Raw genomic sequence first — 72,089 nt, forward strand, 5'->3', positions numbered from 1 at the left:
TCCTGAGCTAGGACAGCCAGCAGCCTCTACCCCCCCCCCCCCGCTGCACCTCATACACTCTCTTCCCATCCCCTTTTTAAAACTCCCTTTGTCCAGCAACCTTTTCATTGTTTGTACTCTAACTCCCTCTCTTATCAGCCTTGTAATTATCAGACCTGTCCACTAGGGGGCTCCCTTACCCCAGCTACTCTCTTTCTTGTCTCTTATGCTCTGACACTTACATTAATTTTCTCCTGCTGTTCCTTAACTACTATTTAGTCCTCTCACTTTACTCTCTACTTTTACTGTTCACACCCACCTCTTCTAGGCTTAATTCTCACTACCCTTTTCCCACACTTGTCTTTTCAAACTTGCCTTCTGGAGTCAGTTGTGCTGATTGTTTTTTATAACTGCATCTGTAGCTGTCTCAACCCGCTCCATTCGCCTTGCGGGCTCACTCTGCTCCCCTCCCTACCCCCAAATCCCACCCACCTTCAGGGATCCTACTCTTATACTTACTTAACCACACCTCTTCCTCTTCCAATGCCTTCTAGAAATTACTAGCCACACCTCTTCCTTTTCCTATTACTCTCAGAACACTCTACCCCTTTTCATCTTCTCTTACATCTACCTTCTCTTAACACTCCCTTCTATCTTACCACAACCTTCACACTTCTCCATCCTCACCCTTTATACTTTCAAATTGTACCTATATATATCCAATAGTAAATCTGCACAATGTATAAACCTCCCACCCCATTACTTATCCTACTTTTATTCATGCTAGTACTACTTCTTCCTCTAACCTTTGCCTACTTACTCACTTCCTATGAATACCCACTACATCTAACCATCTCTATCCTAATAAGGAAACCAATGCTCTATCCCTTCCACTCCTTTTTAACCATGCTAATATAACATCTTCACCCAACTACCTACTTGCAAAGTATCATAGAATACTACATATTAAATATAACACACTTAATCTCAGGAAAAATCTACTTCTGTACAACAAATTCCCTAAACCAAGCTATATAGGATTACTACTCTCAATAAAAGATGGAGATATCCACCCTAACCCAGGCCCAACAAGAACTCCTAGTACTCTCCATGGCCAAAATCCCTACCCTATCAATTCCCTTAGTAAAACATCTAACTCCCTCCAAGTATCCCATCTTAATATACATAGAATAAACAACAAAGTACCTCAACTCCAAGCTCTAGTAGAAGTATATTCCTTTGATATCCTCTGCTTAACAGAAACATGGTTAAAACCTGCTACCAAAGTCAATGAAATCCTTCCACCTGGATATAACATACTACGACTCGACCAAGTAGACAAGAAAGGAGGAGGGGTAGCTATTCTATTTGAATCAGGCTTACAGTTAACCACCTACAACTGTAAAATACCTCTTGATTCCAATGCAGAAATTCTCATCTCCAAACTTCATATTAATAATGCCAAATCCATCTATATCATCTGTATGTATCTTCCTCCTGGTAATAACATTGCCACCATGGAAAATATTCTTTGCTGGCTATCCCAACACTTGCCTCAAGAAACCATAATCCTAGGAGATATAAACATTGACTGGAACTGCTATTGTAGCAGCCTCCCTACAACCCACATTAACCTATATGTTTTTTCTCAAACTATTACATCCCCCACCAGGATCAATAAAGCTAACCAGGAAGCAAGAATATTAGACTGGATTCTCATAAACCATCACCCTCACAATTATGATTCAGGAACCCTCCCTGATGATATAAGTGACCACTCACCTATATTATCAGGCACAAAATCCATACTCCCAATCCAACATCTGTCAAAAATATCAGATCCAAAAAGAACTTTAACCCTGATCTATTCGAAAAAGAACTAAGAGCTTGCAATTGGTCTCCCTTAAAACACATCCCTTTAGAAGAGGCCATCAATTACTTTAACTCTAACTTTCTTGCCATTCTCAACCATCATGCTCCAACCAGATTAATTAGAGTTAAAACCAAGTCTGCCCCATGGCTTTCAAAAGTAACTAAACACAAAATGCACCTTAGAAATAAGCATTGGGCCAAATGGAGAATGACTAAAAACCCTGTTGACCAACAAACCTTTAGACAGTTAAGAAATGACACTAAGAAAGCTATACTCTCTGATAAAAGAAATTGCTACCTACAATTCCAACAAACTAATCAAGACAACCCTCAAAAATTCTGGACTAGCATTAACCAATTACTTCACCCAGGTCAATCCACCACACCTAACCTTCAAAATACTGACCATACTAATCCCATGAATACAGCCAATACATTCAATACCTTCTTTACTAATACTATCCAAACACTAGCTAGTCAGTTATCACCTAATAGCTTACTCTACCTTCCTATAACTCTACCTCACCCCCTCCTTTTTATTTTCAACATGTCCCAACTACATACATTCTAACCCTCATACAAAAACTAAAACCATGCTCTCCCTCAGCAGATCAATTACCTGCTGATTTTCTACGGCTATCAGCCAAAGCTATAGCTTATCCTATTTCCATTCTGATCAATAGCACTATTACCGAAGGTCACATACCTAGCTTATGGAAAGTCTCTCATATTATCCCCCTCCATAAAGGCGGACACTCCAATGAGCTCTCCAACTACCACCCTATTGCCCTTCTTTCACCTTTGGCAAAGATCATGGAGAAATGTATCCATAGGCAATTACTTGACCACTTAACCCAAAATAACTTGCTTTCCAGCTGTCAACATGGTTTCAGACCCTCGCACAGCACTACCACTGCCCTCCTTTCCTTTACAGATTGCATAAACAAAAACTGTAACCTTAATAACCTTTCTTCAGCACTATTCATTGACCTGTCCAAAGCATTTGACATGGTCAATCATCATATTCTCATCAACATACTCACATCCCTATCATTAGATGCACCTTCCATAAAATGGTTCCAGTCCTACCTAGATAAAAGACAACAGGCAGTAATTTGGCATAAGACTCTTTCTACCCTCCAACCAGTTACCCTAGGTGTTCCTCAAGGGTCCATACTAGGACTTCTCCTCTTCTCAATATTTATTAATGACCTTCATCTAGCCATCCCCCAAGCCACATGCATACAATATGCTGATGACTCCACACTTATATGCTCAGCCAAATCCACATCTGAACTTCTCTCTCTTACCCAGAAGGCATTTAACACAGTTGAACAATGGTTTACATAGCGTTGCCTTCTTGTGAACCCTCAAAAAACTAAACTCCTCCTCTTTAATCTGACTCACAAGTCCTCTCCACTTGATTTCTCAGTTACATCCACTAATGGTACCATTATATCACCCGACCCAACCACCAAACTATTGGGTATCACCATTGATAACAATCTGAACTTTGATATCCATAACAACAATACAATAAAAACTGTCAACAAAAAACTTGGCTCCCTCTATAGGATTAAACCTTACCTTTCCCCCACAGCTAGAACAACCATAGCTCACACTCATCTAATCTCTACTCTCCTCTATGCCTCACCTATTTTTACTAACCTTTCTAAAAATAACCTCAGCAAACTGGAAACTTCCTACAATAACATCGCTAGATTTGCAACAGGAAACCCTTACAGAACCCACCATTACATAAATATAAAGCAGCTTGGATGGCTTGAACTACAAAACGTGATTAATTTCCATCAACTAACCATTGCCCATAAAACTCTTTATAAACCTTCCAGTACTCCTATTCTATCTACCCTCATCACTCTATATACAAATCTGAAATCACTACATTCCTCACACAAAAATCTTCTACATATCCCTAAACCTAACAACATGGCTGGTGAATCTCTCTTCTCTAATGCTGTTGGAAAAACCTGGAATCTTCTCCCCAGTGACCTTTCCTCTCTTCCCTCTCTATCACTTTTCAAAAACAGACTGAAACTCTACCTTAGAACACACTGGTTGTGCCCCTATACTAAACCTGACTAGGCATCTATCCAGCTGATTAAACTGTGCTCTGTCTATCCCAGACTACTCTTAAACTAGTACATATTCTTTTACCTATAAATATAGATTTCCTCCTAAACTACACTGTGTCCAGTCTCTCTAAATACTTCCTACTGAAGAATATTTTTTTTATTTGTATATAATTAATCTGTCTTCTCTTTTGACCTTAGTTTTACTTTTTATGTATTATACCTGCATATTGTATAGTATAAGCATTCTTGCACTATATGTAAGTTGTTTTTGTCCCCACAGAATTTTATGTTGTAACCTGTAATATGCATTGTTCACAATGAATGCTGCTATTTAGTCATTTTTTTTAATTTTATTTTTCTCTTGTTGTACCTGGAATCTGCTTGGTTACTATGAATATTTTTATTTAGTCTTATTTTGTGTATTGATTACTAAGTTTTTCATTTTATCTGACTTGGAGCTTATCTCCCTAGGCTTCTACTGAAAATGGACATGTATCCAGTTAGACTAGCCCGGTCAACAAATGTAAAATAAAATAAAAATAAATATAGTTAGCACCCTTTTAAGCCCAAATACAGTGGTGTGAGACTTGGGAACACAGGTTGATAGCAATCTAAACTTCGATCATCATGTGTCCATAGTAATAAGGAAAGCCTTCCACATTGTGCATCTCATAAATAAGGGCACAGCATCCAAGACTAAGGAGCTTATAACTCCACTGTACTCGACCCTTATCAGACCACTGATTGAGTACAATGCTCCCTTCTGTATGCATCTCACCAGACACTTGCAGTAATGGGAGAGACCACAGAGGTTTCTAACCAAGAGAATCCAGAACCTCCAAAACCTGACTTACATTACAAGACTGCAAGCCCTGTCACTGTGTTCTGTATCATACAGGCTGCTGAGAGGTGACCTCTGCCTGGCCTTCAGAGCAGTCTCTGACTCTTCCTTAATGGAAATGCTGCACATCCACACATCAAATGGGACAAGGGTCACTCACTCCAGGGATCTCAACCTAGCCTATGACATTAACAGAACATGTTGGAGAGACAGCTATATCTCCCAGAGATTGCCACTCCTCTGGAATAAGCTCCTGCTTCATTTGAAACAAAGCTCCTCAAAGACCTCATTTAAGTACAACCTTGACAATTGGATGGATGACCATAAATTTACCCTGGGGTGGCACCTATGTCCCTCATGGACAAGGGCAGTTGGTGATGATCATAGAACCACTCTGCTAACAACAGCCATCTAACTATGGTCAATTAGGGTACACAGATTTTTACACAGCTAGGCTTGTAAAGGCCCTAGGGAAGTTAGCCTAGTAACCTCCTATGAACCTCTGAACATATGTGCAGAGGTCTTTTAACACTGTCAGTCTGTAGGAGGCTGCTATTTATATTATAGAAAGTGAGAATGAGTTATCCACAAATGTGAAAAGGTCATTTAACACTGTCAGTTTTTTGGGGACTGCCATTTATATTATAGAAAGTGAGGATGAGCTATTCACATATGTGCAGAGGTCTTTTAACAGTGCCACTCTGTAGGGGGCTGCCATTTATATTATAGAAAGTGAGAATGAGTTATTCACATATGTGCGGAGGTATTTTAACACTGTCAGTCTGTAGGAGGCTGTCATTTATATTATAGAAAGTGAGAATGACTTACTGGCCATGTAGTATCATGCTGTAGATTTTAGTATGCTTTTGAGACTATTTTTCTCAGTGCCAGGTATTTGCATAGTCCAGGCCTTGTTGGAGTGATTTGGTATCAGTGGGGAACTGAAATAGCAGTACCCACTCAACAGTCATCTGCAGAATTAGATAATGACAGTCCTGGGGTACAGGTCTGGATATCATAAAAATAGATACCAAAAAGGAGTCTATTATACCAGTATGGGGGATATTATCAGCAGCTTTGGCCATGCACTGAGAAACCATTGTCCACTGCATCAATGATGTTTATAATGAATCTTACCAGATAAATGAGGCAAGATTTACCTTTTACTGACTCAGACTGGTTTGGGTTTGTGTGAGTCAATAATGTTGCCTATAGCTGCATTTATGAGAGCAGATGGAGATTTGTGTCATGGCTTCATATATAAGGCTGATGAGACTGATGGGCCTACAGTTATCAGGTTTTGAGGAAGAGCTGCCTTTATGTAAGAGCATCACTGTGCAAGCTGTTCAGGCTTCTAGAACATGCCCAGCAGATAGGCATCATCATGAAAAGCCATAGAAAGGACTAAGATGTGTTATGTTTAGCACTGATGAAAATGTACCACAGTACATTGCCAGCCCCATTAAGGTATTATTTTTTGTCTTGGACAGAAATTTTAGGACTTGCTCTATAGTGAAGTTTGGGGGAAGTAGTCTAGTGGTGATAGTGGGAGAGACTATATGTGTGGGCAAGTTGACAGTCAAACCAGACTTGTCTGCTAAGATATAAAACTACATCCTTTGTCATGGAGGCTGGCATTCTTCTGGACCAGTTCAGTGCATGTGTGACACAATCCATAAACATGTGCATCCAAATAGCTTTTACATCTTTGCTACATCTCCAACAAAATGAAGACATAATTTTACTAAACTTAGACATTTTATAGGGAGTAATAAACATTCTATGTATATATTTCCACATAAAAACTTTCCAATATAAACCTGAAGATGTTTGACCGATTTAAGTAGCAAAGTTTTATTCTTACCATTTATTGAGTCACTCAATCCACTACTATCTAACAAGTTCCAGAATTACGCATTAAAACTATTATTATTAATTATAATCAACTTAATATAACTTGGACCAGCTTCCTTTGGAGGTCAATCTACCTTTGATAATAGCATTCATATATTCAAATAATGGGGGAATGGTGTTCTGTTCCTCTTTACTCATATTATCCACAAAATCATTTAATGTCTTACTGATAGATAATATTAACTGATTAGCAGATTCAACCAACTTATATTCTTTCATTAAATATTCTGGGGACTTAGCTTTTCCTTTTTCAAAGCTATCAGATGATATTACTAATCCATTCCATTTCAGTAAATTTATTTTAACATTGTTCTGAGTTTCCTTACATCTAGAGGTGTGTGCAATGGGAGAACACAAAAAGTTCCATTTTGATATTAATGGAGTTTTAAAAATATATATCTTAACTGTTTTAAGAATTGATTTCATATATGCAGAGTCCAAAGACTGAAATTAATTTCCTTGTAAGGTACATTTTGTTAACCAGATGAAAGGATTATTACATATTTCTAATTGATCATATTTAATAAACGTATAAGAATTTATTATAACCTGCTCCTGGATGGTTTTCCATTGACTAATGAAAGTAGCGTCTATCCAGAGTAAACTTGCAGCAATAGAATAAGACTGTAGATATGGGAAGATAATACCAACATACTCCCATAATTGTATATGATTTCTATAAGTAATTCTTAGCTTTTTAGGATACCATAAGAAAGAAGTTAACATTTTTTCCATTTTCTTTAAAAGTTTTTTGTGAGGTATTAAAGCTATTGAATGCAATGTGTGTGTGTGTGTGTATATATATATATATATATATATATATATATATATATATATATATATAGATATATATAAAATATTGGGTGATATAATCATTTTAATAAGTACAAGCCTATTCTCAAAAGTAAAAAAAAATAAATTTTTTTTAATAAGAAATCACAACTCTTCAAATACTTTTTCAAAGTTATTATAATAATCTTACTCACATCTTGATAGATTTTTATTCCTAAATATTTTAGTTCTTTTCCTTCCCAATTATATTTATATTTATCTTTAAACTTATTATCCAGTAATTCATTTAACATCAAAGTTTCAGTTTAATTATTAAATTTCAGCAGCGATACTTCTTGAAGCTTTTCAAATTCCTCATCTATTTCTTCAACTGAATAATTTAAATCTCCTATAGGTAGTAAAATATCTGCAAAAAGCTGTATTTTAAATTGACAATCTCTGTTAATTGAGAATCCATCAGTTTTTTATTGCTTCTTATGCTATTAGCTAAGGGTTCAATAACTAATGCAAATAGTAGAGGGGCAAGGGACAGCCTTGCTTTGCACCTTTATTTAAAGTGAATCTTTGAGAAATGTGATATCCAATTTTAACATATGCTTTGGAGTCTCTATACAGGTTTTTAAATATTCTAATAAACAGTTCTGGAAATACAAAAACTTCTAAAGTTTCAAATGAGTCACTCTTATCTGCAGAATCAAAAGCTTTCTCAATATTTAAGCTAATTAGGGCCAATTTCTTGTTCATTCCTTTAGCTAAATCTAAGATAGTTACTATCCTTCTTATATTATTGTACATTAATCTATTGACTATAATTCCTGTTTGATCTTTATTAATTAATTCATCTACTATATCTCTTAAGCTACTAGCAAAAATGGAAGTAAATATTTTAGAGTCTACATTTAATAATGAAATAGATCTATATGAGAAAACTAACTTATTATCCTCTCCTTGTTTAAGTATAGGTAAGATTACAGAAAAGTTCCATGAAGGAGGGACTATTTTAATTACAGTGAATTATTCTGAAAATGTCACTCAGTAATTCTAAAATATTTAAAGAAAGCAGACTATATAATTCCATACTTAAACCATCTAACCCTGCAGCTTTACCACTTTTACTTTTTTTTAAAGCTTCTTTAACTTCTATCAGGGGAAATAGGCTTATTCAGCACAGATATTTGTCAGTCATTAGGTTTATTGGTAAGATTTTTCTATAAACAATTGTACATTTTGTGATCATCAGGATTGTTATTTTTATTTTTATTAAGATTCTCATTGATTTTTTAAAAAAATATTAAGTATTTTGTCTATGTTTAAAGTAAGCTTATTAGTATGGGGATGTCAGATATTATTGATTTGTGCCTTTTTGCTTAACATCTTACTTTTATTAACTAATCTATGTAGATTTTTTGAAGGCATCGCACAACTGTACAATTTTATTTTTTCTAAAGCTATCACTACTTTATGCATTAAAACTTTGATATTTTGACATTAATTTTTAATGACGTCAGTATTATCTAATTTCTTTGTTCGTTGTTCAGACTTTCTATGTATTTCATCTTGTCTTTCTAATAACTGTTTAGCCCACTCTTTCATTTCATTACTAGCCCATCTTCCCATTCTATCTTTAATATGCATTTTTAAGGAGTCCCATAATATATATGATGTTACTAACCTGGCCATTATCATTCAAAGATGAAAAATTCTCCATTTGTTCCTTAAAGGAACTCTTACATTCTTTTAATTTCATCATATATACCCTGGGATTCTATAAATAATCTGAACTTTCCTTCTATCCATTACTATATTAATACTCAGTGCATTATTTTCAGATAAAGGACAAGCAACAGTTTTAAACTAAAATCACTTTATTAAGTAAATCTATAGAGGCATAAATCCTGCCAATTCTAGTTTGCACCCCATGCTCATAAGAATAATGAGTGAAGAACAATGACTTATCTTCTGCTTTTACTGGTAAATCAACTAAATTATTATTACTAATCCATCTATTTAGTGCTTTAGCTGATGCCAGTATTTTAGCTTTCTTCTGTTCACTTGTATCTTCTATACTAGATATGCACTTAAAATCTCCTGTTGAAATTAAACTACCCTTCCAATAACTTTGTAGTACGTTTAAGTGATCTTTAGCCACTATTGCACCTATTCCATTGAAACCAGTAAAAATTAGCTCATGTATAGAGTGTGCCATTATATTTAATTATTACAAATGTGCACATTCCTTTGGGATCATTAATGGATTCCATGACCTTAGGCATTAAAGTAGATTTTCTCCAAAGTATTGCAGTTCCTCTTCTCTTTTTGTTAAAAGAAGCAGATGATAACATTTCATAACCTAAGTTATTTAAATATTGTATATGTTTGTCTATCAAACAAGTATTTTGCAAGAATATAATCTCTCCTTTATTTAAGTTTATATATTTCATTAATGATCTCTTTTTGTTGTCAATATTTAATCCATTTACATTAATAGATAATAGATTAAAACTATTATTTCTGTATATTTAAAAAGATTTCTTTTAAAAGATAATATGGCACATTTATCCATCATATTAATTTATTTATATATAAGACTAATTCATTCCTCCAACACTATCTTAATGTTTCACAGTTTTTGAATTCTTCCTTTCTACAAACTAAACTACTAAAACTTATAAATAACAAAAACAAAGACAAGTCTAGAACTATAACTGTATGTATTACTAATAAACTACAACCTACCAAGGATACTAAAGTTTCTAGTTTGCCTATCAAACAGACAAACTACTCTTCTATTACTGTACCTACCAACACATATAAATTCATTAAAAAATAGCCAAAAATTACAGTGTTTTACAAATAATTAGTATAATATTATATATAGGTCAAAAATAAAAAAGAAGTTATGTACTCACCATAACATCCCATCTGTATTGTTCTTTTTCATTCTTCCTCAACAATTGGGTTTGGATCTCATCCTCAGATCTGGCTCGAACATTTCTATAGCTCGTGGCCACCAAAAAGCTTTTGAGTCCCTCTCATACCGATAATGCAACAACCCCTAACATAACTCAGACATTGTTTGCTGTTTTACATAAAGTAGAAAGAACTACTATAAAGGTCCTAGTAGAAAAAAATATATCTGGGGCTCAATAAGAAGAAAAGTGGTGTCCTTCTAATCTCTTGTTCTTCCAGAAATTCACTGTGAAAAAATGTTGGGGGTTGGTGAGTGGGGATTTGATGAAGAATGAAAATGGACAATACAGATGGAACGTTATGGTGAGTACATAACTTCTTTATCTGAGGTTGTCACTTTTCATCCATTCCTCAAGAACTGTGACAGAGTCCCCAGCTACCTAAATTCCCAGGTGAACTCTAGAGAAGGATGTTCCTGAGCACAGTTGAGCCAAAGTCTGCCCTTCCTCAAGAGACCAGATCCAATTTGTAATGAGTGATAAAAGTATGAGAATTCATCCAGGCTGCAACTTTGCATATATCATCTATGGAAGCTTTAGAAAGAAATATCATGGGAATTTTCATAGGTCTAGTCAAATGTGCTCTTATATGTTTAGGTAAGGTTAGGCCCAGCTTGTTGTAAATAAACATTATGCAATTCATCAGCCATCTGGCTAATGTGATCTTTGCAATTGGTTTGCCCTACTTTGAATCAGCAAAGGATACAAATAATTGGTCTGTCTTTCTGATTTCTTTTGCTCTATGTAAATAAACGTATAGTTGTCTGTGAACATCTAATAAATGTAACATATATTCACTTTTGCTTGAAAATTTAGGAAATAAAACTGGTAAATTAATTGACCGATTGATATTGGATTCTGATACTACCTTAGGAAGGAAAGAAGTGTTGGTACATAATGTCACTCTATCTTTATGAAAAATAATGCTTGAAGTTCTGAGATTCTTCTAGCAGAAGTAATGGCCACTAGAAAAATAGTTTTCCAAGTCAAAAATTTAAGTTCACATTTAGCTGCTGGTTCAAAGGGGGATTGAATTAAGGCTTGTAGTAACAAATTTAAGTCATATGGTGGAGTAGGATCTTTATATGGTGGTCTGAGCAGGGCCATGCCTTTTAAAAAGGTTTTACAAAGTTTAGATGAAGCCAAGGATGAATTGTCAAATCCAGTGTGATAATTAGAAATTGCTGCTAACTGATCTCTAATTGTTGAGGAGCTAGCTCCCTCATTAAAAGTTGTTGCCAAAAAATTATTGTCAAAAATTCCAGAACGCTTTGTACAGGAGCTGAAAAGGGGTCAATGTGTTTTTGCTGTACCCAGAAAGCAAATATTTCCATTTGCTTCTGTAAACTTTTCTTGTGGAAGCCTTATTTGAAGATAAAAGTATATAGTGAGCAGGAGAAGACAGCATTGGTTGTCTGGCTAACAAGAGTATTGGAGAAACCATGCTGTTAGCTTGCGGTTTGAAATATCCAGATGTGTCATGCCTGTCAGATAGGACAGAAGGTCTGGAAATTGATCCAGAATCCAAGGTGTATGCAGCAGATGAGGCTAAAGGAATGAGAACCAAATCTGTCAAGGCCAGTAAGGTGCAATGAGGATGACTTCAACCGGGCAGCTTTCTGTAGAAATTTGGGATTTAGGGGAATGGATGGATATGCAGAGAGAAAACTGGGGGGGGGGGATTGTGGAGTAGACCATCTCTCAGTGATTCCCCCTGTGGGAGGCTGAGGGTGAAGAAGATGCTGCACTTGTTGTTTAAGGGAGATGTAAAAAGATCACAGCAAGGCTGGCCCTATTGACTGAAAATCATATCTGTCATTTTCTTGTTGAGAGACCACTCATGAGGTAGTAAAATTGATCTGCTCAATTTGTCTGCTATCATGTTGGACTTCCCTGGAATGTACATTGCTATAAGTGGTTGGAAGTGGTCACCCATTGCTAAACCCTGAGGGTTTCTCAACACACGGGGTAAGACCTGGTTCCACCTTGTTTTTTCATGTACCAAACTACTGCCATGTTATCCATTTGAATTGCAATTGTTCTGAAAGGGAAATAATCTTGGAACATCTGCAGTACCAAGAACACTGGCCTCATTTCCAGAACATTGATTTGTGTTTTAGCCTCTTTTTGGTACCAGGTGCCTTGGACTATTTTTCCCAGTAAGTGTACCCCCATCCAATCTGGGACATGTCACTAGGGCCTTGAGTTGAGGAAGAATGAAGTGATGACCTTAAATGCTGATCTGATCGAATTCACCACCAAAGGTATTTTTTGCACGCATGGGTTATTTTTATTAGGGTTGACATGGGGTGATAAAGAATTGACAATTGTGTTGACAGTATCCACTGAAAAATTCTCATATGAAATCTTACAATGGAAACTAGAATTATGGCTGTTGACATTGACCCTAGGGTTTGTAGAATCAATTGAGCTAAAACTGTAGTACTGAAGATTATTTGCTTGACCTGGAATCTGATAGTACTCTTGTGAGGGGAAGAGAAGCTGTCATTGATTCTGTATTGAACACTGCTCCTATAAATTCCAGTGGTTGAAATGGTTCCAAATGAGACTAGTTGTGATTTATAATTATCCCCAGGTTGGAGCAAGTCTTGAGTACGTGGAGCATGCTTTTTTAGTAGTAGATGCCTGTTTGTGGCAGTAATGAGCCAGTCATCTAAATATGAAAACACTCGGAGTCCCTGTAGTCTCAAGTGAGCTGGTACCACTGACATGCATTTGGTAAACACCCTGTAGGCTGTGGTGAGGCCAAAGAACAGTGCTCTGAATGGATAGAGACTGGCTCCCAGTCAGAAGCTTGGATAGCTTATGGATTGTATGTTCATTTTTATATGATAGTATGCATCCTGAGGGTCTATTGAGCACTTCCAGTCATCCTTGCTCAAAAAGGGCAGAATGGACTGAGCTGTGACCATCTGAAACTTTGTGTGTTGAACTTACTTCTTCAAGATACTGACATCCAAAACTAGTCTCAAGTCCTCTGTTTTCTTTGGTACTAAAAAGAATCTTGACTAAGTTCTGGATTCAATTTGGTCTGGTAGGACTTCCTGGATGACTCTCTTTTCTAGCAGCTTTTGAATTTCCATTGCTGCTAATTTCCTCTGACTGGGTGGTACATTGGGAAGCTTGTATAGAGGTGGAAGTGGAAGGGAAAGGGGAATTATATAACCTCTGGATATAATCTTCTGCACCCATGTATCTTTTTTGATTTCTAGCCAGACTGTCTGGTGCAGAGAAAATGACCCCAACTGCCTCCAGAGTGGGACAATCTGGCCTCCTTTCAGGAACACTGATAAGGTCTATCAGGAAAAAGAATGTCTAGATCTTTGGCTCTGCAGGCCTCCTCTACTGTGCAGGTGGCATCTTCCATTTGAATTCCCCCCTCTACCCTTGGGGGAACGATCATAGGTTCATAGGTTTATAGGTTCATAGGTAGGTACTATATAAGCCCAGCCAAAAAGGTACCCTGGCTTTTGCCACCCAAGAAAATTATTTTCCTGTGCCACTGTCGAGCAGAGGCACAGAGGTGATGCCTGGGATGAATTTCCTATTTTCCATCCAATCATCAAGATTTTCCTTGAAGAGTGCTAATGAGGAGCTTTGTTTGATATAGATAGGTAGTTTATTCCAGTGTATGGGAAGTCTCTGGGACAGGAATCTATCCCTCTGGCATATTCTGTTTATTGTGGTGACAAGGTTTAGGTCCCTAGAGCGTGGTAGCTCAGAGGGATTGGGATTTCATTAAGTGGAGCATGTCCAACAGCTCTGGGTTTGACATAGCTTTGTATGTTAGGCAGAGATCACCTCTGAGTAGGCGATATGCGACAGAGTAAAGCTGGAGTTTTTTGAGAAGGTCTGCGTAGGGCATCTGGTTGAGGCTGGTAATCCTCTTTGTGAGGTATTTCTGTGGCCTTTCCAGTTGTTGTAAATGTCTTGTGAAGTTCATACCAAAAGGGGCATTGTACTCTATAATGGGTCTAATGAGTGATGAGTAGAGGGGAACAATGACCTCTTTTTTTCTGGATGAGAAACATTTTGTGATGAGGTGTGCCATGTAGAAGGATTTCCTTACTACTGTGGCAATGTGATTATCAAAGGAGAGACTACTGTCCACCTGTGTCCCAAGGTTTCTTATCACACTTTCAGTGTTAAGTATACTTCCGCCTATGTTGTAGTTCATGATTACAGAGTTTTTACCAAAGGGGATGACAATGCACTTTTTGGCATTAAGCTTGAGGCCATGACTTTGACACTAGGCATATGTCTCAGTGAGGCCCTTTTGTAGGATGTCCACATCGTTAGGAGTTTCGATTATGGCTCCTAGTTTGCAGTCATCTGCGAACTTCTTTAGCCAAAGACCTTCTGTGTTGGCCTGTACTTCAGAGAAGTAGATACCAAACAGGGGAGGACCCAGGACTGAACCCTGTGGTACTCCACTTGTCACTGGTCTGAAGTCGGATTTGGAGTCTCCTACTTTCACAGTGTGGGTTCTGTCAGTGAGCCAGTTGGCAACCCATCTTGTGACATAGGGATTTATACCTAGTTTAGTGAGTTTATTTATAATTTCAGAGTGGGGGATGGTGTTGAAAGTCTTGGCAAGATCTAGATAGGCTGTGTGAACCACCTTACCCTTGTCTACAGCTTTGGTGACTGCTTCAAAGAAGTCTATTAGGTTTAGGAGACATGATCTGCCTTTTACAAACCTGAACTGGGTGGGGTCCAGAGTTTGGAGATTACCAATGTCTTTGTTTATAAGTTCCATGATGATACATTCCATGGCCTTGCAGACCAGGCATGTCAGGCTAATGGGGCGGTAGTTCCCGGGGTCCATGGTGGCTCCCCCCTTGTGGCGTTGTATAACTGTCACTGTGCACCATTCAGCAGACACAAAGCCTGAGGTAAGGCTATGATTGAACATGGTACTTAGGTGGGGTGCCAGTTCATTCTGTAGTTCATGTAGAACGCAGCCTGGGATGTTGTCTGGTCCCATGGATGCTGTGTTCTTGGCTTTGGAGAGTGTGGTTTTTACCTGTGCAGCCATGATTACAGGAAGTTTGCATTCTTCCGCTATAGAGATGGGCTCTTTAGAGGGGGAGAGGGGGGTAAAGTTAGCACTGAACCTATCTGCCAGAATGTTAGCAATATCAGCTGGGTCTATATATTTAGTGCCATTATGCTGTAACTCAGAGCAGATCTGAGTGTTGCCATTGAGATTCTTGACATAGCTATAGAATGCTTTGTGGTTGTCTTTAGAATCAGTGGCGATTTTGTTTTCATAACTAGCTTTGGAGGATTTTATCAGGGATCGCAGCTTCTAACTGAGGCTGACCAAGGAGCTCTTCCACTCATGGGATTTTACTCTCTTTTGCAACAGTTTCTTCTTTCTGTTGTACAGTTTGTTTATGGCAGGGGACCACCAGATTGGCTTCCTTTTTTTGGAAGATAGCATATTGATTCTGTTTGGGATAGCACGATCCATGCACTCATGTAAGTGCTTATAAAGTGCAATTGTATAGGATTCAGTAGTCGTAACTGTATTGTCCATCTGCATGGGTGGCATGAAGTTCATCACTTCTATCTTAAGAAGCATGAAGTTGGCTATAGAGAATTTTTTTACCATGGTTTCCTTAATGGGGGTGGGGGCAGGATGTAGACATCTAGTGTAATTAGCTTATGGTCGGATCGGACCAATGAGGCATTGACTTCAGGTGTGGAACACTGGTCACTCATGTTGGTAATGACTAGATCTAGGATACTGTTGCCCCTGCTGGAGGTGTGGATAAGTTGATCCAGGGCATTGGAGTTTATGAATTCCAGAAAGCATTGAGCGAAGGAGTTGGTACATGAGTAGTTTTCCCAGTTAATGGTGGGGTAGTTGAAATTGCCCATTATTAGGGTGTTTGGTTGAACCCTAATATTTTCCAGTACATCAAGAAAAGAGGAGTGGGAATCCTGGGGCATGGTGGGTGATCTGTAGCAAGCTACAATTTGGATTGCAGTTTTGCCCAGAGTTAGTTGCACTTGGATAACCTTGGCTGCATTATGCTGAGCAACTAGCCTGGAGGTGTGGATATCCTTAATGAATATGGACACACCTCCGCCTTTGGTGTTCCGGTCCAGGTTACATGGCCGAAAAGTGTGGTATGAGTTATAGCCTGGTCAGTCACTGCACAGATATCAGTGTTGTCCATTTTAAGGAGTGCCTCTAGTGAGTGCATTTTGAGATTTAGACTTCTAGCATTGAGTAGCATCACCCTCAGTTTTTGCTTGCCTGTTCCTGATACAGCGGTGAATTTGTCATTTGAACCTTGCCTAAAAAGGCACTATAGGGACGTCAAGAACCTTAGCCAGTATCCGGAATCCTATCTCCATGTGGATCTTGGAAATCTGTCCAGTGCCCTAGACTACCTGTTCCTTCTTAGTGGCCACCACCACAGTCATGGTATCTATGGGAACTACCTTGCTCCAAAATCTCTTGCCTGCAGGTGGTGCCAGAATCTGATCCAAGCTCTTGGGGATTGGCTCAACTTTGTCAGGCTTTTTCCATGCCCGCTGAGAGACCAAATCAATTAGCTCATTGGTGGGTGGAGTTACCCAGCAGGTAGACAGACCAGACCTAAAATCCTCCAGCAACACTGGCTCCTCTGAGGAAGAGTTTTGGGCTGATGAACCATCCCTTTGCTTTAGGATTTCAAGGGTGTCTCCAAAGGAGACATCTTCAGGTGGTGATCTTGGAGACCTTTCACCTTTGTTGAAATCAGTGTCTTATGGACTTCTGAGGGGAATCCAAATGCCTCCTGTTGCACTTCCTTTTCCTAGGGACCTCTTTGGTGGGATGTTTAAATAGAGGTGTCAGAAGAAATGGTAATACCCTGCTGAGTATCCTGGAGACTTTATGTAGGCTGTCCTTGTGGTCCAGCATAATGGTTCTCAATGCATAAAGACATGTGGGACTCAGAAAGATGATCCAAGGGAGGGGGGAGCTATCTGTCCTGCAGGAGCAGAACACACCCTCTCCACTATCTCAAAGGCAGACCACTCAGAGAGAAGGATGCCAATGAAGCTGAGAAGCCAACTTTTCAATTCCTTGGCTCACGCTGTCCTGAGGAAAACCCACTTGAGGCAGAGGTCATAACCAAGCTATCTAGTGCCGAAGCTCCAAGGGGTAGACACAGTTCTGAAAACTTTGGAGTTTACTTTAACACCTCAGATCCAACACAGACACCTTGACTCCGAGAGTCATTTGGTTCTGAAACTGCAGGAGCTGGGGCACTCAGAGTAAGCTTAGGATACAAAGAAACTAAGATCCTCAGATCTGAAATTGGCAGTCCTGGAGGACTTGGATACAAGGACACCGAAACCAGTCGCTGGATTGGTGAAAGAGCCAAAAAAGGTGGTGCAGTACTTATAAAGGCTTCCTGACCTAATGGGGTAGGAGCCAAAATAACTATCATATGTGTTTGTGCAGAGAGAATCTTCCTCATCATCTTGTCCACATCTGCCTTGGTGCAACTACTGAAAGAACTAGAAGATGCCAGTGATGGGGATCTTGAGCGTCAATGTATTTCTGCAAAAGAAGGTACTCTTGATGGTACTGGATCCAAGGAAGGGGAGTATGTTGTTCTTGGTAACTACTTTCGCTCTAATAAAGTCAGCTCTGACAAAGTCAACTTTTTGTCAGATGCCGATGCAGTGGTAGCTTTCAGATCCGATTTCTTGGCCTTTTTCCTTGGTGGTTCAGTGGTATGATCTGAGGATGGGATAGATGATCCAGAAGGCTTGGAAGACTCTTTTGCCTTGTATTTCAAGGGGTTAAGCCCCAGATAATGCTACAGAAAAGGAAGAAGGAAGTAATCCTTTTAATATTAATTCATTCTGTCAGCCAAGGCCCTAAGATGAAATTCTTGACAAATCTTGCATTCCACAACTAGGTGCTGAGGGCCTAAACAATACACACATAGAGGATGGGAGTCAGAAAGCTGAATTTTATGTCCAAATTCCGTGCATTTTTTAAACCCCAAAGGGGATTTCTCAGACATTTGTCTATACTAGTATCAAAGAGAAAAGTAAGAAAATGTTTTTGAAAGAAAGAAAATACCAGTGATGGTAAGATTATCTTAAAAAAAAGGTATAGGAAGATAAAACTATCAGCAATGGTAAGATAGGTGCACTCAAAAGTGTAGAAATGGAGGTATAAAGAATATAATATTTAAGAATTATATGAAAAATGAACTTATCTTTGAATTCAAAAAAGCTATCTAGCTCAAGAGCTAAAGATGGCTACTTCTTCATGCTAAGGCAGTAAATGAGATCTGAGGTGTGTTAGGGGATGGTGCATTATGGGTAAGGGTGGGACTCGAGAGCTTTTTCATGTTCAGGAGCTATAGTAATGGCTGACTCAGATCCAAGGATCAAATCCAAACCCAGTTGTTGAGGAATGAATGGAAATTGACAACATCAGATTAAGAGACTATTAGTTATGTATTTTGCCTTTTAAAACTATTCCCCCTATTATTAAATAAAAGTTTAATAATACTCTTCTATTAATCACAAATATTAAATAATCCAACAAATAGTATATTATATACCTATTTATGCAATAGTACTATAAATTACCCATTGAATATTCCTAAATTATTCGCTCATTCAACATTATTATAACTACATCTATAAATAAATAAGTATAACAAAGGGCAACCTGAAGAGATAAAGACATCTGTAAACATACAGGTGACAGATACTCTTATCAAACTAAACTATAATATAAAAGGGAAATCAGTGCACATATATATTTATCATGCTAAAATACACACCTCTGGATTCAGCAAGCTCTACACAGCGTGCAAGAATAGTGCAGGAGCTGCTGGAGGCAATATGGCTGCTGTGCGATCAAGGAATAAGCTCAGGGATGTGCACAAGCACTCCTGCACTATTCCTGCACAGACACAGTACACCTACCCTGTCATGCCAGGGGAATATATAGTGTATTGCAGTCTGGGACTGTAGGAGTGACAGAATGCAACGGCCTACTACAGCTGGCCTGCATCACTACCAAATGGCCTACAGTCCTCACCTGTACTGCCAATGTATGTAATGTCATGGACTCCCAAATAACAACATAACACAGTCCACAGAACCCAAATACAAGGCCATGTGGACAAATCACAGTAACACGTCCACCATGTCCTACTGCATGAACTGTGGCCCAACACCAAATTACTGCTGAGACGAGGTGATAACTATAGGGAACATATCAGATAATGTTTGCATAATGTATGGAAGAGGATAGAATAATAGAGGGGTGGGGTGGGAGCATGGGCGGCATGGAATGTGTGAAGTTCAAAACTCAGCCATGTGCACATACTATCCCTGGCTGCAAACACAAGAATGGGTGGCTACAAACCTGCTCGTAAACCACAATGTGAAGGGGTAATGTCCAGAATTATGACCCCTGCCTCTGGGTAACCTGTGTGAATCTGTACAGCTGTGAGGTATGACCACAGCAGGATATGGCCATACTGTCACGTGGATGGATGTACAAGCATGGGATCCTCTGCCACCACTGTACCAAGGTGCTAAACCATTTACACAGACCCAGCAGCAAGTGTCTGCAGCTTCCCCTCCAGAATGGAATGATTGTGCAAGAATATGTAAGCTGCTGACCACAATACTGGACACAGCTGCATTCACCCTGTGTTCCCCAGGACATCACTGCAAGGAAATATGTATACCTGACAGTACTTGATGACATAAAACATCACAGTGTAAAACAGTACATATAAATAAAAAACAACTGCTGTTTTGCCAAGTACAAATAAATCCAGGTCCCGAAATGTAAAGATGCTTTATTGGTCCAACCACCTCAATAGGAACACCACCAAATAAACTGCAGGCTGTTAGTGAAAAAACAATCCAAATAACGTATTCCACAAAACGTTTTCGTCGCCAACTTCTTCAGTAGTGTCTCTCCTTGTTTGCGTGCTTTACCAACATTTCTCATCAACAGTACATATGTCTGAATATCTCTGCTAACTCTGGGACCATGTAACAGAAGCAGCACAGATGCAATTACCTACAGTAACCCACTATCCTTTGCCCATTTTGACCCCATATTGTCAACCGATCTACGGATATCCTGCAGAAACAATTTGCTAGCTGTAGGTGTAGAACACAAAAGTCTGCACTGGAGTACAATCTACCTGGAATGGATTCACACATTCAATACAGAAGGTCATACTGGGCATGCTCCCAATGAAGGCCATGTCTGGCAACAACAGTGGACCATACATATCTGACAGTCACAGATGTTTGTGCATACACTCTTCAGTACACACCAGTCATGCTTTGCACACACATTGGATAGGAATACACATATATATCCAAGGACAACACACTATAATAGGCCAAAAATACACATACATAGATGTGTGGAAGAGAGTGACAGTGACAAAGAGCCTCCCATCATGAGGCCTGTCCCATCCAGCACACATCCAGTTGGCTAAAACCACATGATGTGCAAATGTCAATCACCATAGACATTTGCCTCTGGTATCCCACAGCACTATAGTGTCTGTGGCGCTTGTGCTAACTGTGTAACATGACTGTACAAGTCAGTAATCACCTAGCAGTTGTATACACGCACCTATGGAATATAAACCTGTGTGTGCCTCAGTGTTGTGTGCCTGCCTCTAGATGAATGGGTTATGGCCCATGCACAGACACTGCACTCCCCATTGCCCTACTATGGAAAGCCTGCTTATGTCTTCACCTTGAAATACACCTTTGGGGAAGTAGTAGCCCAGTGATCTCTGTGGCGTGTCCTATAACTGAGTAATGCTGTAGTGTGATGTACTAGTTAGGTAAGTGTTCTTATCCCAGGCATGGCAACTGTGTGTGTTTGTCTGTGTAGAAAACATCAATGCTTTTTAGGCCAGTCACACTCACTACAATTTCAAATGCCCTACTTTGGCAGGGCTGCTGATGTAATTCAAATTGAAATACACCTTTGGGGAAGGAGTAACCAAGTAATCTCCATTGCATGTCCTATAACTGCGTAATGCTGTAGTGTGATAAGCGAGTTAGGTATGAGTTCTATTCCCAGACATGGCAAGTGTGGATGTTTGTGTGCTTGTTTGTCTGTGTAGGGAGCAATGCTTTTGAGGCCATTCACAGTTACTACAACCTCCATTATCTTGTTTTGGCAACCCTGCTGATGTCATTCACTTTGAAATACACTTTTGGGGAAAGAGTAGCCCAGTAATCTCTGTGGTGCATCCTATAACTGCGTAATGCTGTAGTGTGATAAACTAGTTAGGTAGGAGTTCTATTTCCAGACATGGCAAGTGTGGATGTTTGTGTCTGTGTTTGTTTGTCTGTGTAGGGATCAATGCCTTTGAGGCCATTCAAAGTCACTATAACCTGCTTTGGCAAACCTGCTGATGTCATTCAGCTTGAAATACACATTTGGGGAAAAAGCAGCCCAGTAATCTCAGTGGCGCATCCTAAAACTAGTTAGTTAGGAGTTCTGTTCCCAGACATGGCAAGTGTGGATTTTTATGTGTGTGTTTGTCTGTGTAGGGAGCAATGCTTTTGAGGCCATTCACACTTACTACAGCCTCCATTGCCCTGCTTTGGCAAGCCTGCTGATGTCATTCAGTTTGAAATACACTTTGGGGAAAAAAGTAGCCCAGTAATCTCTGTGGTGCGTCCTGTAACTGTGTAATGTTGTAGTGTGATAAATTAGTTAGGTAGGAGTTCTATTCCCAACCATGGCATGCTGATTTCATTCACTTTGAAATACACCTTTGAGGAAGGAATAGCCCAGGAATCTCTGTGGCATGTCCTATAACTGCATAATGCTGTAGTGTGATATACCTAGTTAGGTAGGAGTTCCTATCCCAGATATGGCAACTGTAAATGTAAAGGGGTCAGTTTTGTTGGCCATTCGCAGTCACTATGCACACCTAAAAATGGAGAACATCGATAACTGTGCAGTAACAGAGACCTGATCCAAACCTCCAGAGTGCACCCCTGCAATACCAGGTACAACTCTCACCACACGTGTTGGCCACCAAACCAGGACCAAAACAATAAAGGTGGAGGAGAGTCCATATTCACCAAGGTTATTCACACCACTAGGCTACTTGCTCAACAGAATGTGTCTGAAATACCCCCGGTGCAACTAACAGGAGGTTAGACTGCATTCCACATTGTGTAGCTTGCTACAAATCCCCATAATACCCACTACAGTCTTTGAAACATACTGTGAAATATCATGATACAAGCAACCACCCTAATACTGGGTGAGTTACACTACCCTGCCATTAACTGGGAAAACTACTTGTGTACCAACATGTGTGCCCAACAGTTCTTGGAAGTCATAATTCCCAATGCCCTGGATCAAGTAACCCATAGTCCCACCAGGGACTCAAATATCCTAGAGCTGGTCATTACCAACATGGGAAATCAATGCCCCACACCTATGGATACCCCATCAGTGGTCAGGTCTGCCCATGATCTAATCAGCCTTAACATCAACATCCCTCCCCCACACACCAGTAAGGTAACCTCTGTAACACACATCTCCAAAGCCAATGTCATGCTACACATGTCAGATGTGACTAATGTCATAACACCCATGCAGATGGGAACTGAAAGGATGACTGCTGAATCATGCATGAAGGCACTGTATGAGTACATCCACTCGTGCATGAATTGTGCCATTCAATATTGAACCAAAACGCTCCCCACCAAGAAAAGGAAGCCAATGTGGTGGCCCCCTGCCATAAACATACTGTACAACAAAAGGAGAAAACTGTTGCAGAAATGGGGGCATTTCCAGGATGCAAAATACTCCCTTACCAGCTACAGTAAGAGGCATAGATCCCTCATAACATCCACCAAAGCTAGTTATGAACATAATATAGCCAAATATGCCAAAGACAACTGTAAGCAGTTCCATAGCTATGTGAGAAATCTAAATGGCAATGCCCAGAACTGCTGTGAGCTACAACAGGATGGTAATAAATATACTGCTCCCAGGGATATTGCTAATATCCTGGCAGATCAATTCAGTGCCAAATGCACCCCCCTCCCAACCCACAAAGGGCCCATCTTAACACGGATAGATCGCCATATTCTGGTAATAATGTCCACATAGGTAAAAACCACAGTCTACAGAGCTATGACAACAGCAGCCATGGGACCAGTCAACATCCCGGGCTGTGTACTACATGAGCTGCATACTGAACTGGCACCTCACCTACATGCCATGTCTAATCATAGACACACCTCAGGCTTTTTGCCCACTGTGTGGTGCTCAGCTATAGTTATCCCAGTCCACAAGGGGGGATCCACCTTGGATCATGGGAACTACAGCCCGAACAGTATGACATGTCTGATCTGCAAGGCCATGGAATGTATTATCATGGAAATTAAAACAAAGGCATTGGCAACCTGCAAACACTGGACCATAACCAGGTTGGGTTTGTGAAGGGCCGATCATGTCACCTCAACCTGAATGACAACTGTGAATCCATCTCCAGAGCTGTGGATGAGGGTAAGGTGGTTCTCACAGCCTATCCGGACCTTGTCAAGCCCTTTGACACTATCCCTCAGTCTGGAATCATAGAGAAATGTATCAAGCTGGCCATTAATCCCTATGTCACCCGTTGGGCTGCCAACTGCTGTACTGACAGAACCCTCACTGTAAATGTAGGTGACACCAACTTGAGCCCCAGACAAGTGACTGTTGGAGTACCTTAGGGTTCAGTCCTGGCACCACCCTTGTTTGGCATCTGCTTCTCTGAAGTACAGTCCAACAGGAAGAGACACCAGCAAACAAAGGTCACAGATGACTGCACACTGGGAGCCAATATTCAATCCCCACATGATGTGGATATTCTACATAAGTGCCTTACAGGAATACATGCTTGGTGCCTGAGCCATGGCCTCAAGATCAATGCCAAGAAATATAGTTATCCCCATTGGGAAGAGAAATGTACCTGTGAAGTGCCACATAGTTGGCAGTACACTAAACACCTAAAGTGTGATAACAGACTTAGGGACACAGGTGGACAGTGATCAAACCTTTGATAACCACATCGCCACAACAGTCAGAAAACCCACCTAGGTGGCACATCTCCCACTAAGGGCTTTACATCCAGGAAAAGGAGGCCATTAACCCACTGTAGTCATCTCTCAGAACACCCAGTACAGACTACAATGGCCCATTTTGTATGTACCTCACAAGACATCTGCAACAAGTAGAGAGGCTGCCGACATACCTCACAAAATGACCACAAGCCTAAACCAAATGCCCTATGCTGACCATCTGAAAATCATCCAGCTATACTCTGTCACATACTGTGTTCTCAGAGCCGATCTCTGACTAACATACCATGCCATGTCAAACCCACAGATGTTGGACCTGCTACACTTAGAGAATTCCAAACTCTCACAGCTACATGCTCCAGGGATCCAAATCCTGTCACCACAATGAACAATACATGCAGGAGGGATGTGTTCCTGACCCAGAGGCTCCCCAGACTCTGGAATAGACTGCCCATACATGTCAAGCAGAGTGCCTCTTTGGCCCTCTTCAAAAGGAACCTGGATGATTGGATGGGACATAGGAAATTTACCCCGGGGATCATGTCAGCTGCCCTGCTAGACAGGGGTGCAAGGAAGTAAATATTGTGAGAAGTCATAGCCAGGGAATTGTCATGTCTAGGAATGTATAGGCCCTAGGGCCAATAGCCTAGTATCAACATATGTCCCTATGAACATATGAACCACACTGTCCATTATCCAACCTTGGCAAGGTTGCTGATGTCATTCACTTTGAAATACACCTTTGGGGAAGGAGTGGCCAAATAATCTTTGTGGCATGTCTTACAACTGTGTAATGCTGTAGTGTGATGTACTAGTTAGGTAGGAGTTCTATTCCCAGACATGGGAAGTGCGGATGTTTGCATGTGTTTTTGCTTGTCTGTGTAGGGATCAATGCTTTTGAGGCCATTCACAGTCAATACAACCTCTATTGCCCTTCTTTGGTAAGCCTGCGGATGTCATTCACTTTGAACTACACCTTTAGGGAAGGAGCAGCCCAGTAATCTCCGTGGTGCATCCTATAACTGCATAATGCTGTAGTGTGATATACTAGCTAGGTAGGAATTCTTTTCCCAAACATGGCAAGTGTGTTTGTTTGTCTGTGTAGGGAGCAATGCTTTTGTGGCCATTCACAGTCACTACAACCTCCATTGCCCTTCTTTGGCAAGCCTGCTGATGTCATTCACTTTGAAATACACCTTTGGGAAAAGAGCAGCCCAGTAATCTCCATGGTGCATGCTTCAACTGTGTAATGCTGTAGTGTGATGTATTAGTTAGGTTGGAGTTCCAATCCTAGACATGGCAATTGTGAGATATGGTGTGTGTGTGTGTGTGTGTGTTTGTTATTCGTATCCTGGGTGGAGATGGCTATGAGTGTGTAACAACTAGACTCATTATAGAGTTGGTTTTGCAAATTTCTTATATGGTGGGCCTATTATATGTCACAATGTCCACCTTACAAGGATGACTGATTTCAAACAGCAGAGAGGCTGGGGTAGACAATCCATACACTTGCATGTGACATCAAGGCCTGGTGAACACTTTAGGCAACCCTTGTATTGCCCAGAGAACACTCTCAACCCATTTCTCATACACAAACACACTTGGCTAGGCAACAGCCACTATGTTGGTAGTTCCCTGCATATTGCCCACAGATAGTAACCATGGTGTGATTGCAGCGGACTACAGAGGGCATGGCACCCTGTCCCATCCCTACAATAGGCACATAATTGCATACAGTGCTCCTTCACTATGTTCACCACTGGACACCTGCAACAACTGTAGTGCCAGCAAATGTAACCCACAAAGGACATACCATGCCTTATACACATGCCCTATATGGACAGATGCCACTGACATCAGGGAATACCTGTATCATGCTGTCAATGTAGGTGCAGGGTCAACCTAGTGTCCATTGCCAGTTCTCACCACATGAGGCCAGGAATGGCACATCTGATGATAACAATCTGTCTACACAACATGCCCCAGACACCCCGGGTACACTTCCACATGTCACATAACATGCATGTGGGGTGTGTGTACATCCCAGACACCGTCCATGCCATGGACTATAAAACACATACATGGCAAGCATTGCACAGCACTGTCCACCCACAATAGTAACCCAGATGACTGGATGTTGAATACAATACCCACCTGTGTGGGCCAATCCAGACACTACACCCTTGAGTCACACTGCAGACCATTTTCATGTGGCCTGATACCAAGGTATACCCTTTACCTATCCTTGTACAGCCTTCTGGCACAGTCAACCACTACACACCTGTGAAGCAATGCACCCATGCATGTCAATACTGGCAACCTGTGTCTGTGTGTGTGTGTGTGGTGTATAATGATTTGGACACTATTCACACTCACTACACCTCCCATTGGCCTACTGAAGCATGCCGTCTGATGTCAGACACCTTGACATACCATTTGCCCATATATCATACTGATAACCCCTGTGGTGCATGTGATACCTGCGTATTACTGTATTGCGGCAAACTAGCTAGTTAGAAAGTCTAATCCTGACCCTGCCAACTGTGATAATGTGTGTGAGTCCCTTTGAGAGTGTGGCTGTGTAAACCTTGACACCTGTTCATGTGGACAGGCATGTGTACTACACCTACCTTATCCCTCCTTTATCACTGTTGCAGATGTCACTCACCACTGAATATACCTTTGGACAGCTCTCTAACATGTAAGCTCTGTGGCGCATGCAATAACTGCATAGACATGTGATAGCAATAAATAGGCAGGGGTATGAAACCCCATACTGGTAAGTGTGTGACACAAACATGCTTAGGTTTTACTCTCCCACTCCCTCCCTGTCTTACTTTGTCTCTGTCCGTCTCTCTCACTCCATCTCTTGTGGATGTGGAGAAGTACACTTGCTTTGCTTAGGCAGCAGCTTGTGTTTTGTAAATGATGCTCATGATCAGCTGATGGACTCTGCATGAATTGCAGTCCCCCACTAGTTGATTGTATCTGGAACAGCTGTGGTAACATTCCCATAGCCAATTGCATGGAAACACACTGCTATAACTAGGAACATCATGTGGGTGTTGGCCCTTTTCATTCACTGTGAGCAGGACCTCATGTCGGTGTTTGGCAAACAGCATCACAGATGGTAGTGGGATATACCTCTAACAACATTCACTATGTAGACAGGCCAACAAACAGGTGAGGGATGTTCCAGACATGACTACAAAATGTAAGTGTTGCTCTTCTGCATTTGGAGTAATGTTGGTTTAACAGGGTTTGTGTGGATATGGCTGGTCTACATGATTTAATACCTGTCATGACAGTGTTATGTGTTTGAGGAAACTCCCACCTGTAGGGTTATCTGCAGACTGGCCAGTGTTTGGAGTCTTATGTTTCTTGTGTTACTCACAGATCACCTATCTTAGAACTGCAGAAGCATAGTCTGAGGATTGCAGTCAGTACATGGTGACAGCCATGAGATTTACTGACTTCATATCCCTCATAGGACATATGTCACAACAAACCATGTTACAAAAGTAAATCTATGAGGGTATCACAGCAACATGCCAATATTGGCCCAGTGTTTGTGTCTCCAGCCACAAGTCTGTCAACCTTGGTACATATGTCATGCAGTAAGAGATGCAAATGTTCCGTACATCATTATTTATTGACATCATACCTGATAACAAGCCAGTCAGATATCAGACTGCTAGACATGTTATGTATAGTAGGGGTTATTTCTGAGGACATAACCTGGGCATAATGTGGTTGTGTGTACAGTAGTGGGGTCTGTGTACTTATGGTGATTGTCGACAGTATGTGTATTGCGAATACGTACCTTGGCCTGTGTACAGACTGTGGTAGATGTCATTGTTCTTGGTCCTGTTCTATCTGATTTTACATGCTGCTCTAGTGTATGGTACCCTATCAGCTCACATGTTTGTAGGGCCAAACACACATGCGTCCCATACCACAGGCAGGCATTGGACCACACTGTGTTGTGACCCAGTATATATAGGGTTAGTGTGTGAGTGGCAAATATGAGGATGGTGTTGCTCAAATAGAACATATAGTGTAATATTAAGCTTGCATACCATATGTGGCTGTGTTCACATTGGTTGTGGGTATGCACTTTCACACAAGTGTCTGTTACTCTGTGCTGTGACATGCATGTAGAGCCTACTATATTTGCAGGTACATGTGTATTCCCCCATACAAAATGTAGGCCAGTGTTGTGGCAGTCTGCCTGTAGTTTGCACAGTGCTTTGTTACATGCCTAGCAACTTAGTGTAATTACCCAGTGTGATGTTATGTCCAGATATTTGCAAGAAGTACTGCTGCCAGGCCACCATAACTGTTGTGTATTTCTGACAAAGGAGTAGGATGCTGTACAGATGTATGTCACTTACTACTGGGTAGTATGTGGCCATATGACCTCTGCATCACCAGTTATTATGCGTCAGGACAGACAGGAGTGTGTGAATGCATAAACTGTGTGGGCATATGTAGTCCAGTATTTACGTGATATAGCCATGTACATGGCTGTTAACATCCACATTGTCAGGCGTGGTCCACATGTCTAGCACTAAGGGGATCTGTGTATACCTCTGGACTGATCAGAGAGTGCCAGACTGTCCACATATATTGGTCATATCTCTACTGTAGTCCACAGGATCATTACTGTGCTATCAGTGGTACTGTACTATGATGTCCTTAGGATGTCTGTCAGTAACTGATGGTGTACACATCAAGAGCAGATGTGACCCCCCACACACAACATATCTAAGACAACCCCTGTCATAGTAGCAACAGTCTACATATATACCTGCAATACATACATGGCATCCCACTCCAAGTCCTGGACATATGGTAAACATATATGTATGTGTATATATATATATATATATATATATATATATATATATATATATATATATATCCATATATCCATATATCTATATAGCTATATAGACATATACATATCTACATACATATATGAATATATATAAATGTACATATATACATATACAAACACACACACATATATATATATATATATATATATATATATATATATATATATATATATATATACATGTACACATCTATATATGTCTACACATATACAGATATATAGATATATATGCACATATAGTTATAGATATCTACATATATATCGACATAGATATATCTGTACATATATGATGTATGTATATATATATATATATATATATATATATATATATATATATATATATATATATATATATATATATAGAGAGAGAGAGAGATCTATAAATGGCCATATATATGATGCACTATAGAGATGTGTATAAATACATATATATGAATATATATATATATATATATATATATATATATATATGTACATGTACACATATATCTACATATGTATATGTATATATCTATATCCTTGTCATGTATAAACATTACTGTTGTGTATACCTTCCCACATGTATCACACCGTATGTATCTGATATGTGTATATTTAGATATAACAACATATGTGATGCAACAGTAATATCACTAGCATGTACTATACAATTGTAGAAGTCACAGCAGTTGTTCAATACTATTCAATATGTCTACTGACAGATGTATTGGAAAAACAACAGTTGTCTTCACAGCTGTCATGGCATAGTGGTTAACTGTTGTGACTTTAGTGTACAGGTTCCTGGGTTCAAGTCCTGCAAGGGCTGTTTATTTTGTTGCTGGGCAGAATAAGGGCTGTTGGATACAGAGTGGTTAAGGCAGTTTTGAGCATCTTTAAGTGCATTTGCCCAGGTTTGCGTGAAGCTAAGTGGTGCTAAGCTACGGTTAAACATACGGGCACTTACACTGTGTAGGCTTTGCTTACCAGTGCACAAATCTGCTTAGCTGTTATATTGCAACAATGTTGACACCTGCCAAGTATGGCTCAACCCTGGTAACCTGTGCTCACATCTCAGTCTGATAACATAGCAGGATAATGACATCTGTTATAGGTGCATGCATAGATGGACTCTGAGTCCTCACTGTCGTGTTCCTGGTGTGTGAGCTGTGTCACATTATATATTTCCTACTGGATAATGATCTGACATGGAAATTAACTGTAGACTACTGTCTGTATAGCACATGTCAGTGAGGGCTGCCAAGATGCAGTAATGACATACCTATTGGTGTCAGACATCTATCTGTAAACACATTCATCCTACTGCATCGCTAGTTGGCAAGCTGATGTCTGTCAGTCCCTGTAGAGATGTGCAGATGTCAGATATCTAGCTTGGATATGTACAGGCAACCTATGCTTGACTGACACTGACATGTCTACCCAGCTGTGTTATAACTGGCACAGATAGCACATGACTGCCATGGGTACCTCCACTACACTACCACAGTCAACAGAACATGCTTGGGTACAGGTCTCCAACACAGACACTAACCATGTTTTGTAATACATGTTGCATACATGTCAACTGGAGCACCTCACCGGTCATTTGCAGGAGGCACCCAGAGGATTTGCTGATGCATGTCACTCTCACCCTAAGGGTCACCACAGTGGTGTCTGTAGGTAGATTGCCTGCTGGCACATGGCAGGTGGTATGATACCACTGTACACACATCCCCAACACTTCCCATTTCTCCATGGACAATAGCCAGGTACACAACTATGACCACCTGCAGCAATGCACTCCAGTACTGACAAATGTGTATGTGTGCATTACTGAGGATATCAGTGTCTGTGTGTTAGTACACCTGTAGTTGGGAATATCTTGAGGCCCTTCACACCCACCGCAACACCCATTGCCATAGTTAGATGTGGCTGCTGCTGTACTGGACATTACATGTAACTTGTTATGCTCCTCTCCCTAAAGGCTACCTGAGCCTTGCAGTACCAGAAAACACTGTTGTACAAATGGGTTGATAGACATGGGATACCCACTGAGTTCTGGCAAGTGTATGTGTGCATGTGTATATATATGTAGGGTACAGCATTCTGAGGCCACATACTCCTATTATAATATGCATTGCCACACAGTATTAGGGATAGTGATGTTGCTGCCCATAGGGAAGGCATGACAATGCATTACGCTTCTATGCCTGTGGCATGTACATTAGATGCATATCCCTGTAGTAGCACTCTTGGGATGGACAAGGGGTTGTATTGCAGTCCTGGTCAATGTGTGATGGTGAGCATGTCAGAGTGTCATCATGTTTCAGTGCATACAATATCCACAGTGGGGTGTGGGTGCTGGGTATTCTGTCATTATACCATGGTACCCCTGGTACATGTCCCATGCACCACTGTATGGTTACCACTGTCACCATCATCCATACAGATAACTGATAACACTATCCAGTCCAGTTATGCATGTGCTGTGTGCAGCCTACCTGTAACACATTGGACACACTGACAAGTTAGTTAGCACTGATAGGCCCAGGTCTATCAGATGTGTGTCTGCCTGTTATGTGCTAATTAATGTGTATATGATGGTATATCACACTATGTATTGTCCATATACAACCATTACATCCCCATTACCATACTGTACATGCCTGGGGATGTTCTGCATGTAACATGTAACCTGGAATACACCTCATCCTAAATGCTGTGTGGTGTGTGTAATTAAAGCCACACACATCAGTAGCACTACATACAAAGGTAGGGGTCTAATCCCAGTGTTGCCAAGTAAGAGTGTGCATGTATGTGGAGGGATTTACTTCAGGTTGATAAATATACATGTCCCAGGGGGTCATCTGTCCATGTGGCACAGGCAGTAACTGTTATACAGACCTGTGACATGTGTTCAACTGTACTCAGAATATGGCACAGCCATGATGTCACCACAGTGCCATACCCCTTGTGAGATATGACAGCAGACCACCCTCCTGCTGACACATGTACACCTACAACACAAATGGATAACATTATGGATACCACAATCACTCAGTGTTACTAACAGCTATAATGCATTATGGCTGGACAGCTACACTACCTGACATGTAAGCATTAAACATTACTGCTGACAACATGTTACACAGCAGTACATTGGAACACTGTAGTACAGTCATCGTGTGCATCAGAACCATATTAGCCTGTTCCTGCATCGATGTTATGGATGACAGGGATGTGGCACACATATCATCATATGCACAGGGTGTGTTGTTTGTTTGCCAGAGACCTAGGGTGGGCCATACATTTGACACCATGTGTGTGAGTGAGGGGTGTAAGTTACTGATATGGGCATGGTGATGTGGTGTGTGTAGGTATGGGGTTGCCCCAGGTGTGTTTGTATAGTGTGTGGGTATGCATACACACAGTTCTGCCATGTGGCTGCCCTATACAGGTGTTTCTTGGACAGCTGCAGACCATACCTGGCAGGGTATGCAGTTCACCACCTCCGGCCATGGACACGAGGACTGTGCCTGCCAGGAGTTCTACGGGCAAGTCCAGATACAGGCCTCGATATGCTACTCTCCCCTGATGATGACATTTGTCTGCTGGAACCAGGTCCCTCCTGGGACTGGCCAGGGCCACATGCATGTGGCCTGCTGTGGTGTGGTGTGGACAGCGCCCCCCCTGCAGTGCTGGGGCTGGTACTGCCACTATGGGAGCAGCTTGGTGTCCTTGCATGTTCACATCAACTACCATATGTTGGAGTTACTGGCCTACGTCCACGCGGCCGTCGCCCCACTCCCACCACATGCTCTAGCATGGAAAATCCATGGCCAATGAGGCCCACCATCTCACCCAACTGTCTCTCCATGACCTATGTATAATCACAGAGGACACCTGTAAGATCATGGATGTTGTCATTTACAGATGAAAAAGCAGCCTTCTTCAGCCTCAGACCCTGTCTGGTGTACAGTTTCATATGTGCCTGTGCCCCCATGACAGCCTGAAACATGCATCTGGTGGTACCAGATGTGGCACTTCTGCCAGGGGCACGATGAGCAGTGGCCCTCTCATGAGAACCCCGGTACATCTGCCTATGTGGTGCCCTGCCAGACATCCGGCTATGCCAGCTGTGTCCAGACACAGCAGCCATAGATACCACACTGTCCTGTTCACTGCCACCAACCACCAACTGTCCCTCTGCTATGGCCGCTGGTGATAGGTTATCTATAGGCACTGTGACTGTTTGCGGGGATGGGGTAGATAACAGGGGGATGTCAAACAATGGTGCAGTTTCGGCCTCTGACAACTCCGCCTGTGCCTCAACACACCTATCATCATTTTCAGTGTCTGTATGGACACCAACATCAGATTGCATGCAGGAGGGACCCTGACCCACCTCGCATCTGTGAGGGGAAAACAAGAAATGCACTTTAAGACCTGTACAGCATTGCTTAACAGTACACACATATACACATACACACAAATATATACACACAGACACACAGACACACACACACACACACACACACACACACACACACACACACACACACACACACACACACACACACACATACACCACCGTAATACCTACCTGTCCCTGAGTTTACAGACTGTCCCAAGTTTATTCACATGAGTTCCCCATCCTGCATCACACTTGGAAACATACACTCATTAATACTAATCATTCACATATCATTCTTCTAATTGCCTAGACAAGTGATCACAAAACATGACCTGTTACTCCATTACCTCTCTGACTTGATTAGAGTAGGTTTTACAAGGACTCACTGCTGTCATCCAGTGTTCACCCTGGGTATGTCCAGACATCATGAGCATGGCCCCCATATGTTAGGGGCTACTATGGTCACTCAATAATGTCACGCACTGGAGTGTTATACGTAACTATTGCTCAATAGATGGAAGATCTGTTGCTCAACCAACTTATTATGTGGACAACAGTAATATATGGATAAACTCCCTGGTGTTGTCTAGTAATTCCCCAATGTATCTGTAGTGCTGCATACATGGGTAGTCTTTCACCTTTCTGCTGATTGCAATTTTAACAGTATAACTGGTGTCTAGTTTCCCTCCCAATGTATGTTCCATGCTACAGACCTTATTATACTATCAGCTGTCCTGAGATTACATATCAGACAAGTATGCCTGGTTTCTCATGTGTCAGTCTATGTCCATGTACTGCACAATTCCATAGGGAAGTACTGATGTATGAACAACCCCACAATCACACATGCGCATCCATGGACCCCCACACAAACACACACACACATACACACACACATCCTACATGCATCAACCCCTCTCCACTCCACCAGATTGCACTTACAGACAAAATAACCCCCAACCCCCCCACACACATCTACAGGTGAGGTTGCCCAAAGATGGTACAAACAGACCTCCCATTACCCATCTGTCAATATGCATAACATATGGTACTCAACAGCATGCAGTGCAGCTATAGTCAATCCATGCCAACAACAGTATACATGTGTGTGATGTATGGGCTGTGTTAGTAGGTGAGGCCCCTTCCCCTGGATAACACTGCACCCATGTACACTGTATTGCTGTGCACCTGTTCTGCACCCTGCCATGTACTGTGCACCATACCTCACAGGTGTACACACCATTGCTGAATGTGTATTACTGTGTCATTTATGTCTGCTCTAATGCTCACAGCCCCTATGTGTTTGCTCGACACATACCTGGGATGATATGTGGACAGATGTCATTTGTGAATGCCTGATGTCTGATTTACAGGTGTCATAATCAGCGGTGCATGTATGACCAATACAATACTATTACACTGACAATCGTTAAACCTTACTGTGGCTATGGGGAGTGTACACACCCTTATTGATATGATGCCCTCTTCCTTGATATGCCATGGGACCACATTACTGCATATGGTAACATTACATGAGCCTGATATGTGACATATGTCCTGTATAATCAAATGCAGTGTCTAACAAATGTGTTAGTTGTGCTGATGCTGACTGAGATGCATACACTTTGTGGGTGCATATGTGTGCACACCCTTATCATGACAGTTTGTTGCACCTACTGTTATGTGTACTACAGCAGTCACTATACTGGCAGGAGTATACTAGTATGGGCCATCGGCATTTGCCAGTATATGGTCAGTCTGCCCTACACATATCCCCAACTCTGCATGACTGCAAGGTCAATTCATGTGCACATGCCTTGGAGTTCCCACACTGCCATCACTATTGCTGTGGAGTCAGGGTTACATCTGCCACAGTTCCTGACCCTGACTGTGTGCAGCTACAGCCATTCATAGCATCCTGTGGATCCCTGCTGATGTGCACTGGTTTGTCATGATGACACCCCCCTCCCCACCTTCAGCCTTTTTGCAGAGCTTGACAACTATGGCCTACACATGTGTGTCAGTTTGCAGTGTCCCAAACACTGAACACCATGTGTAACAGCCTAGTCCCAGCTAATGAATGGCAAATGTACAGATGTACACTGGCACCGGCATGGTACAGATGGGGATGGTGAGCCTGAAATGGGGTGAGGCATTGGTTGTGCAGCACATATATCTTGTGTGATACTGTCTGTAGGTTTCCAACATAGTCATGGTACACCAGTACACATTGCAAGCCATGACTTTTGAGGACCTCTTCTGTTATGCATACACTACCTGTAGAGTGGCCTGGCTGATGTTTCCTGTGGTACAACTGTCACATCTGATTACCTTAACCCATAGGACACACATTTGCAAAGTCCAGGCAATTGCTGACATGGGTACTGCACAGCTAGTACTTACTAGACATTCCTGCAACCCCCTCAGTGTTGTGGCATGTTACTAGGTAGCCCACATGACCAGTTTGCTACATGTGACATCATCTGTCTTGGATGGACATCTGTTTATTTCCTACATCATTCCTGTCCCATACATCCTTGCCACATAAATGACTGCACTGTTTGCCATGGTATATGCAATGGTGAGGTTTGGCTACATGTCTAGTTCATGGGTGCTCATGGGTATGGGGCCCATGCCATGTCATGTAAGATGTGTGCAAGCCATGGCTGCCTCTGTTGCAGTAAGTGTGCACATTTGATGGCCAAACGTCTTGGACAGCAGACCATGACAAATGCATGCAGTGAGTACCTCAACAGCTGCGTCCACTATATTTTATTTGGAGTTTGTGCACACATATGCTTCCAGTGTTTGTGAAGCTATGTATTCCTCATATTTGCTGCCCTAACCTACGATTCCATATTACACACTCATTGCTCATGTTGGGACCACATTGCAGGTTTTAAGGGTTGTGGACTGCAGTATTATGATATGTCGTAGTGTAGATCTGTAACAGTTGCCATTGTAATACTGGTATATACACTGTTGTAGCACTGTATAAGGGTTATGTTTCACACATGCCCCAACTGTAGGCCATTTGTCCCACCATTATGTTCATCTCTGTGGACACATTTTGTAATGACAGGATGTTAGCTATATTGCAGGAGTCTGACATACCCTTCAGATACACCATCATGGTCACCACTGTGATGCAGTACAGTTAACAGCAACAATACGTGAACATGTACGGCATGCATTATGGGTAGGTGTGTTAAATGTGTGCATGGAATATACCATAGCCATAACATGACCAGTGTATTGGCAAGCCTGAACAAGAAACATACTCATCAGCTACAGGCTGCTGCTGCCTTGGAGGTGCACCAGAGGAACCTACATAAGTGTGTGAGAGATGTGATGTCAGTAGCCACAGCTGTGGCATTGGTACAGGGTGGGTGCAGCATTACAGTACATCAACAGTACAAGTCCACAATACTACAGCTTATGCACATCTGTTTATTACTACTATGCAGCAACAGACTATATATATATATATATATATATATATATATATATATATATATATATATATATATATATATATATGTCATCTCACATATGCATGATCTACCTGTACAGATGCGGATGGATACACAACAGTGATCTACTGATGTGCCCTGTGGCCTTACCTGCATGCTCCTCTGCCAGTGTGTGGGTACCACCCACCTCCACTATACTCTCCACCAGTTGTTGTGTGTGCAGGTGGGCAGGTGCCACGAGGCTGGCAAGGAGTCAACATGTGTCAGGAGGGGATGGATAGCATGACCCCCCCCTCTTGCGAGGTGATCCCCTGGACTGCAGTAGCACGCTGACTGGCATTGCGAAGTAGGTCACTGCAATGATGCTGGACCTGCCCATAACTGGGGTTATGCAGGCCGACATCATTGACCCTGTGGACAAGATCATTCCACAGGCAGGTCCACTCTTGCTGCTCATGGGCTGTTCTGCTGAACATCACCTGGTAGTGCTGTACCAGGTGTGTGATGATGACCTAATTTTCATCCGCTGAATAGGCAGGGAGTCTGCCATGTGACATCTTGCCTGAAAGACATAAAGATGGAAACAGGTCTGAGCAACTCATACAGCAAGGTTACCATAGTTCTTAATACACATCTCTGTCTCCCCCCACCATATCTGTGACAACAGTCTGATCACATAACTCAGTAGGTATGGCTACAGCATACCTACCATTGGGACATATATCGTATTGTACCATACTTTGTGCTATGTGTTTGTAGCCATGATCCCTGTGGGGACATTATCATTGCTGGCCTGTTACAGACAATGTTACCTGCATGCCACTGTAAGGGCTATTATGGTTTCATATATGCATGTGGTCTGTTTGCTATGTGATTGCTGCACATCTGTTGTTACGTGTTATTGGGGATATCTATGCATGCTGTTGGACATGATCCGGGAATGTGTGGACTATTACTACCCACATATCTTCTATAAAAGTGACACAATAGCATGTTTAGGGAACAGTTGCCAGCAGAACCACCTCTCCCATCTCATCTGGCCATGTTACCAGGCCACATCACATGCAGACCCCACTCTGGGGCCTCCTCGTCTAATGGTCCTGCACTACCTTCAGGTGGAACCACCTCAGGGGATGGTCCCCCTCCTGGGGGTACACACAGACGTGATCCTGTCACCTGAAGTCAGGTCCAGGATCTGGTGCATAGGGAGCTCCACAAATACTTGGGGGATGTGCTACAGCACCATGAAACCCTCAGTACACACTCACAGGGTCCACATGCTCCTCCTGCTCAGCCTCCAGCCCAGGCACCTTCAGGGCCGTGAAGCTGATGTTGTGACTGGCAATGGGTGGGGGCCTTGTTCCCATTGTTTCTATATGGGGGCTCATGGGGCTTCCACATTGCAGACAACACTCACCATCCAGGGTGTTTACCCACCACATGTGTCATATACCACCCATAAAGGCTATCTTCTATATCTACCAACTCAACCCGCCTCCACAAATACACCTGTTATCCTTCCCCAAATTCCCAATCCCACCTTTACAGACAAGGGCAATGGCCCCAACAAGGGGTTCACACGTGATATAACTGTCCATGTTGCAGACACATACTGTTGTGTATATATATATATATATATATATATATATATATATATATATATATATATATATATATATATGTGTGTGTGTGTGTGTGTGTGTGTGTATTGATATGTGTGATGTTCCCTCACACATAGCATGCAGCACTGTGATGCAAAACTAGGGGACATGTATTTATATGCATATGTGTGTGTGTGTGTTTGTATATATGTAGATACACACACACACACACACACACACACACACACACACACACACACACACACACACACACACACACATATATATATATGTGTGTGTGTGTGTGTGTGTGTGTGTGTGTGTGTGTGTGTGTGTGTGTGTGTGTGTGTGTGTGTGTGTGTGTAGATATATATTATGAGTTGTATATATGTGTTTATATATATGTATATATATATATATATATATATATATATATATATATATACTCTCCTTCCTGCACAGCTGCACTGTTCTGGCTTGCTATAACACAGACAGGTGCCACATGTGGACATAGCCTAACATTAGGGGAGTATATATAGGGACAGATTGCAGGTAAGCCTATTACACACTTATGGCCTTTCAGCATGCTAAATTACATGTTAACTTGAGTGTCCTTCAAGTGGAGGGCTCTGGAACCCACGTGTCCATCATAATGGCATTACTTCCACCACCAGCTATTGGCCATGGTAATATACATGTTTTCCATTACACAAAACACACTATGATGGCTTACATCTTGTCAGTCAGTGCTGCTCTGCACAGTTGATGGGTATGGCCCACTACCCAGAGGGACGGACACTATTGTCCATAGCAGTTGTTCAGCTGGACATCTTTGCAACAACAACACCTGATGGCACATATAAATCATTCCACATCATCTATCCTATTATTATGGACCAAGTACTACAGTCAATTACATGCATATATACTTCACATACCTGTTGTGGGAATGATGTCTGTTCTGGATAGTTTGCTGGATTTTTTTGTGTTGTTTTTTGTTTTTTTTTGCTTTGCCTTTGGCTTTCTTTCACTCTCTCTCTTTCTCTCTCTCTCTCTCTCTATCTCATTCTCTCTCTCCAGTAAATGGATTGAGCTGCTTTGAATAAATTGTAGCATGGATTTTTTTAGGTGATGCACATGATCAGGTGATGGCCTCTGCACCAGTCAGTGTCCTCCACTTGTTACCTGCATGCAGCATGCTGTGTAGTACTTCCAATTACCACTGTTATGGCAACCCACTACTATAAATCCCTACATCATGTGGCAGTGGTTCCTTTACCTTTCCTGTATGGTGGACATCCTTTCTGTCTGTGGGCAGCAGTGTTACAGACAGCAGGTAGCAAAACCTCTTATGAGAGGACGTTCAGACTCAGGCCAGCTACATATTTGTGTAAGGTTCCAGAACTGCAGATAGAGTCTGAGTAGTGTTGTTATATGCATTGTATAGCACCTTTGTTACAGGGTTTGTGTGTACATACTAGTTTAACATGGAATGCAGTCTGTCTGCATAGCTCTCAATTGTGGGGCTATCCACATGATTGCCAGAGGTGTGCCTGTTATTTTTTGTCTGTCCACCGCAGAGGTCTTGGGTCAGATATATCACTGGCAGTGTGTGTGTTGAGTGCTATCAGTACATGGCTATATCCATTTGTGTTTCTGACTTCATATTCCTGACTAAGGGTATGTTGCAGACTATCGTGTAACACCAGCAACATACTCAGTGTATGACAACACTATTTCACATATGGGCCTGTGTTCCGGCCTCTGTCCTCCACCTACATACCAGGCTTTGTCCATATGACATGTAGTAAAGGGTTGTTATGTACTGGCCTGTGATTTTGTCATGCTACCATTCCTGCCATCATTCCAGTGCTGTTGTGGCCCCCACACATATTGTGGGGCAGGGCCCATACATATGTGGGCTTCAGCTGCACAAAACATGTGTGCCCTTCTGCAGTCCAGAGGTCAGTGTATGTAACAGTGTTATATGGCCCTGTAAGTCAGTCTATGGGGGGGGGGGTATGCACCATAAATAACCTAAGCTGTTACATGTGAGGGATATCAGTAGTAAGCTGCCTTACGGTATATGGATGTACATTACAATACATTTCACCTTGGGAACATTGCTGGCCTACTACTTACTGCCATACAGACTGTTCTGTTTGTCAGTGTGATTTTAGTTGGATGTTTTTAGTTATGCATTGTTATGTAACAGATACATCCCATTGTGTCAGCTGAAGTCTTTTCCCCCAGGTATTGAGTACCGAGTGTAGTTAGAGGCTGCTGGACTATACATCTACGTTACTTACTGTTGATTGATTGTTATCCTGTGGCCCAGTCTGTCTTTACTGTTGTACTACTTGAAGGCCTTGGCCTGGACAGCAACATATAATATGCTTTCGGATTACCGTATTAAATGATCTGCTTGAGAGTTGCATTAATCTGTTTGTATGCATTTCAAAGTCTAAACAGCTATATGACATGGCATATACAACTGTAATAGTACACAAATACAACTTTCATATGTATGCATACCTGTGTGTGGTGTCATATCCTTTGACTTCTCTGTGGGTATATGTTTCAGACAACAATTGTCATTTGTATGGGTGACTCATACACTGTCCATTTGATAAGGTGGCAACTGTCGGAATACTGGCTGCTCAGTATGGTGTGCGCCCTCTAAATATGTATCTTCCTATACATATCTCTGTGTGTGTATGTGTAGTTACATATATATGTATATGTATATATGTATGTATATGTATATATATATATATATATATATATATATATATATATCTATATGTGTGTGTGTGTGTTTGTGTGTGTGTGTCTGCACATATGTGTGTGTGTATATGTATCTTTGGAATGTTTCTTGCTTCCACATTGTACAGTCCCTATGGTAGCCAGACTGTACTGCATGATATGTTATTGATACCATCCTGACATCATACAGGTGGGATGGATTACTGTTAACATCTTGTGCTCATGTTGTGTCGGGTCCTGGGTATGGGACTTGCAACAGTTGGTATTGTATTGCAGGGCAGATATTTTTCATTGTGGGGGAGGGGGTGATATCAATACTTACAAGACATATTTAGCTTGGGCCTCCTCACCCCCATTAACGGTGCCTTTGGTCATATATGTATTTTTTATGTTCTGTTTTATATCTATAGATATATATTTGTATATACACACACACACACACACACACACACATATATATATATATATATATATATATATATATACATATATATGTAGACAGTTTCACTTCATAATATTGAAATATCAAAACACTGGAAATGAGAAAACTTCATAATATGGAAGCTCAAAATACTGAAAATCAAAATCCTGAAAACTCAAAATCCTGAATGTCAAAATACTGAAAACAGATAAGATATGTATACTGACTGTAAACAACAAAAACCTAATTACATTCCTTCAAATATAAGCAGGGGGCAAGCCCCCTTGCACCCTCTATGTGGGGGGCTGCACCCCCCACACCCCCTGCTACTTAAATATATCGACTCCAAGATTGCACTTAGTGCAGTGAAGTGCAATCTTGGACTTGATATATTTAAGTAGCAGGGGGGTGTGGGGTGAACAGCCCCACACATGGGGGGTGCAGAGGTGCTTGCCCCCCTGCTTATACATGGTGGAAAGTAATATGATTTATCTTGTTTAAACTCAGTATATGTATACTGTGTGTTCAGTATTTTGAGTTTCAGTATTTTGAGTTTTCAGGATTTTGAACTTTCAGGATTTTGGTTTCAGTGTTTTGAATTTCAGTATTGTGATATTTCAGTATTATGAAGTGAAACCATGTAGACATATTTATCTATAGATGTATGTGTATATATATATATATATATATATATATATATATATATATATATTTATACACACACGCATATATATCTATATATATATATAAATATATATATATATATATATATATATATATATATATATATATATATACATATATATATATAATATATATATATATATATATATATATATATATATATATCACACACACACATACATCTGCATGTATAAATACATTTCCTGTATTGTTGAATGACTGTGCTGGATGATATGATTGTGTAAACATCAGAGTGATGAATATCTGACATGGCTCAGTGGTAAATCACTTTGGCTATGGTTTGCAGGGTCCTTGGTTAGAGCCTTGCCGAGGCTGTTTGTTTTGTTGCTGGGCAGAACAAGGGCCATTGGATACAGAGTGCTTAAGGCACTTTTAAGCAGTTGTAAACAGGTTTGCGTGAGTTTGTGCAGAGGTAATTACTGCTAACTTCTGGTTACAGTTTCTTATACTGACTTTGCTTCTTCATTGCTTAACCTGTGTAGGCATTGCTTACCTCCATGCAAACAGGCTTAAACCCGCTTACTGCTGCTTAAAAGTGCTTACTCCCGCTTACCCCCATGCTAATTTCTTTAAAAGAAATGAAAAAGGGTTGATAGGAAAGTGGTGAAAAAGGGGTACAAAGAGGGAAAGACAGTAAGGAAAATAGCTAGGGATGTGCAGGATGGGTGTAGGGAAGGTCCATAGCTGCCCATTTCTTCTACAGCAACAGCTGTGCATATACACTGATTTGGAGGTAGACTTGGATACTCATACCCATGAGAGAAGGGTGAGGATAACAATAATATGTTTGAAGCCAATTAGACCAGATTACATGCGTCCAGTAGACACGTGTGCAAAATGGGCAGCTATATATGGGGTGAGATTTTTTGGAGAGAACAGATTACCCTTTTTTTTCTGGTGAGAGTGGGATGTTGGGGAGGGATAGTAGGTATATTTAGGGAGGTAGGTTGGGTAGGATAACAGACAAAACAGCATATAGGGGAGGTATATGACATATGTGGGGGGTAAACACCTTGTATGGGGAGGGTGTTTGGAAATCGGAAGCCCATGAGCCCCCTAGTGGAAACAGTGGGACTGGGGTCCCCACCCATGGGCAGTCACCACTGCACCTTCACGGCCCTGAAGGTGGCTGTGCTGGGGGCTGAGTAGGAGGGCCAGGCTGACCCTCTAGTTGTGACATGTGGCCCTCAAGCTGGTGTAACAGATCTCCAAACTCCCTGCGGAGCTTGCTACGCACCACACCCCGGACCTGGTGATGGTTGACAGTGTCCTGTCCACGCCTGCTCCCGGGGGGGGGCAACTCCATCCCCTAAGCCAGTTCCACCCAAAGGTGGTGCAGGACCAGCGGACGAGGAGGTCCCAGGGTGGGCCTTAGACTTGCTGGTGCCTAGTGCCACGGCCAGATGAGGTGGGATAGGTTGGTCCGCTGGGACCGGCCTTCCCAAATGTGCTATGGTGTTTCAATTTTACAACATATGTGGGTTAGTAATAGTCAACACATTCCAGGATTAGGTATAACAGCATGCATAGATATTCACATTAACCCAAAACACCAGATCTGGAACAGTTGCATAGCAAACAGAACACATGCATATATGTAACCACAGTGGCCGTTACAACAGCATGCAGGTACATTGATGGCAGCATGCCACCAATGTGGGAGTATTTCAACATGGCACATGCATAGAAACAAATTTAAATATTTATTAAACAATAGGACATATGTCCCAACAGTAGATTTAATGGAGCACATACCAATTGAGTTGTGCATTTTGTTTATTGTTGCAGATATGGTGGGGGGGATGTCAATTAACAACTAGTATATTCCTGTAGTTCTCATTACTTTCCTAGTCAGTGCTGTGATCTGTACCTTACAGGTATTAGTACACTACCCTATGGCCTTAGTTTGGACAGTGGCATGGATGTAGACAACTATATGCATGAACTGAGTTTTATCTGCAGTATACACCTCTTACCTGGTATACCTGTGGAGGTATTGTTTGTTAACACTACCTAACTGTTTCTATGCATTTTCCCAGATTCCAGGTTGATGTTATGCACATAGCTGTCCATCTCTTATTGCACACACTTTGGGCATGTCTTGACAATATGCAGGTGGACTGGGACATATTTTGACTATTGCCCTCTTAAACCTTTTGTGAGTTGTACAATGGCAGGTTTGTTTTCACTGACATTTTCCAGATATGTGCAGGCCTGACAGTCAGTTATATGACATGAAATGCTGCCTATATGTCAGAGATTAGCACGCTGATATGCCCGGGGGCCAGAGTAATGGCCAGCAGATATGGGCCAATTAACTGGACATTCTGGACAATTCTGTACAGTTGTGGGGGTATGATTCTGCATACAGCTTACTACAACTCCCAGGGATTTAAACCATGGCTGTGTCTGATAAAAATAAAACAGTGTCCATCACAGTTGTGTGCTATATAGAAATTGCTGTGTATCTCTTCTCTGATTTCTGTCTATAAGTCTCCCATAGTTTTACCATCTGACCTTGTAATTACAACAGTCTTATACAGGATTTCCTCGATGGTTTTACTTTGTAGCACAGTGTGGGTGACAGTGATGAGTAATACATTATTATTCAGAGCAACTGCAACACTAACAATGCCATACAATACCAGAGTAAACAGTACCAGTCCAGGATTTCAATATTTTATTTCTAGGCATAGTTTTCATATCTGACAGACCTGTGGGGGCAATGTTTGTTAGCACTACCTGAATGTTGCCACACATATCGCCAGATTTCACATTAGTATTATGCACATATGTCTCTCTGTTACTGCACACACTCTGGTCACAGCTTCACAACATAGGGGTGGAGATGGAACATATTTGGCTTACTACTCTTGTAACATTTTGAGGAGTTGCTAGAGTGACAGGTTTGTTCTTATAGATGTCTGTGTATTTCATTATTTGCTGCCTAAATGTCTGGGATCATCCCACTGATTTTCCAGGGGGACAGGCAGTGGATATGGCCCAATTAACTGGACATTCTGGACATATCTGTACAGTTGTGGGGTATGATTCTGCATACAGCTTACTACCACTCCCAGGATTCGAACCACGGCCGTGTGTGCTAAAAATACAACAGTTCACGTCTCAAGTTGAGTGTGCTATTTGGATTATGCTGTTTATCTTTTTACTGTTGTCTATCTAAGTCTCTCTCAGTTGTACAATATGACCTCTTGTGATTACAACAGTCATATACAGACATTCCGACGCATTTTATTTATGTAGCACAGTGTGGGTAACAGTGCTTAATACAACAGTACTATTAAGAGATTGCAACTCTACATTACTATATGATACCAGAGTAAACACATGCAGTCCAGCAGTTAGATCTTTATTGTCAGGCTGTTATCCTTTTATTTACATGCAACCTATATGAGACTCTTCCTGTCATATTCTCTGGTGTATGCAGTACATGCTTTAAACAATACAGGTTTATACAGGCAATTAACTTACTACTACTTAGGTTCATAGGTTCATAGATTAGTACTAGACTAACTTCCCTTGCAGGCCATTCTAAGCCTAGCCAATTACCCCATGTGAGAATCAAACCCTGCACCTTGTGTTTGCAAGGTAAACACCTTAACCATTCGGCCATCCACTTTTAGATTTATTTCTTATGACAGTACATGCATGAGTATTACTAACCTGCCTCGCGACGCAACCGCTGCAATCTACAGGTATGGGCTTCCTGGTTCGCAGCCCGCTCATCTGCCACTGTCAAAGACATAAGAGGAATATTTAGTCATACCTATCCATAATATACATGAGCTGGCAATTATTAAACAGGTAGTGGACTGATACACATGGCTGGGACATCCCCTGTCTTCCTAGCATCTTGGATCCACTGACCCAAGAGATCCCTCTTTCTCCGCTTCAGGTCGGCATAGTGATACCTGACCTGCTCACCAGTTCGAGGTATGCCAGCGGCACTAGTGAGGTCATGGGCGAGACAGTCTCAGGCTTCCACTTTATATTGGGAATCCTGGTACTGGTCCTGCAGCAGTCTCTGGTCATGGTCTTTAACAAGGAGTCCTGCCATGACTTTGGACTCCTGGATGCCCCAGAGCTGCACCTGAAAGCGCACTCCCTCTCCCATACCAATCATAGTGCCTGCAAAAGGAAGCTGCAACCAGTTATGAGATGTATTCTCACCTATCAGGTATAAATAGGGCCAATTTCTGGCACTTTGCCGTGATTGGATGGTTTTGAAAATGCTAAGCTATGGGCAAACCTGCTTAATTAAGGTTGTCATTGCTTAAAGGGGTATACTAATGGGCAAACTGATTTAGCTGGCCTACACATTGCTTACACCTAGTAAAGCTGGGCTGTGCAATGGTTAGCTTTGCTTAATTTTTAATTTGTATACTATTTGCTGTTTGGCATTGATTTATTATTCATTATATGTTATATATGTGTTTGGTATACATGATTCATATGTACGTATACTGTATGGGGTCCTTGTGTTTATTAGGGAATTTCAACACTTTATTACAATGACACCTCACATCTGGACTTAATGCAGTACTCCAGTTCACATATTTATGTTATGTAGTAGGTTATACAACATAAAACTGTATATAGATTCCTTTCACATGTTAAGTTTGATTTTCCTATAGTGAGGGTCTGTTTGGTGATACCTCAATTGTTTGCACTGCTGTGATGGCTTAGTGATTAACTACTGTGACTATAGTAGTGTACAGGGTCCTGGGTTCAAGGGCTGTCTATTTTGTTTCTGGCCAGAACAGTGGCTGTTGCATACAGAGTGATTAAGGCACTTTTAAGCAATTGTAAGTGGGTTTACGCGGGTTTGTGTGAAAGTAAGCTATGCTAACCTCTGGTTAAATATGCTTACAGAGAGTTAGCTTTAATATTGCTTAACTTGTATGTGCATTGCTTACCCCCATGCAAATGGCCTTAAACCCACTTACTACTGCTTAAATATGCTTACTCCCACTTACTACTGCTTAATAGTGCTTACTCCCACTTACCCCCGCATTAATTTAGACAGAAATGTAAAATGATTCTTGGGAAGGCGGTGGATTTGGACACTCTATGGATTTATCATTCATTACACATTGTACCTTTGATTTGTATCCCTGATTCATGTGTACATATCTGTGGATTTTACAACATTATGACAATGACACCTCACATCTACATTTAATGCAGTACTCCATTTCACAAATACATGTTATTTAGTAGGTTATGCAACAGAAAAATATTGTTCATAAAGTGATCTGACATGGAAATTGGAATGTACTGGAGTGAGACTCGAACCGGGAATGACTGCTCGTAAGGAGAATGCACTGCCCACTACAGTATTTCTGTAATGCTTCATTTGCATATATCTTGATATTTATCCTCTTGTGCCATTTAAGCTGCAGTATACGTAGCTAAGCAATGGGCAAACCCACGCACCTATGGTTAAATTTTATCTGTTTGATTAAAAAAATTAGCGTGTTTATATTTTATATTTTAACTATTGCTCTTATAAACTTGGGGGGATGTTGCTGGGGGTATGCAAACACCTATGAGCAGTCTCACTCATTCTTATTGCTAAACTGCTGTTCTTGATTGCAGGGGCATGTATATTCTGACAGCTCTGCTCTCAGACATGCCCCCTGCACTCATACACGCTCCGTGTCTGTTTAGGAGCTCAGGCAGCACACATTTATTAATATGCATGGAGCGCTGACGTGTTGCTCCTAAACGGCCACTTCCATGCAGGACTAAGCTAGTCCTGCACAGAAGAATAGTAACTCTGGGGGAATATCTCAGAATAAAACATTACTATAGCTTTTCTCTTACCAATTATTCATTTCTAAGAAAGTAAAAGGGGTATTATTTTCAGTAGATTTCTTATATATATTTGAAAAAAGAAAGAAAGAAAAAAGTTATTTTCTTTCTTCACAATCATACATGATGAACTTTGACATAGTTTTTCTTCAGGACAACTCAAGGCAGGAAGAATCCAGCATTCTGACAGAAATGGACCATTCTTTTTCTCAAGCTTTCTCTAAATGTTACTTGCTTTATAAATGATCTGTGAAATGAATGTGTTATACAAGAGCAAAGAAAACAAAATCACCAGCAGTTTAACACTTCTAATTAGCATATTACTTAGAACTAACATTCAGTTAACCCATAGTAAGCAAAGTTCAATAAATAAAATAAAACTCTTAACTTATACTTAAAATTAACAATTTTATTGCTTATAATTTAATGACATTCTCATACATGAAGCATTTGTTTAACATTTAGAAATGCAATTAGAAGTTTAGTTCAATGAAATGGATTGTCTTTCACTGAAATATAATAAGACTAACCATTTAGATTTCCTCATAATGAAAATGTTTTAGCTTAAAATATAAATATAAATGCATACTTACATATGTTTTAAAGCTTAAAGTCCAGTACAAAGTTTTTTACTTAAAAGGTAAATCTATTGTTTCAAAAAATAAAAGTCCTGCAATCAGCAAATGAAAGTCATTTGTTTTTAGGCTTCTTAATTATAGAAGCAGCTTTTCAGGAATTCAGCTCACTCTATCTCTTCAGGGATATGCTGTCCCACTCCATTTCTTCAGTATTATTAAGGATTTAATTGCTGTTAATAAAAGTGGATGCCTCCTCCAGCATGTTAATTATTTTGTTTTTTTTCTGAAAGAATAATTTTATCTTTGCAAGAAACTCCAAAGTGGCTTTAATATTGTTCCTTGATGAGTGGTAAACATAATTTTCTTTTACTCATTACTTTACTGGAATAATCATTGTCAAATATGACTACATGTTCATCTATTTTAATAGGTGGGCTGGACCATGCTGTTTTTAATATTTGATCTTTTTCTAAGCTATACATGAACTTAACTATAACTGAATGTACTGGTGAGTTTTCATTCTTCGAGGGTGCTTCCAGGGGTCTTTTTGCCCCTTCAGTTCCGAAAGATAAAGTTTTAGGTAGATTTAATATTTTATGTAGCCAGGTAGTTAAGTTTATTATACTGTCTTCCTCATACTTTTCAGGTATACCATACATTCTAATGGTATTTCATCTCAGCCTATTTTCTAAATCTTAGAGTTTTTCTACAAGCTACTTATTTTTTTAAAAGACTCACCTCCAGTTATTTTTCCTTCATGTTCATTTAATGTGTCTTCCATACTACAGATTTGTGTCCTTTTTGTTTCAGTAGAATTTCTAAATGTTCCATTTTCTTTCTGGTGTCTTCTTTGAAACTTTCTAGTTTGGCATCCAGTTTTCCATTTTAAGTAATACATCCTGCATACTAGATATGAATGACTGTATATCTTTTTTAACACAAGCACCATTTCTTGAGTGACTCATGAAGTCTCTTCTCTCTTAACAAAGCAGATGAAATTCTGACAAATTACAGCTCTGAAGAACTTGAAACTATAAATCTTTTCTCTGACTATTAGTAATAAAATTAACTAGCAAGTATCTCCAAATTTTAATTTTTTGATTATATTTTCTGTCAGAGAAAAGTTTTCACTCACAGAGTTTTCACTAGTTGCTGCTCTCAGTTAGCCATCTTGGCCACACCCCTCCCAGCCTTATATTTCTTAATGGTGCAATTAAGATCTTTGCTTGTCTGTTTCTATTTCTGAGGCGAGTAGAATTGGATGTTTTATAGCTATTTCAGATGTTTCTTCTTCTGTTATACACTTTATTGATACTAGTGATCCATGGTATGGGCGCATTCTTAAACTTGCCATTGTACTTTGAACAGATTGACGCTGACTTGAATATGCAACTATTAAGGTGGTGGTAACAGTTAGAGGTGTAATGGACCCCTTTTCAACTGGATCCATGGATATGGGATTCTTGGGGAATTTGAATAGGTTTTCTAAGAGATGTAGCAAATAAAACTTAGAAAACTCAATAAGACTGATGAGTTTAGTGAGTGGAGGTACTAGAAGGCCTAAGGGAAAACATGACTGATCTGTGACCAACTTTTATCAGAGGTGTAGTGACAGAGGAAGGGGTATAACCAGGTGCTAAGTAACTAAGGACTAGATCAAGAGTATTTGGTCTGCTTGTGGGTAGTTTAAAAATTTGCCTCATGACTTTTGTACTTATGATGTCCAAGAAATGTTGAGCATATTTATTTTTGTGGTAGCTGGGTAGAGAAAGTCACCAACAGTCAAGTTTCTGGTATAATACAGATAAAAACACTGGAAGATCTGAGAAGCAGCTAAAACATGGGCACAGGTACTGTAGTTCTGTCAATATATGGGTCAAAATGACTCCAAAATGGATGTTCTGGTGCCTCTATTAAGGAAGAATTTCAGTCACTATGCACACAGTGCAATAAGGCAAAGAGATAGAAGAGCACAAGTAAGATTGTTCAAAATACAGGCATGGGTATCACTGAATTAAGCAAACATAAAGAACTACTTCAGTAACACAATGGAATATTTCACAGTATGAAAGGAACATGGTTGAAGAGTTACAACACATGCACTGCAGAATTCATAAGCATGTTGTAATGATTCAGAGGTGACACAAAATACCAGCACAGATACCACAAGTAAGCAAACACAGTAAAAATAAAAATAATACATGCACAGTGCCACAGTTAGTGTGTTTTTTATAAACTGCTGTATATGTGCAGTTATTAAAAGGGGTAGATTTTTAAGTGTCCTGAAGTAGGATGGTAAGGATAAGTGCCCACTGGTTACTGTACAGCATGGGTATAGCCAAGACACTTAAGCAGCATAAATTAAAGGACAACACAGGAATCAAACAGCCAACAGAAAGTTATAGTAATATCTATCTACTAGCAAATAAATACCTAGAGCAATGCAATTTCACTTTCTCTCACAAAAGGAAACAGCAAACAGCATTTAAAATGCAGAAATAATTTTAACAGCAATGCAAGTCTCAAATTTAGCTCAAAAATACATTTTCCTTGTGTTGAAATGATGAAAACAGGAGTCAATTCCAGTAATTTTGCTTCTCAGGTGTGCTCTATTGGCAGCTCAACTCAAACAAATATGACATCGTACAACATAGGAAAATGTCTTACAGTTTAATAAAACATAGATATATATTTCACATACTCCTTCTCTGATATTTTTTGATTCTGTTTTATCTTATTATGAGCTTTGGGAAAGCTGAGTTGTATTTCAATAGTCATTGGGGATTAAAGAAATAATCCTGGAGAGGATACCACTCCTCTAAAGGATGCATCTATACAAAGAACTAAGACCTGTAAGGCAGCACTACTAGCTGCTGCACAACTCTGCTGTCCCCATATTTATTATGCAATATATAGCAATATGGTACAGTATATAGTAATGTGCTCATATAATCTTGTCCCTAGTTAAGTAATATGTTAAGTAAAGTATGGAAACTGGAATATAACAATGTCAACTCTTTTCATTTATAAAATTCCTGAAGATAAGCTGGGCCCTGTGGTGCAGATGGATAAACCCCTGACTGCTACACAGACACCACATGTTTGATCAAAGTTTCAGGAAGCTGGAAGGGCTGGGCATGTTGTGGAAGGGAGTGAGTAGCTGAAGTCAGCTTATCCCTGTGGTAAGTGGAGACAGCTAGACCTGCTGAACTGCTGACCCCTCTTGGCAAACATTGGTATTTCAGAAGGATACAAGGCACAGGGCTGTAGTTGTTGCATGTGCAAATAAGCAAACTCACAATCCCTTTCACAAGTCAATATAATACAGTCACTATCTGCTGCAGGGATAGAGTTCTGCTGTGACTCGGGTCAGCTAGTAGGACTCCCACAGCTAACAACTTCTTACTATCTGATCCTTGCTCTTGGAGAACAAATGAGCCAATTGGGCTCAATCCTGGGCAAAGAATGTTTGGGCCATAGAAATGTTGCTCAACCTGGGACAGAGTCTGACTCTTGCTCTTACTGAAGGAACAAATAGTTCAGCTAAGAAAATGTGGAGAAGCCATTGGTTTGAGGGCATAACTGCACAAAACTAAAACTAAAAAAAATGTTGAAGATGCTTACTTTTGTAGAGTGAATCTGTCTTCCTGGGTCTTTTTGCCTACTTGTCACTGGACTTCAGAATGTATGTTTATACACCTACAGATTGAATAAATTTTAAGTCAATGTTGACTTTTTTCTTTGTCTTAAATGTCGCCATATTCCATGGATAGAACCTTCACTGTTCAGTCAAATTGCTTGCTTTACAAACATTTACAATGCCTTAAATAAGGGAAAGCAACCAAACACCCTTGTAGTGCTCCCATTTAAAGCATCCTCTAGGCAAATGCCAATCACTGTTTGGAAATCTCTGCCTTAAACTAGAAAAAGTGCATACCATAAGTTAGCTACACAGAATCGGATGTAAAACAACGTGCACTGCACTGAAGTGTATTAAAATGAAAAGCTGGTCATAGCTGAAGACAGGCTATGTGAAACAAACTTTCACAGTGACCACTGTGACCACTACAGTAGTTTAGCAGTGTACCAAGATAGAATGACTGCAGCTAGACCATAAGCTTATTGACTATGACGGGACTGAAGGCAGAGGCCATGTTGTGCATGGTTGTGGTATGCAGATGAATTCCAGGTGGACATACATGCAGACGTGCATCCAGAAACTCTAAGTTCTTTCTTACTCAAATACACACATCTTAGGAATGATATATGCATTGGACAGTGACAGCAATGACAGACATGGCCATATAGACTGAATATTCTGGCAACTGTGGTATGGGTCAGTGTGGATTGTAGTTGCTTCCAATGCTAGAAATGTGAAATTAATATCAAGCAAATTGTATGCCATTGGTTCCAGGGCATGGATGTTATGATGTTGTCATGCACATCTCTTGTGTTTTCTTAGAACAAGCAGACATTTGTTACAGCCTTGACACCCAGCTACATTATTTACAAGGATCTTGATTGTCACTTTATGTCCATGCTGTCCTGATATTTGTACAACAGCCTATCAGCCACATCACTGACAGTATGGAACCAAGGCATCCTTTGTTTTGCAAAGTAAATGTTCTCTATCTCTCCTACATGGTTTGTGGTGTTTCAAATTGGGAAAGACTAAAGACAGCACACACTGTCAATCCATTGGAGTACCCTTTCAAATCAAGCTTGTAACCCTATTATAACCTGTGATAAAAGAATCCTGTTGTTACGAATGCCTGTCATCTATTTCTCTAGCCACAAAATTAAAATGCAGCTATTCTTAAACACTAGCTAAATGACCACTTACTGCAAAAGTGCAAACTTTATTGCCATTTCAGGAATGTCATCATGATGTAAGTAGTAAACACGGCAGTACTAATAGTGCTGTTATAGAAATTTATCTAAAGTCATATATTTCAATGTCCTTTATTTGATTTCCAGCCTATCAACTTTTTGTAAACCAGATCTCAAAAAATATAATTAACTGAATCATGGTTTAGGGGGGGCTGCACCCCATCTCCCATTGGTGGAGTTTTCACTCTCACACTCTCTTAAATTCTTTATGCTCAATCCAGATTGCACAACATGTTAATGAAATGTGAATCATCTATTAAATATGTATCTTAAGTTTAGAATTAATTCATGTAACTAAAAGCCAGATAAAATGGTATCATACAGTAGATGCTACAATATAAAATTATCTGTTTAAAGATTGCCCCAAACTAGTACCTATACCATTGAATTTCATCCTTTTTGTGATTGGGGAACCCTACAGAAGCCTACATGTTTGCTGAGAAACCCCGCATAGTTCACTTGCCATGATTATGAGTAATTTCATAATATTTAAATATCAATTGCATTTTACAATTATAATTACAATTACATTGTGGAGACAGAAATATCTTTCAAATGGCACTTTGCTGTGTTATTATTTGTTGTTTATGTCATATCTTACATCAGCAGCAGGGGTTAGACTAAGTACTATCACTACTGTAAGGATATGCTTGGAAGAAGATATATGGATCCAACCACTGAGGGGTTGAATGGAGTTTGACTAAGTACTATCCTTACTGTAAGGATATGTTTGGAAGAAGACAAGTGAATCCAGTCTCTAACAGGTTATGTGGAGTCCTCAGAGCCCTGCTTACTGCTGAAATGGGGGTGCTGTTAAACAGGGGACTCCTTTCCATTATCATTAGAATAAATTAGAGTGACTTTGATCTCAGATAAGTTGAGATGCTCTGGTAGGAAACTTCAATCATCACTAGGAGGGGGATAGAATAACTTTCTGTCAACAAAGTACCTATGTGCTTTTTTTAGTTTTACTTGCAGTGCTATTGAAATCACAGACTGCCATTCCTTTGTATGCTGATTACATTGTAGTGATGTTTTGTGTTGATTGTAGGGCATTCTGCAGATAAACCATGATCAATATTTTGTACTGTGACTGGTCTAAAAATGCAAATGAACTTCCAGTAGGCATAAAGCCTCCAGAAACCCTAATCCATATCTTCTATGTACAAACACACTGACGTGTGCACAGGCAGAGGATTTCCTAGCCTGTATAAAAGTTACCCAATTGTCATGTCAATCTGTTGATATGGTATTACACATCTCCACCTGCCAATACATAAATTAGAATATTTGTCTTATATTTAGATTGTTTCTGTTCTCTCCTGATTCATTGATATTTATGTTAGGTCTTGATTTTTAATCTCTGCCCTTGACTTAGTTTGGCCCGCCTTTCTTTGCATAAATAGACTCACTTACTCTCTTGCCCTTCCAGGCTTCTATTTATTAATTTTTCCTCCTGAAATCTTTTTGATCTCATGGTATGAACATTTCCTCCACATAGTCCCCTTGGCTTACATTTCATATGTTACTCCTTCATAACTACTGCTAAACAACTCTATCTCTGTCTTTGTCTTACTTGGACATCCATGTTGCTCATTTCTGTTCTGTATCGCCAGCTACTTTCTTAAATGTGTTTCTTTCACTCTTAAATGGCCACCGTATTTTACTTAGTAGGTTGTTGTCACTAACTGCACTCTAACATCTGTGTAGTATGTCATATTAATTGCATTCAGCTATTATCCAGCATTTATTACGATTCTTTAAGTTTTGTATGCATCCTATTTCCCTAGTAATTTATTCTTTTTTTTCCAGTGACATTAAATGAAATCAGACTCCACATGATATGCTTGATAGATACACAGACTGCCATGAATATCTGCAGTTTACTGAGTATTTAATATCACAGATAAAATACTATGTGCATGACCGACATCAGTTAAGCCACTGCTCCCTCCTGGTTTCTTTGTCTTGCTATTAATTGCTGTCTGATGACCATCTTGTCACCATATGTGGCTGTGCACTTGCCATTTAATGCTAATTCTACCTTAACCTGTTACTATTTCTGTATAGAGTTTCTTATTATTGCAAATATATTTCACCCTTATTCAGGGAAATGCGAAAAACTATGTCATTGGGTCATAAAACCTGCGAAGCGCAACTTTGAAGGCCTGTCTACACATAGACTACTGATAACATGGAACTAATGATAGATTATATTTATTTAAACTGACTTGCTTCGGGTCTCATTTTATTTGACTTGTTTCTTTAACGAGTAATTTGGGAGCCTATGTAACTGTTGTTTTCTTCTTTAATGATTCATGCGATACTAAAGTTTAAATGTAACCACTTTTTGTCCTTTGGTATCTTCACATAATTTATGTTTGGCAAAATAACAGCAATCAACCAGTAGTCCATAAAATATCTAAGCACAATGGCAGCATTTTGTGATCTGCTTTGGTCATGTTTATTTTTAACTTTCTTCTTCATCTTCTACTCTGATACCAAAATAATGGAGTAGCTTCAGTTCCTCTGCCTTAACCAACTGGTGAATGACTTTCAAACTCTTTCAAGATAGTGTGGAGTAAATATATTCTTTGTTTATAATTGTTTGGGTTCTCAGTTCAGTGAACAAATGACAAAAGATACAGTTGGTCTCATTACGGGCATTCATAAAATAATAGAAATATTGTAGATACTAGTAGTATATAAGGCAATGAAGAAAGCAATGCAGCTGTTATAAAACAGGTACTCAGTGAGCTAAAATGGGTTGCTACTGAGCAGATCTTAGATTATGTTGTAGTTATCCCAGGCACTTTTTTCTAGTTTCAAAGTCCACTGTTTGTGTTTCAGAATACCATTCCCCAATATGATTATAGACTGTGTGCAATGTATCATCTATCCATTATAAATTACCATTTAAATGTACTTTTACTGATCTCCTCTTATACATACATGTCTTTCCTTACTTTTTGTTATTTAATTCCTTTTATTTTTCTCATACAATCCTTTTAACCATTGCAAATGTCATCATTACCTTCATAAAACATTATTTTATGTCTAAACTGGAATGGATCTTCCTTATGTAAAGAATGTCTAAAACCCAGCCTGATTAAATTAGATGACCTACTTGTAATTGATATTATTGAGTATTTTATCATTTATTGTGATCTTTTACCCTTTTTTGATTACTCAAAATTTGTGGGCATGACAAAATCCTCAAAGTGTTTGCCACGGACTTCCAGCAAGCTACTATTGCTGTCTTCTCTGTGTTTTCAGAGGGATTAGAAAAATTAAGTATCTCAGGTATCTAACAAGGTTAGAAGGTTGAATTACCCAAACATGGAGTCTTCATACTGGTTTATCTGTTGTGAAGGATTAATCCCTTAGCTTATGTGAAGGGTGAATTCCCTTGCTTTTTTACTTCCTAGGGTGCTCTCCCCTCACTTGGGAGGAGTCAGTGATATTGAGCTCTGTAGAAAAAAGGTTGCTTAATGTTTTGATGAATTCCTCTTTATATATTTTAGCTATGGGAAAGATATTTTACAGAACTTGTTTCTAAATATCATACCACATACTATTTCTTGCAATTTAATAATTAAAATACATTGCATTGTACAATACATGGTTGAGGGCTGCAATAACGGTTAAGGTGTTTACTTCACAGACACAAGGTACAGGGTTTTATTCTCACATCCGAAAGGGAAATTGGCTAGGCTTAAAATAGCCAACAAGGGCAGATCGCCTATTACTTAACTATGAACATATCATGCAGCATCCTATCTGATCAGCAAGACAGTTTTGATGTTAAACTTAGCAACTATACCTTCTTACTAAAATTTACATTCTCCACCAGTCTAGTAGTGGACGATGCTCTCAGGCATCTAAACATGTATTTTCAGTGTCAACCACAGTGTCCAGCATTATCTAAGTTACTAGACCCTTTAATGTGTTTTGCTTCTGTTGCAAATGCATTTCTGAAATTGGTGGAAATGTACAATCTTCTGCACCACTCAGGTAAGTAGCAAAATGTTCAGTATATCAAGACTTGATATTGGTGACTTGTCTATTTTTCCTATCAGTTGTATTCACTCTTGGTTCAAAATTTGCCTATCCCTGATACATGTAAAATAACCTGTCCTGTTTGCATGTAACAAATATAGCCTTGCTATACAGACTTCACTAGCTAATTACTTTGATGCTGTTCAGAGGTGGTACCATGATAATGCATAATTCTCAGTGTTAAGATTGTGAATCTAAGCACAAAATTTAAGTTCATGCTTCCACACCTAATTACTCTCTACCTCTGGTCTCTTTGTTGTAAGAACAAAACCAGATTCTGTGATTTCTGCCACCATCACTGATACCCTTACATTTTAAACGTAGGTAGATATTCTTCTTTCATTTCAACTCCCTGCAGATTTTCAAAAGGCAATCCTGTTAGCTGGTGCAGATAATTCTGCCTGATCTACTTGGATTGTCACCTGCAATATTATTAATAAAATGAATTTATGGGATCAGAGTGTGCATTTCGTGAGTGTGGACACCCAATGGAAGTACTTATAAATAAAGGAAAAGAAAAAGCCTGATGAGCTACAGTAATGTCATAATAAAAAAGTAATTGTTGCATGCTTCATTGCAATTGTAATCACTAACAATGGACCTGTTTGGATTGTATGACTTGCAAACTGGGTTGAGACATAAACTAAAATGGAAATACAGACTGGCCAGAAGTGAAATAATTTATATGCACCATGCATGAGGATTTCATGACATTTGTCTATAAATAATAGTCTTCATTTGATGAACCAGTCTGAGTAATAATAAAGTATTGCTCTGCAAAAATAAACAAATAAGTAAATAAATAGATAAATAAATAAATAAACATTTGTAGTGCTGTCCTTGCAATAGTTTTCCTAGTGCAGGCATTTACACTTCCTTTGTTGTTTCCCCCAAATGTTTTGCACCAGTTTGCTCTGTCTACTGTCATTATGATCTTTATCAAATCAGTAAGCACTATTGCATGCTTCATTTACTTTTCCTCCCTCATCTTCTTGGGATCTTAGTTGAAACTCTACAATATAGTTTGCTTCTGCACTAAAACATAGCTCATCGTCACCTATTTTAAATGACATATTCTTTTTATTTTGTTTTTGAAACATCACATCCAGTGAAATCTTATATGCCTTACCTGCCACTCTTCTAGAAGTCACTAATGTATTATCAATAAAATAAACTTATTCTTGCATTTTTTTCCACGATAAAATCACTATCAATGGATGCCTTCTCTAATTTTCTTTGAATCTGAAATATATAAGGACAGCAGAATTTTTCTAACTTTTTTTAGTGGAGAAATTTTAAAAGTTGTACTTGTAGTCAAATTCACAAAGACACAAACAGACAGACACACACATGAAAAGTTTCTTAGAGCTATAAAAGTACATTCACATTTGACTTGAAGAACTGTGGCCATCCAAAATTTTAGCAATTTATAAAAAGAAAAAAATAACTTGTTTTATTATTTTAAGACAATTATCATTCAGGAGTTACAGATTGCAAGAGTAAGATGTACCATGTGCTCTCTAATGCTTTATTTAACATGCTGCATGATATCATTGTTTTTCAGAAAAAGGGTCAGAAAATCAAACACTCAGATTTTACTTGTTTAAATAATTGAATACGCAAGCTGAAAATATTTATTATAATCCATACAATTCTTCAGTCATTTGAACAACAACAATCTGCCATGACAGTTTAACCTGGCTCACACAATGTTATGCAGCTAACATTACTAATAGTAACTGGCAATATGCAATCTTGATGTCCTTTTAATGTGCTTTGATATCATTTTAATTACGCATGGCACCACATACGTTTGCCATTTCCATGGCACTTTTTAATATAAACAATGAAAACTAGCCACTAAATTGAATTTTGATGGTGTACGTTGACTAGTGAACTGAGTAACAATCAAAATAACATAAACATGGCTTTAAATCTTGAATAAATGAAAAAAAACAAGTCACCCACAGATTAGCATACTGCAGGAGTGACACCTGATCTCCAAACTCTACTTTAGACTTCTTTGAAAATTCAACAAATTGAATCAGATTTTGTGTTTTTAAATGTATCAGGTTTGTTTTGTTAATTGCATGTTGTTTTGACAAACTAGTGTATTTCATTTATTCATAACTGAGTCTATATTTCATTGCTCTCGTAATGTCCTGGCTGAATTACCCTCTTTAAAGATTCATGGATTCAAAAATTAGACATAAATAGGAAAGGAGCAACACTGGCAATGAAGTAAAAATGCAGATGGAATAACTCTTAGAGTTATTTATCTTGTATTTTATTTGACTGGATGAATGCACACAGCAGAAGCTATTTGTTTTCTGTATGACTGGAAAGTGAGAGAATCTTTCACAAACACATGAGGAAACAATCTTCTCATGTAGTCTGTAAGCCTCAGATTTGATTTACATTGATTCACATATTTGGTAGCAAAATATAAACAAAATTGTGTGCATTTAGTTCATTTCCTTCTGCAACCTATTCTATGTAATAGAGTCTGACATTTCAGAAAGAGACATAGATCATAAGCAAACTGAACAACACCATGGCTGGGGAGATGGTAGGGAGATATAAAGTCTGTTAAATATTTAACTCTCAATCACCCATGGATGATAGTGTGAATTTCAACAATTTGATCTTTACTTTGGACTTACAAATAATGCTCAAGATGCAGAAACAATGTGTTGTGTAAACTTCTTATTGGGATTGTTAGAAAATGTGCAGTTTGCTGGTTATTCAAATGTTAGGCTTGTACAGGTTGTTCTTGCATGAAAAACAGCACATGCAAAGCTGAAGGGAGTGAATGCAAATCACTGCAAACATAGTTGTAGTTATTCACAAGCAGCACTGAACAAAACTGCTGAATTACTGTGTATTTATAAAATGAAGTATTGTGAGGGAAAATACCAGTTGGGCAGACCAAAAATGCTCAGTATAATAGCAAGACTAGCTTATTTGAACCTAACATCTGTAAGACAGGTAGTGCAAACACCATGGCTGCATTCTTAGTGGCAACCTCAACTGGCCTGCAAAGATTTGATGGATGAGAAGATCATACATCAGCATGATCATGAGGTCAGCTATCATCTACTACACTTATTTGTGCCATGTGTCAAGCTCATATAGGTTTAGGTTTACAGGTAAGTACTAGTGTAGCTACCCTTGTGAGTTATTTTAAACCTAGAAAATTTCCTTCAAAGGTGAGAATCAGACTCTGTACTTTGTGTCTGTAAGGTAAACACCTTAACCATAATGTTGAACCTCACCCCCCTTTACTTCCAGGTCTGTGTAGCTCATCTATTCCCTTGGACAAAGTAGCTCATCTATTCCCTTGGGATACAGACCTATGTCTTGCCTTATCCTTTATGCTTACAAGTACTTCCCAGTGGTCAAAAGTAGGAATTCTGGGGTGGGCAGGGTATCTTACATTCCTCCACCTCAAAGAATCAGAGATCTTGGATAACTTTCAGGATATAATACTGCAATGTGTGAACTGGCATATATGGATTCCTTGGAAAGAACATGAGAAAGCCATAACCACGTGGGTTTTGGTATGACAGTGCTATTCTCCATACAGTGCTGATGGCCACTAATTGCACATGCAATGCACTAAGGCACCAAAAGTAAAGGCTGCCATTCCTAAAACTGGCCAATGATATGCAGTACAGATAGTTTCAAAACCAATGTATTGAGCAGTACACTGGCAGTGTGCATAGCATCAGCATTTGGCACATATGTGACCCTCCCCAAATTTTGCAGGGAAGTTTGCCAAGTGGGTATCTTGTTGGTAAGTTTGAATTCAGAGTGCTTAGTAGTGTATAAAGCTCTCTAAGTGTACCTGAAGGATAGTTAATCCTTCCCCCAAAATTTGCTGTATTGCAGGTGATGCAGGACATTCCCTGGTTGTTAATACTAGTGCAACATCCCCCCATCTTATAATGTTATTTATGGTCAAACCCATGCAGTGGTGGAACATAGGTAAAACATGCTGCTTAAGACCTATTTTAGTGTCTTAATATCTTAACAAGACCACTGCAGTACTCACCTGGTAAGGTGGGCAAGGTCTTTGTTTTGTCTCATGCTGTACAACATTGCTGTCAGAAAGTAAACTACCCAGGCGGTGGATAGATGAGTGCACATATCACAGCCACCGTCACCTGACCTGGATAATGGTGGGTATGGATAGTCACTTCCCCCATGCAGGCAGGTCTCGCTACATGTTACAGCCAGAAAAGCACCACTGTCTGCTACAGAGAACAAAGTGGTGCATACAGAATGGGAGATACCATATAGAAACCAGCGCAGATCATGCAGTGCAGTGCACTGGCTACTCACACTGTGAATAGCATCACTACATGACACAAGCAAAATGTGTTGTGTTGGCCAGCCATCATAATTTTTAGATGTGACAAGGGATGTACTACTCAGTACCACACAATGGCAAGGAATATACCCATAAGAAAGGCACAGATAATTTGAAAGGTGTTTGGACAGACAATGCCTCATCATGGAAGGAGGAAGTTGTCCACAGTCTATTCCATGATGAGTTACACAGGGTCTGCTATTGGATGTGCCATGAATAATTCCATATGATGTCCCCATGTCTTTTTATGAGAACTTTTCCTGGGTGGTCAGTAAGATAATGTGATGACTTGCAGTGTGGAATCACCTCACTGGCTGAATGCCTTCTAGTTTGATAAGGACAGATGACTGTTGTCTAAGTGTCCCGTGTTGAGAGTGGGATGTTGCTGTGTGGCATGATGATGTTAATGATGATGATGAAGAAGATCCAAGAGGGTGACAGTGTGACAGAGATTCTGGCCAGAGATGTAAGTAGCATGCCTTGGATTTCTCCAGCTGCCACCGGTACTTATGCAATATATAATTGTGAGGTAACCCATCCACATGCATTTATGTCCTATGCCTTTTTACATGCAGAGACAGTCATATCAGTGGTTCACCTGCATTGGTGGCATATAGGAAAAAAAACACTGACCACTGCCCTGACAACTTGAGTTCAGTTTGCAGCTCAGCTGCCTGACATTTCAGGCATAGAGGATGGGTGTTACCATCAAAGGGATAAAGGGGTCATGTGCTCAGTGGCACATTAACTCAGGTTGATTTTCCTGATGGAAACTGGAGAAAAAGCTATGAGGTGCATCCTATGGGTGAATGCGGCAATCTTGCTTCTAGAAGGGGCAAAGCAGTGCTGACATCCATGGTGCATCATACATATGTGCTGTTGTTAGGGAGGGTACAAGATATCTGATATAGGGAGAAAGCAAAAAGAAATCTCAAACCACCTTTGATGGCTGCTCACATGATGGCCCCACTCAGCCAACCATTGCCACCTGAGATGGGGAATGAATGGAATGATTAGTTGAGATGGGATGATGCCTGGCAGGCAGAAGGAACAAAGAAGAAAAAAAAATGATATACTTAATTTGGTGGCAGCATTACAAGAAAGCAAACCATGAGCATCAATCCTGTGGACCTGCTACAACATTTCTTCTTATCCTGCTACTGAACAGTATGTACAGGTTCAAATATTTAACAAACTGAACAATGTAACAACTGATACTGATATCTAATGTAATACGAATGATAGGATGAGCACGAATATACTACAACTTGGTACTGCATTCACATAAGATTGTAATGGAAGTTATATTGTGTTGTCTTAAACATGTTGGACTTTCCTGGTAAACAAAGACAAATAAACAGATGTCTTTTCAGAACAGCAGAATGGCCAAGAACAACAACAATAATGCAATAATAAAAATGATAAGAGTTTGACTCAGGATGAAGAAATGTGTGAAAATGCAACAAAGTAGTGTTCAGTTTTCTTTCAGATGACTGCATGGAGATTAATCCAGAGTGGATGCCAACCACTTATTTTACAAGGGTTTACCCTGATTTGTTTCATTCATCTGACGTGAATATGTATGAATTCCTTAATTAACTGACTACTGCAGAATGCAAAACACTTTGAAAGTCTTGGGATGCACAAATGGACAATAACGGACAAGATAGCACTGACTTCAGCATCTGATTATACATCTTTTTTTCTGTGCACCTAATAGTGCACTTTTTATTTCATTTAGTGAAGAAACACAAGTAAGGTAACATGCAATACAGCCAAGGCCAATTTCCTGAAGAAAAACGGCTCTGTTCATTCAGAATCCCCACACATATCTGGAGGAAAATCAAACAACTAACAGGTGGGGATCTCTCTCCTGCAGTCATGCCCCTTTTAAAGGATAATGAGTTACTCTTAGATCCCTTTTATATAGCAAACTCAAATGACAACTTTTCAGCTGATTAATGGCTAAATTAATAGGATGGCCACAGTGGTGCAGCAGTTAGCGTTGCTGCCTCACAGCAAGAAGCTATCCGGTTCATTCCTCGGCTAGGGTGCCTTCTCAGCGGAGTCTGCATGTCCTCCCTGTGGTCACGTGGGTTTCCTCCAGGAGTTTCAGTTTCCTCCCACATCCCAAAGACATGCTGTAGGTGGATTGGGCACTCTAAATTGACCCTAGGCGTGAGTGCATTTGTGTGTATGCCTTCTGTGGAAGGTTGAACTGGCAACTCGACACCGTAAAAGGTGATCCGCTGTGGTGACCCCTAACTATGAAAAGCTGAAAGAAGAAGAAGAATGGCTAAACAAATAAGACTCAACAAATGTGTTAGACACCAGGGCCAGAGTTAGCATTTTGGGGTACCCAGCAAGTGTCAAGTTGGGGGCCCACAGACACTTTATCTAAGTATAGCTCTTCACTGCCACCCCTTCTAAGCAACATTTTAATTTATGCAGCAGTCTTTTAGGAGTAGTATGCACATACAGAACTGTAGCAACTATGTTCTTTGACAGGCCTGTGTATACACAGCAGTAGCTTTTGTGGGCTGTTCACATACTCAAGGATGATTGGGGGCCCTCTGCAGTTGGAGGTATTATGGGTGTCTAAAGCCAGCTATGATGATAGTTTTAGTGGAGAGAATATCCATCAGGAGGATTTAATTAAGTCAATCCACAATGTCAGTGCTAAAACATAATGCAAAGCCTGCTGCTTGAGAAAACACTGTTTCTAAAACCAGAGATATCTGTGAATTCATCATCCTGTGAGTTATTTTTATCCATCCAGTTTACTAAGTACACAAGACTGCTGTTCTGGCTTTTGCTGGTTTGACAAATGTAACAAAATATCAAAATAAGATAATATTCTGTGGTTGAGGGCCCCCAGTGACTGCAGGCTACACTGGGGCCTACAGCTGGCTATGTTAGACACTCAACTTATTCAATAAGAGTCAGCAAACACGCCAAACTTTTCCTTCTAACCCACTACATTACAAGTGACTTATAAACTCCTAAACTGCATCCTTTCTGCCACATACACTAATGTAAACATATCACATTCTCTACACCCTCTAGTACCTACTGAGTGCAGATCTGAAAAAAAATCTCTGCTGGAGAAGTCATAACAATCATGACATGCGTATGCAGTCTGAATCCCTTGTATGTGGAACTCATATTTGTGGATTTTAGATAGTGTTCTAATTCATGATAACCAGATCAAATATCAAACTGGATGAATATTCTAATTCTCTTTATGTTTGGTATTATATCATTAGATGTGGATGTTAATTATCTTTTCTTGGAAGTTTCTTTGTTGGTCAACCATATTTCAACAGAAAGTTTGCTTCACCTGGAGTGTTTGAGGGACTATTGGTGATATCTGGAGTCTTGGCTCAGTTATTATGTTAGGCTTTTTGATTTTAGTTAAAATCTGTACTATTTGGTTTATATGTAGAATGAAACCTCCTTATGTGGTTCTTGTGCCAGATTTACTGATATGTCTATATGCAACTTGACTTGAAATGTACTTTTTTAATTTGCCTATGCCTTGAACTTTGACTGAAAATCCTTCATTAAGTGTGTCTACATCTGATTACTGTATTACATGATTTTTCAGAAGAATTTAAAATCTTAATTAGAAGAATTAAAAATCTTAATTAAACTTAGTCTTTCTCTTTAGTGATAGCTTAATGGTGATTTCTCAATTTGTACAACACAAACTTCAGTCTTGACTGTGATTTTTTTAGCTGAGACTGTATGTTAAAATATTCCACTGATTGGCTGAGGTCACTTAGTGTTTTAAAACTGTTTTGGGTTTGTTGGAGAAAAATGCTTAATTTACAGTGTTAACAATAGCTCTATAGTTAAAAAAAAATGAAACATTCATTCTGTATAGTCATTTCATGTTTTCTTTTCTTAACTGCATGTATAACAGCAGATTTATAGCTGCTTGTAATATGGTTTATGATTTATTATTTGTTGAATGGTTTATGATTTGTTATTGTAGTTCTTGATCAATAGTGACTTGAGGTCTTCTTGTAATTGATATGTAATTGCTTTTTATTACACCTGAATTGCTTCCAATAGTTTGAACTGCTCCAAGCAGTAATGTGCTTATACTTGCCACAAAATGAAACTGCTTCCCTCTTGATTGCCACATGTTTGTACCTGTACAAATTTTGGAGCTGGATGTATTTGCTTGCATTTTTAATTGTCTTGGCTTAGCTATTGTATGTATTTTCTGCATACCTTCTGCAAGGTTTGTTTATCTTGGTATATGTCACTTACATTTAGTCTACATTTCTGGCTAAGTCTCTTGGACTATTCTGCTGCATCTAGACTCTTGCTATACTTCAACAAAGATTTCAGTTTATGATCAGGTTATCTGTAAGCTTTTCTTCATAGATTTCTGGAAATATAGTTTTGTATTATTTGAATTTTCTTTTTACAGTCAGTATCTGTATAGTTATTTTTCTTAACTTGGTATAGTACACATCCAATGTTGCAATGGATTCCTGTACAGTTTTCTTGAGCATTCATTTATTCATTCGCTAACACCCACATTATTCAATTTATGCATGTGGGTAGAGATGGAGCCAATTTTTTTCAAGTAGTCTACAGTTATGAACAAATTAATGGCTCTGATGAAATCCATACACATCATATCCCAAGGGTTACCTTTGCCCACCTCCCTCCATTCCCAGTCATAGAGCTAGATCAGGTTACTATGACTGTACCCTGAGATCTGCAAACCCTAGCTAGAACTTGTTGCATAGTAGATTCTGCTCCAGAAACCTTATTATTTCTTAATGTTGGGACATTTCCATTGTTTTGACAATAAGTGAAGTCAGATTCCAAGGCTTGTAGTTTTCTAGGTTGTTTTTCACTCTGTCTTTATAGAAGGCTTCACATCTTCTTGTCTGTCACCTTTTAGAATTATGGTCTCTCTAAAAGACTTAGTAAGTTCTATTGACAAACAAGTAACCATAACCTCAGCTGCTCTTTTTCACAGGAAATAGATGAAAATTTAGAGCCAGAATTTGAAGGTCACCAAAGATCAATGAAGTCCTAAATGTCCCTCCCCCAGCCTTGCAAACTATTTGCTAACATCCATATATTACAAGCAAGCACACCTCAGTTTTGGTCTAAGCTGCTTATCTGTTGACTACTTGGTACCCTTTCTATTCAATTAGACTTTTCTTTAGAATTAGATAAGGAAGATTAAAAGAGAGAGACAGACAGAGAGAGGGAGAGAGGGAAAGTAATAGGAAGAGGCACTGTTTACTTTTAGATGGAATAGTGTTCAGAGTTTTCATTCAAAATACATTTAGAACGTCAGTTCAAAATGCAGGTGGGAGAGTTATAGGACAGAGAAAATTATATAAGTGGAAAGTGATGGATTAATAATAGGGAAATGCTGTTGGACATGCTACACTTAAATAAATCCCAATCCCTCAGAGACACACGCTCCAGGGATCTAAACCTTGTCATCACAATGAACAAAACATGCTGTAGGGATAGGTTCCTGGCCCAGGGACTCTGGGCACATACATGTCAAGCAGAGTGCCTTTTTGGTCCTCTTCAAAAGGAACCTTGATGATTGGATGGTAGATAGGAAATTCACCCCAGGGATCACGTCAGTCGCCCTACTAGACAGGGGTCCAGGGAAGTAAATACTGTGGGAAGAAATAGCCAGGGAATTGTTATGGCTAGGCTTGTATAGGCTCTAGGGCCGATAGCCTAGGACCAACCTATGAACCTATGAGGCTAATAACATAAAATGGGCCAGTACAAATATGAATAAATACTTCATAAAATATAGAAGACTACACAGAGATTATATGAGATTATAATTGTAATAGGATAGGAGTAAGTAGGAAATATGTCAGAATCCTTACTAAGTTCATTTTAGGAGAATGGAGTTACTGGGGTGAGAAATAAAATTTATGCAGAGGCAAGATGACATTAATACAATTTATGGCAAGAAAGGTAGGAATTAGATTGTCTCATTATAATACAATGCAAATCGGGTTGCCAGATCACGGGGCTAAATCAGAGATAGTAGTGGAAAAAAGAACTTGAACTGCATGTATCATAGAATGGACTGCTGTGTGAGAAAGGCATTTTTTGTGATATATTGATCATATCAATCTTTGATTGCAATGTGTATTTTTTGTAATGTATTACTTAAAGTAATTTTCTTTGAATTCTAAAAGTTTTGGTTATGAGAGAAAAAGTATGTGTCTCTTGGTGAGTCTTAGGAATTAGAAGAGGTTGCCTACTTGTGAAATATGGGAGGGGCTAAAGACTAATATTTTTATTTATAAAAATGTCAAAGTTTTCCTGAGAAAGCTCAGTTAAAATGTCTCTGCCATATATATTGTGTGGAAAATGTCCATACCTACCACCCTGCTCCTGTTGTGTTTTTAAACCCAGTGGCTGTTGTGTTGTTCACCAAATGCTTAAATCTGACCCTGAAATTCCCCTGATTCCTCTTTCTTTAACTCTTGTTGTAACAACAAAAATATAATTTTGGAAAAACACTCTATTTAAACTAATTAAATTCATTCACCCACCCACTGTGTTGCATATATGTAATATTTATTTATTTTATTTTATTTTATTTTACATTTGTTTACCGGGAAAGTCCAATTGGATATATGTCCATTTTCAGCAGAGGCCCAGTGAGAAAAGCTCCAGTAAGCGGAGTACAATTACATTAGGAACAATAGAAACATTTAGAGATAAGTATAATTTGCAGTTTTCCGTAGGGTTACAAACATAGATAAAACATAGTTGACAAAATCAGATCAGGCAGCTTAAGTTTTAGACAATAATACACACAGTTACTGGCTAAGTTCCTTCAAGAATTCATACACTTATTAGAGTCTATGATTGAAATGCTTAGGGAGAGTTTGCAAGATCAGCAGGTGATGGTTAGTCAGGGTTTAAGCAGGGACATTGCCAATGCAGTTGAAAGTGTAGTTTGAGGCTTTTTTTGAACTGGGTTAAGGAGGATTGGTGAGTAAGTTCGTCAGGTAGCAAATTCCAAGTTTTGCCTAGTGAGTTGGGGAATAGAGAGTCCCCAGCCACATTTATGTTCTTAGTTGTTTGTACCAGCAGTTTGTCAGCAGAGCATAGTGACCTCAGGTTGCTGTTTGGTTTGATGATCTTATTTAGTGCTGGTGTTCTTTTGGGTTAGTATAAGAGTTTGTGGGTTATTATCAGTTGGTTGTATCGGAGAAGACTTGGCCATTCAAGCCACCCTAGCTGAGTTAGGTTGATACAATGGTGGGTCCTAGAGGTCATACCTGTAGCAAATCTAGCAATATGGTTGTAACAGTTAGAAAGTTTGGTAAGGGTGGCTTGATTCAGGTTAGTGAAGAGGGGGGAGGCACAGAGGAGGGTAGATAATAGTTGGCACCGAGCAATAGTAGTCCTTGCAAAAGGAGTGAGGAAAGGTTTGGTCCTGTATAGGGAGCCCAGTTTTTTGTTGACAGATTTAATGGCTTGATTGACATGGATATCATATTTTAGGGTGTATTTGACTGTGACGCCTAGAAGTTTTGTGTGAGTATCTGAGGATATAATTGTGCCATTGTTGGAACTTATAGTAAAAAATGGAGAGGAAGATTTGCAAGTGGGGAAAAATGAGCAGTTTAGTTTTGTTGGGGATTAAAAGAAGGTGATGGTTTGCAAACCATTTTTCTACATCATCGAAAGTATTCTGGGTTAGGGTCATAAGCTCAGTTGAGGAGGAAGCAGTACAGATTAAAGTAAAGACGTCCACATATTGGATGCAGGTGGCCATGGGAGTGATGTTGGGTAGGTCACTGATAAAGACTGAGAAGAGTAGTGGTCCTAGTATGGAGCATACTAACTACAGATTACTACAAGTGCAACCAGCTATCTACAGACCAAATTTCACTCAAAATTGCTTTCCCCTCACATTTGCAATTATAATAGATTTATATGGCATGTGCTCAACAATCACTGATTTTACATTAATTTGGGATCTATGTTGTTTATATTATATAAGCCATTATCCGTGTTTTTATTTGACCTCAAAAGATATACATGTCACCATGGAGTCACAGATCACTTTAACTTTATCCTAAGCAAGCCTATTAACACTTAATTTTCTTAAGCAGAGTAACACTTGTCTCATGTTTAATAACAATCTGCATCTTGTAACACATACTGATTCTCCATGTGATAGATATACTTATTTAGCTAAATTTGAAGTTAGTCTTTCCTTCCCACCAATGGTCATTAAACAGCACTACAACATATTCCCGCAAACACTAATGTAGTAAATAAAATCTTTGCCTAAACTTTCTCTTCCTCCTTGTCAGTCTCTTACCTTGTTTTGTATATATCGCTTGTTTTGCAGCCCTCATTGTAATCACCTGCTCTAAGCCTGAAATTGTTCTTTTTGATTGGTGAAGTATCCCAGTAAAAACTATTTAGTAACTAATAAATAAATGAATAAATAAAAGTAAAGTTGTAACTGATTAAAAGACAGCCATAAGGCATTCTTCAGCTATATTAAGAGGATTAGAAGTCACGAGTGATGTACCGAACCTTTCCCTGATAGTGCTTATTTTTATGACCCCCAAGGATATTGTTAATAGTCTTGCAGGCACATTCTCTTTCAACATCACTTTATCAACTTTCCACCCACCCCCATTCCTCTTCTTACCTACCCTCCTAAAACCATTCTTGAAACATTTCTTTTGACATTTTCCAGAATTAAGAATAATACCAGTTCTGTGGGTCCTGACACTATCTCTGAAAGTCTGCTGAGACATCTCACTTTGAAAAACCCTCCAATGCCTTTTCATTCTGAGTCTTTACCCTGATTACATCCCTGAGGTGTGGAGAACAGCTGTGGGGTACATTTGCATGAAGGTAATTTCTCTACTGGTAGATGAAATTATGGAACTATTAGTCTCATAAACATTGTTTGTAAGGCTGTGTAACATATTGCTGAAATAGTAAGTAAAAGTATTAGTGACCTTATATCCCCAGACACATACCAATTTTGTTTTCCAAAAGGCATATCCTTAACATGGCTGAGTTCTTCAAAAGGATTACTGAAACCATGGATAAAGGGCACACGAGCCATACTGCCTGCCTGGGCCTTGCAGTGGACTTTGGCACCATTCCTTACCCCCCTCCCCACCCCAGTGTGGGATTATTGATAAACACTCAAACTCAACATTAATCCCTTGCATATTTTATTGGCTAGATAACAGTATATATGATACAACCCATATTGTTAAGGTCAGGGGTGTTTGCCCTAGACCAACAGACAGACAGATGTCACCATTTGTGTTCCACATATCTCATTTGTGGGCCCTCCTTTTTGTAACATTGCAACATTGTAAACACATTTTGAATTGTGTGAAAAAAATATCACAAAAAGAGCTATTCTCACTGATAAAAAGAACTACTATTGTAAACTACAGCAAACTCACCATAATAATCCTCAAAAGTTCTGGTCAAGCTTAAAT

Source organism: Protopterus annectens, chromosome 8.part0 (genome assembly GCF_019279795.1).
Source record: "Protopterus annectens isolate FY-2018-M chromosome 8.part0, PAN1.0, whole genome shotgun sequence".
In the NCBI taxonomy this organism is placed as follows: Eukaryota; Metazoa; Chordata; order Ceratodontiformes; family Protopteridae; genus Protopterus; species Protopterus annectens.